This window comes from Adelges cooleyi, unplaced genomic scaffold (assembly GCF_023614345.1).
Source record: "Adelges cooleyi isolate 19-005CV unplaced genomic scaffold, UGA_ACOO_1.1 ACOO_flye_CR_arks_rails_tigmint_CR_PRNA_784, whole genome shotgun sequence".
Lineage (NCBI taxonomy): Eukaryota > Metazoa > Arthropoda > Insecta > Hemiptera > Adelgidae > Adelges > Adelges cooleyi.
In genome coordinates this window covers 755,323-827,411 of record NW_026096496.1, presented here as the reverse complement: position 1 = coordinate 827,411, position 72,089 = coordinate 755,323, and the positions used below count along the sequence as shown (strand labels likewise).

Here is a 72,089-nt window from a genome sequence, read left to right as displayed (position 1 = left end):
AAGTATTAAATTTCAAAAATCGAATGCTGATGGTAAAATTCGAATCTCGTCCGAATGGGTAGATTTTGGTATAATAGCTGCTGGAAGTAATAGAAAAAATCAACTGGCGTCTTTGAGGAGTAAAATTAAACAACACTCAGAAAGTAAATCTCACGTGTTAGCAGAACAAATTACGGAGAAAAGCTCTAAAAAAATGTTGGATAATATGTTTGAACATATATCCGAAAAGGAAATGGATTCAAATATGCGAATTTTTGAAACGGTGTATTGTATGGCAAAGAACCATCGCCCCTTCTTGCAATTTGAAGAACTTGTACAACTTCAGCAAATCAATGGATTGGACATGGGGTCATCCTTGCATAGCCGGACAACTGCTACGCGAATGGTAAATGTTATAGCAAAGGAAATGCGGAAACGACTCATTTCATGCCTTATACAGTCAAACTCGAAATTCACCATTTTGGTGGACGAAGCGACTACGTTAAGCACCAAGTGCACTTTAATTGTTTATATTTTGTCATATTTTAATATAGATGCTCCCATAGTAGCATTCTTAGATCTGATTGAGCTGAATGGACAAGACGCTGAAACTATTGAAAAAACCTTATGGTTAGGTTTAGAACGTGTAGGAATATCAAGGTCGTTTGCGTTGAAGAATTGGATTGCGTTTGCAAGCGATGGTGCAAGTGTGATGATGGGTAGAAAAGCTGGAGTCGCTGCAAAATTGTGTGAAAAGATGCCGCAACTATTCGTATGGCATTGTTTATGCCATCGCCTTGAACTATCAGTACACGACGTCTTAAAAAACTGTACTGGTGTTTCCCGTTTCCAGAGTTTCATGGACAAACTCTACACGTATTACCACCAAAGTCCCAAAAACTCGAGGGGATTAGATCAAGCTTGTGTGGAAGGGGGCATTGAAATGAAAAAAATAGGTCGTATCTTAAATGTCCGCTGGTCTGCTAGTAGCTTCCAAACAGTAAAGGCTATATGGAACAACTATCCTGGTATTCATACGCACGTCTCTGAATTTCGTGATTCTACAGCTAATGGGATAAAAAAAAAAATTGGAATCTTCTTCCTTCCTTTATGAACTTGGACTCTTCTACGATGTCCTTTCTGAACTTGGAATGTTATCTCGCATACTTCAATCTAGGAAAACAACTGTGAAGCTGTATTTCATAGCAAAAATACTGATAACAAAAATGAAAAATGAAAAGAATTTGGAGACAATGTCATACCTATTCTTTTTTTGATAAACCAAATATTTAACATTTAAAATCATTATTTTTTTACTTTCAAAAAAACTAGGTATTGACAATTAATACTTTTTTTGTTGTTATTTTAAAAATCGGACACGGCATTGTCTCTGAAATTTTGATATCATTCGATTTTATAATAGGTGTTTTTGCTCTAAAACCACTATGAACTGAGTAAAGCGTATTCTGCGTAGTTATGCTTCAATTAATTTTTTTTTAAATCCCTGTCAAGGATGCTGCTGCGGTAATTCAAAAACACAGTCCTAATTACTGAACAAATATTAACACTTCAGTTTTATGTTAAAATTAGGATTTTCCAAAAAAATTTCTATACGGAATAACATAACGCCTTAATAAATAGGGGAAATAACGTCCTCTTAAGTCAATAGATATCTAGAAATAGATTTATTATCAAGAGTAGGTAATCCTTTAGCTTGGTGGAAGTAATATTGGTTCAATTTACCACATTTAGTATTTACGTGTCTCAAAAACGTATTATCAATAGGACCCTTTGATGATGAAATCAAATATGTCAGCGTAACGCTTAGCAATTAGCAATAATAAAGTATACTGTAGGTATATTATATGTACACAGTAAAATATACAGTAATAGTAAAATTGATATCCCGTTACGCGGCAATTTTTTTTCTGAAGATAACGATTCGAGACGACGTGCAATAACCTGTATATTTCAACCATGGTTACACACAACCGTCCGTGACAGCTGTGGTCACTGGGGCCTTCTCACTTCGCCGCAGAACGCGACGGCTGACCGGCGACCGTTCTTAGGCTGATACGTGATGGCGACTTTGTGAAATGTTAAATATTCGATCAGTAGAATAAGTGGTGACAAGTCACCATAAAAAGTAACGGTGACATTTTGGTCACTGTCACCATTGTAACCGTTACTAAATTTTGTCACTTTCTCCCATCTCTAAAAAATAAAGAAAAGAGACGCGACACGGTTACAACATGCCACGGACATGGTGATAACGAAAGTAGCGGCGAGCCATCTGGTTAAGTGCAGCGGTCGAATTCTGTGACCACAGCGTTACCATTGATTAAATATACATAGATAGCCCAAGCTGTGTTAAAAGCTAGCCGCTCATAAATGGGAGCCGAACCATAGAGAGCGCTAAATCTGTAGTTCATTCGATCGAAAATGGTGCTCTGACACACGACATACCGGTTCAAAACTGGGCGGCCAATACACTTTTTTTGCAACTTTTTCCTTTATTTTATACAATTTTTATTTACATTATACTTTATTATAATTAAAGTATAACTATTATAATAAAGAAAAATAGTTTTTTTTGTATAAATTATTATATATTAATATATTTTTTTAATCATGCATAAATACAATATTTAGTATATGTCATGAGTTCTTGTGAATTTGTACGCACATTATACCAATTTAAATTATATTTCTCAAATTTACATAATTGGTTATTTATATTAACCTACCATTCGCCCTCAATACACCATTGTTGCTGTACGTAATTGGACTACAATATTACTTATTAGTGAATAGTGTAATATTAAAAAAAATACAATTACATAATGCCGTTTGTAAATAAAATAAAAATATCATTTTTCCACCCTTTGAATCTAATTGGTAGGATTTTTTTACACAATATGTTCCCTCTCTTCCTGTACTCTCTTACACCACGGACGTCGGACATCGACGGAGTCGTGACTCGTGTCCAAGTCTTATGATTTTGTTTTTTTTAAATACAATACAATATAATGTAATAAATAATAATAGTACAATAAGTAAATCGATAGCGTCACTAGACATTCTTTTGTGCGTTTTAAGCACACAATTTTGTTTTTTTTTTTTAGTCATTGATCTACTTTTTTCAAACCTTTCTTACCACCACAGTTTGTGTTGAGCGTTTTAAGAGTCGTGAGCTCCTCTAGTAAAATTCTATATTTTATTCGTCTCTTCAATTTTTATATTTTATTGTTTTAAAATGTCTCGTAAATGCGGAATTAGGTGCGAGTATTTTAACTGTGGTAAAAGCGCAAGAGATATTGAAAATCTTAAATTATATCGGTTTCCAAAAGACCAATCATTATTATTGTTTTGTGTCTGTACTATCTTTACGTCACTGAATACATTTCTTTATTGGACCAAAAATTTAAAAAGTTCTTTCTAAAAAATCTTTTCCCCTTCAAAATGGAGAAAAACGCCAACAAAACTACGTATTTTTCAACTCAAAATTACGACGCTCCATAACTTTTTTAAAAATAGTCCAATTAGTTTATTAAACATATTTAATAATAATAAATAATGGTTTTATGAGAAATTTAATATTAAAATTTATCATTTTTTGTATCACAATATATGTAGCTCTTTAAACTATATCAGAAAATGGAGTACAATTTTTTTCGTGAAAATGGACTTATTCCCTTTTACCCGCGCACTGTCCATATTTAATATGGCATATTAACTATATAAATGAGATTTTAATTGCATTAAATGACGAGCCGTGGACTTATGTTATTTACCTAACCATACATATTTTCTTTTTTCCTCTAAATTATACTTCTATTTGTTTTAAACACATTTTAAAAGTTATCTAAATTTTATATTTATACAATTTTTTTACAGGTTTAATAGAATAAAATACCAAAGATGGATTATGCTAATAATAATCTTTATTTTGATATGTAGCGGCACATACTACTATATACATATCAAAAAACCGATGTCAAAAAGGGAAATATTCCTATCGTATTTTGTAATTTGTAAGTATTTAATAATTTTTTTCAACTTACAACTTTGACAACCTAAAAAATTATCGTACACACTTATTCCTAGAAGGGGTGGAATTTTTGAAGCTATACTTCTTATGGGACGCCTGGGCGCTAGGGGTCAACGAAAAAAAACAGTAACGTAACTTTTTTCCTTTCTTTTGCTTTTTCATGCAAAGTTTTAGGGTTTATGTATGAAAATTAGACCAAATGCAGATATTGAATGGGGCTATATCATATTACAATTTTCTCAATAATCTGTAGTCAAATATTTTTTTTTTAGGAAAAACCCAAAAAAATAGGGAACAATTATAATTTGACCGTAGTCAGTTTTTAGGTTGCATGTATGGTTATTACATATTACTTACAGATTCGAAGCGTTTATTTAAAAGTGATTTTATCACTTTTAGTTATAATAATTTCTATAACCTTGTAACTTTTCCATCCCCACTATGCCCAGACCTCACTGTACCTAGCTATTATTAATATAATTGTAATTTTTATTTTTGTTTTAGCTTCTGATAACTGACGTGGTGATGTGCTATTGTAGATTTTACGACGGATGCGTATCAATTTTTAATAGGTGGTTTGGGCGATGGCCCCGGCAGGTACGTAGTTTTTTTTTATTCCGCATAATATATATAACTTTTTTTTTTTAAATAATTTAAATTATAGTTAAAATTTGACAATGTTACTTGCCGATATTATGACGATGGCTGTCGCGTCTTATTATTTGGAAAAAGTTTGATTTTGATTATTTTCCAACTAGATTACTGCGCATTGAAAAAGCAATAGGTAAGAACTTATATTAATTTTTGTTTTATGAAATAATAATATAATTATTGTTTAGTGATCAGGGTTTCGCAGACGGGCGCATGGGCGAATTTGACGGTCTTATATTCGCAACGGCTTTAGAGTGGGTGTCAAAAGCCTCTATGAAGCCTCATTTTACACTTACAAGTTTACACGATTGGGGTACATTTTTCCGTAAACACAATTTCCGAAAAATCATTATTCTGAAATTGCCCAAAAATTAAAACGAAAAAACTTTTCTGTCGTTACCGTGTCAATGTAAATTAATAAATAGTCCGAACCTTTCATTCAGGCTACAGTCTAGGAGGAGGTAACCGGTTTAAAGTTAAGTAGTTTAAAGCTTCAATCTACTATCCTACGGCACCGAGTGTTTTGGCACACGCTCGCTCCGGTTAACTAAAAATATCCTAGGTTTGCAGGCTACAGTCTAGGAGGAGGTCACAGGTTTAAAGCTATGTATTTTTGGTAACTTTTGAACTAGAAAAGTCCACGGATTTTTCATTTCAGATTCGAAATCAGCGTAAAACACCATGACAAATAAAAAAGGGGTATAGTCAAAGTGCATTTATACCAATTTGGGCAACACTTTAATATAAAATAGTTTACAAACAAAATAATAAAAAATACATTTTAAAATCTTTCAGATTATGGAAGTGCAGTGCACATGTTATAATATATTTAAAACTAATCACTATTCACGAGACAACAACAATATAATTGTGAAAATTTCTTGTCATTGGTGCAAGAATGTTTTAAGAAGGACCCTTGTTGATATTGACGATACGGTCTGTCATTTAAACTTGGATAATTCGTATGTAACTACTTTTCAGTGTTGATTACATATCTTTTAAATATAGTCTATTAAATATATTAAATTATATTTTTCTAACTTTTTTTTACAGACTTACAGGAAGATTTGTGACGTTATTGTTGGATACGATTCGGAGTAACCCCTTTTTTTTTTTATTATGTTTATTAATTATTGACAATCAATTCTATTTACTTGGACGAGTTAACGTAAGAAAACCTACGGTAAACCTTTGATAATAATTAAAATAATATTATTTGTCCAATTTCCCGTTGAATTTCAACAAGAAGTAAACATTTTAATAGACCTAAGAGTTCTAAGATTTGCACTTTTTCCATTACTACTCAAACATTCATAATGTTAATATTTGTTATTGTTAGATATTAATTTTAAGTTTTAGTATTAATTACATGTAACATGCTATTCTATTGACCTTATCATAAATCTGAGCTTTCCAAACGAAACCCCGCGAAAATTTGAACAGCTAACTCAATTCGACCAAAACTTGAGACATTCGGTGTTGTCACTTGAGCGACGACAATCCATTAATAAAGAATTGTATGTTTTATATGTTGGCGCATCAATATATTTTTATTGCATTATATTTAATTTAAATGTTCATAATTCATATTATTATTATTTTTACGGGAACAAAATGTCCCATTCTGACCCCTTAAAAAAAATATGGTACAAGATACAATTACTGTATATTAAATATAACATCGTTATGAAACAAGAACCGTTACAAAAATGTGATTATTCAGCTGTATAAGAATAGTAAAAAAAATAGTGGTATTACTTTTGGGGTGGATTAGTTGAGGTTTCGTGTTTCAAGGATTTTTTGTATTGTCCGATGACGCTGTCGATGATGTGGCGTGCCTTGTTGTCCAGATACTTCTGAGATCGATCACGACGAATGTCCGGTATCTTTTTGGATAAGGGTTGCTTTGATAGTGACTGTGGTGGTGCAGACACTATCGACATCCGTGTGCTCATCGGTTGAACGTTTCGGACGTGATCTGATGTGATGGTCGGCAAAGTTTCCTTTAAGTGTTTGGGAGCGACTGCCGATTTTACCATCACCTTGAATTCGTCGAAGGCATTTAATATACCAAGCTTGGCCCATGGGTTTTCTGTAGTGGCCGTGGATAGGGTCGATCGTGCAAAGAGCACTATTAGAATTGCGTTTAAGGTGACCACATACATAGTCGAGCCCATCGCAGAAAATAATGTCGATTATATTTGTGTACACAGTTGCCTTGTACACGGTTATTGTTACTAGAATCTGTTATTTTGCTTGAAGTATTTACTACAGCCAGATACTACATGGAACCTTCGGGCTTCGAGACAGTATTATATTCATCATACATAATATATCTGTGTACAAAATTCAAGTCGTTCAACAAATACCCAACCAATAAACCTATAGAAATGTGGTCTTATAACAAAATCATAATTTATCTTAATGCGATTTTGTTTGTATTTTTATTTACCAAAATACAATCTCTGTAACATTTCTGGTTAATCGACACTTTTTCTTTGAACTTACATTTTAATATTTGTATTGTTTATTTAACCCCGCTTGGGGTATCCTTCACAGGATAACGGGTGTGACAATTCCGCGGACCTCAGTCAGGTGGTGGTGCAGCCTGAAGGATGTTTAGGATCGTCTCAGGTAAGTAGGTGTGCACTAAGTCGTGACACTGAAGCACCACTACCACCACCCAGTTGGGCCCTCCATTAATGTGGGTTGACGTTGGGCCAACCACCCAACTCGTAAAACCAAAATAGGTTCTGAAACAAAACAAACCTCAGCCTCGGATGAACAGTAATAAGTTGGAAAAGTTGAGTTTAGGAACTTGGAACGTGCGCACGTTATAAGCAACGGGCGCTTTGACGACAGTCGTTTCAGCAATAGAAACGTACCGATTAGATATAGTGGCCATTCAAGAACTGAGATGGACAGGATCAGGAAGTATAAGATCAAATAACCATACAGTGTTTTACAGTTGTGGCGCAAATCACGAAGCTGGAGTAGGATTCATAATCAAGAATGATATACTCCCATATGTCAAGAAGTTTGTAGCATATAATGACAGACTGTGCTACCTACAAATCGAATGTAAATGGTTAAACATGGCATTAGTAATTAATTAGACTTCATTCTTCTGAATAGAAAAGAGATAGTTCAAAACGACAGTGTCTTAAACAAAGTAATGTCTGACAAAAGCTCAATCTCCCTTGGACATATTATATGCTCTGAATGAGTATTTTATTCCTTTTAAGATGAACCTACTGTGCAAGAACGTTTTAACAAAAATGCCGCAAGGCATATTATTAATGAGTATCGTTTGCAAGCAAATATAATACAATAAGTATACATTTTTACAGCTCAACGTGGTCTTACTAATAGAAATTCCTGACGCTTTCCACGTATCATTTCTATGTTGCTGTATGAAATATGAATTAAAATGAACTATGTAAAATAATATGAATATTTCGAAAATAGGTACAACCGGTAACTTCACAATACCAAAAGCTTATGATTAGGCAATTAATATATATTGTCTGCACAGTTTCCTGATTATTCAGGTTATGTAAGGTCCACCAACACGAAGCGATTGTCAGTCGGTTGTACACTGTCAATTTCATAGTTTGTGTAAAGTTCACTACGAAAATGTCGAGTTCCAGTGATGAAGAGGACTGCTCTTTATGTAGTGTGACTGTAGTACATTGCTATGTACTACTTGTATAGAAAGTTAAAAAAAAAGACGCTAAGGAAGCATTAGGTTCATTCTTATATTGAAAGGAACCTCCACTGCCGGCTTTTTGTATCGGCCAAAGAACTTCAGGAATTCGATACGAAATGTTTGGCAAATTTTATATTAAACGCCTCCATGATACGCGTGGTACTCGATACAGCATAAAATATACTATGAACACGTTAAATTGTCTTGGAAAGTCGAACCCCAATTAAATTCTTATCGCTAGTTAGCTATCTAGTTTATTATATATATATCTGTGCAGTAGATACACGATTTATTGGAGGAAAAACCGATCCGTGTACTTATTTTTTGTTGTTTTTGGTCATTTTTTTCAATTTTTTTTAATATGAATGACCAAGAATTAATTATACAATTTGTTAAAGAGGTGGAGAAGCACCAAGAAGTTTATAATTATAAACTTCCTGACTACTCCAGAAAATATGTAACCGAGAAGGCATGGCAAGAGGTTGCCGCCGAAGTAAATATGACAGTTATTATTTTGATTAATTATTTTGACAATAACGGCATTCATTAACTATGAATTGTGACTTTTTCAAAATATTTATACACAATATAAATAATACTGAGGATTGCTCATAGGGTAAAGTTGTCTTATACAATTAAGGTTTTGTTTGTTTTTTAGATCAATATTATAAAAATAATTAGTGGCGTTTTAGCTATAAAGAATAGGGTATTCCTATTTCTGATAATAGTATTTTTGTCAATGTAGACTTAACATTAAAGTTTTTCTAGAAAGTATTTATACCACTAGAAGGCAGTGATATAACTAAAAAGTTAGGCAATCTCTTTTACTTTGTGGATAAATACATTATTGCATTTTCTTATATAACACAATATGATTCATATACTATAATAATTTCTGTGTGGATATATAAATATATATATAGTTATTATACAAATCTACTTTCTGATATAATTATTTGGAAATTTGTTAAGCCAATTATATATAAGACCTTGATAAGATTTGCCAGCTAGATTCAAGAAATATTATTTTTAATTTTTAAATTAGTACTGTTGACAATTGGCATTTAAATTTGTCAGAAAGTAATGTGTTGAATTATGTTTGTGGCTATTTGTATGGCTTATGATGTAAAGCCAAAATACCTGACTTGTGAAAACGTTTCTCTATAAATTTTAAAATTTAATAATCTTTTTTAATATAAAAAATTGCATAGCTTGGGCTTATTGTTCCCTGGACTACATTTCAATAAGGCGGACATAAATTGTAAGGACTGTTTACAACAGATTAATATGCTCACCAGTTTTAAATTTATCAAGATCAAATTAATTAAAATGTTTGTAGAATTTTATAAACTCTCTTAAATAGAACTGTTTCATTGATTCAATGCACTTACAAATACATAACTTTATTTCTCTTTATTGCTGTATACATAATACTTACAATTTTTAATACTAACGCACTGTAGTTACACATTTTGAGAACTAATAATTGATAATATTTTTTTTCCGTTCAAAAGAGTATGGTAATTTTTTCCAAGGAAAATTTAGATACAGTATTTAACTATTATATAACTGTGAGTAACAGGCGTATCCTTGGCTTTTGTGGTACACCCCAAAGGGTTCCCCTATGACCAAGGACCGACTATATAGTAGCGCTAGGCGTGCCGGGGAAGGTATGTCACAAGTGAAGTGGTCTGTAGAAAGGCCACACTAAACGTTCGGCCTTAACGTCCACACTTTAGTCGCCTTTTATTCTTTCTCTATTATATTGAGAATAACAGTTGTACGTATTAAGATTATAACAAAAATAGTAAAAACTCAGATAAAATAGTGCCGTATCGGTTTTCCACATAAATCTTTAACTGCACCAGTATTAATTAAATTTGGTTTAGTAGAGCAGTTAATTGTTTTATAAATATTGTATATTATACTATAAATCATTCATATCCTTATTTATAAGCCATTGATACTAGTTTGTTATAATAGTTACACCAATTTTACTTTCTCATAATTATAAAATGTACAAATCTAACTTAACTGTTTAATATTTTTATTATAATGGTTTATGCCAGTAGCCTTTGTGTCGTGCAATTTCTAGACTTAGCCGGTTTTAATATAGTATGCAATGTCGCAAATTGTTCATACATGTTGGTAGTTAAGCATAGTTTTTACTATAAAGTAAATACTATCATATTGTCGACGTGTAAGTCTATACATTGTAAATTTCATTGTCCAAAACCTCCAGCAGAAATCGGCAAATATTTTTATTCTATAATTTATATTATCGAGGATTATAGTTACTCGAAATCGAGTGATATTTTTAATAACCAGACAATATAATACAACGGGTCGAGCCGTCAATTGTTCACACTAAGGACACCGACCACCGTTTTTTAGCAATTGCATATTTTTTAAATAGTGTTGTTTATTTGTACCTATTCAGCATGTTAAAAAAATGACTATATAAAATAATATTGTATTTGGAAAGTAGTACACAATACTACGGATGTCATTTCAAACTCCTACGGTACTTAAAAATAAGTAGATATTAGCTGAATATCACACTAGTCAGGTCTACACCAGCAGGTACCGCATTAAAATAAATAATTTCTCTTTAAACACTTTGCACAACAACACGGCAGTAAAAATCTTTAATATTAGGTATATCAAAAAAAAAATCATTAAGACGCGATTTTTACCGGATAGCCCTTGACCGATGAACTTTATGAGCTGTTGATGAAAAAAATGTAATTCATTTGCTAGCGAGCATTCCCCCTCTTATGATAATAAAAGTTGTGTACGACGACGGACAAAACTCACCGTGCTGATAACGGACCACGGTTAGAGTATTAACCATGACCACGGATAATGTATGAACCAACGGAACGGACAACTGATAACGATAAAACTGCAGCGAACCGACACTGTGCCTAGATTGTCGAATTTTAATCGGTTTTCATGTATTATATTGTCAATGTTAACGTCTTGTCGCTATTACAATACTTAGTCAAGGTTTGTTTTGTCATTTTTTGCGTCGCTCATTGTGAGTTGTGTATTATTTTCGATGTAAATCACTGTCGGTCGTTGTGTATAATGTACTTAACGGTTCCTAGGTTTGCCTAATGATGGCCCATTAGGTACGGTTTAAACGTTACAAAATATTGTCAGTTTGTACTCGTGTTATAATACACTGATTGGCTTGTATAATCCTGTATAGACATCAGAGTGCGCAACAAAAAAAGCGTTCACCCACCTCAAAAAACTAATATTTATAGTGAAAAAATAAGTTTATCAAAATGTGGGGTCGTTCACTGAAACTAACGAGATTTATTATACACTTAAGCGTTTTTCATTTATTTACACGATTCTTTGTCTAAAGCTAAAACTCATCAATATTTTCTGAAGCTGACGATTTTGTTAGAATCCCGAAAAGTTACTATCGTTTGGTATAGTAATATCATTTAGTATTTATTCAATATTGTCTATATATATTGTACAGCATATACTCAATGGTAATACCAATAACAATGAATCGAAAATAAACAGCGTTATGCATAATAACATTTGATTAAACAATAACATTCAAAAATAAAAAGTAGACAAAAAACAACTAACTTAGCACCGTCGATCCAGTGTCAGCGGGTTTGACCGCAATGTCTCCACGGGCTTTGTTGGTCTGCTTGACAGTGATTTTTTTTGCTAACTGAAATTTATGTCTGACTTTTAACCACCTGAAGTAAATGTTGTCTTTGCTCTTCATTGTTGGTTAAAGTCATTAAAAGTAGTCATATCCTTTCTCTCTACATGATTATTTGTTACGGTTAATGATTGTATTCGATTTAATCCTATAGTATAATGTTTGTCATCTTTCCAATTGTAAGGTGGTTACATAGTATGATATTTTAAAATTGGTGTAATATATAAACGTTGTGTATACGACATAAGTTTTCTTAAAAAAAAGGTATTTAGTGAAATTGTATGTCCATATCTAAATGGTTTTAAACTTGGGTGAACAATTATCACCCCATTGTTGAACTGTACTTGAAAATGCGTACCAATTTTTAAGCTGTACATGTATGTGTTGTTTTTAAACTTAAATGAGCTGACATTATTGAATATATCCACAATATCTGCATTATTGTATTATACTTGTGTTATGCCTTTTTGCACCGCTTGATGTGTATGTGATGTACATTGTTTTGGGAAATTCTACATGTTGGGTACACAAAATAGAAGTTTACAGAAGACAAAAAGTTTCTTTACCAAAATTGAATATAAAATTTGTAAAATAATAATTTTTTAAGTCTCTTAGGTTCCTGGTTTGATATTTCTCGTTTTTTTTGCTGCTAGTTACTTGGCGTTTAAATTCATTTTGATTATACAAACATTGGTTATTCAATTTGTATATATACATAATATAATATGTCACGGTTTAAGTGTAGAATTGTGTATTTCTTAGAATACATCTTGAGCATATTATATACCATTAAGGTCCATTGCCGCTGCTATAACATACCTCCATTTCTCCCTGTCCATTGATATTTACTATGCATTCTCTACTCAAATCATCCCAAGATCTTTCTTTATTCTAACTGACTATCGTTGTCTGGTTCATTTTGAGTCCGGCCTCCATCTTGTTATGTTCCCCACTACCCCCTGCGCTTTTTATACATGTCAGGCTCTTGACAACTGATATAATACTAGCTTTCAATGTATTTCTTAGAATACATAATTGTTAAAATAACAGTACTACTTTTGTGAGCTGTCATCTACTTGCGTAATGTCTAGTTCGTGAATTAGTTGGTAAAACATCAGCGGTTTGCGGTATATCTGCTAGAGATGGGAAGAACGGTTTGAATCGTTCAAAACACCTGTTCATTCATTCTTTTCGTTCACATTAAAATAGAACGACTGATTAGAACGTGATTCGTAATTAGAACGATCCGGTATAAGGAAACCAATGTCACCGATTAGGACGTCATCTGTGGGGTAAAGCGTTACACCTCAAAACGTTGCCAGACAAAACTTGAAATAAAACCGTCTGTCATACACATATTACTAAGACTATTAGTAATGATCTATCTCATTTGAGTATATTGATTTTTAAACAATAATGATTAAACTAATGACGATAGTAGAAACTATTAAGTAAATATAATATTAATTCAACATAATAACTAATTATAATTGTACTTATTTAATTATATAATATTACATTTGTTAGATACTTAAATTTTAATAACAAGATTGATATAATTATTTGACTATTAATAAATTGATATACTATTGAATACCTACACTCAAAGCTCAATAGATGGTACAAAATAGACGTGCTAAATAATAATAGTATATAAATCCTTCTTATAGTGCACCAATTTATACTAAATATTAAGCTGATTCAAAGCTGAGATGATGTTAGTTTTACAATGATGTGTTTTGTTTGGTAAATTGTCTTATATGAGAAAAACAATGAATGCAATATTAATCTCAATCTTATAATAATATTAATAATGTTAGTTATTTATCAATAACTACAAAAATATATTTTAGAAAATATAAACAAACAAAATTAATGAATTTTATATCTCATACTATTATTTTAATTATAAATAAGTTTGGGCAACGTTGAGAAAAAATATGTATGTCCATCTACCAGTTGCACAGATATCCCATCTCACTTGCCATTTATCACAGAGGACGAACCGTAATTCCTGTAGAACCCTGGTCTTGTCAGCAGGATCACGACCTCGGGAGATCTCGATTTCGGCTTGGTATTTAGCCATATGATCAAGCGGCAATGATCTGTAGCGAGGAGGTGGCCGTGGTTCGATACGCGCTCGTTAGGCCGATTAAGGCTTTCCTCTGCAGTTGACAAAGTATTTCACTACTACGTTTGGACTCGGCAGCGGGTTACCAAAATTGTACCCCATATATCATTTTGGACAGAAAGACACAGTTATACCGGTGCATCATATTACCTCTGTCAGTGCCCCATTCGACACCGTACTTCGCTCTAAGTCTAGTGAAGAGATCCAGGATTTTGGTCTTCATTTCAGCCAAATGATGGTTGTTTAAGAGATTAGTCGCAACTGTGACGCCGAGATATTTGGCGTGGCCAACGGTCTTTATCCTGTCTGCTCCAAATTTAATAGTAAAGCCTGGAACCAACCATTGTTTAAGCAATACCGCAGGGGACTTCTGTGTGGAGGAGCTAGCCTCGAAGGCCCCATTGATGAACTATTTCGAGTACTTCCTCAATTCTGTCAACAATAAGACGACGGGTACTTCCGGCTATGTCATCCACGTAAGCTTGAATTCTTGCGTGCATGGGAAGCTTAGTAAGGAGGAGACCTTTCATGGTGATTGACCACAGAACCGGTCCAAAAAGCGAGCCTTGTGGACATCCTTTTGTTAAATTCGCCGTTTTTCTCACGCTACCAAGCGTAATGGTCGCTGTGTGATTTACTAGGTAGCTTATGGTGAATTCCCTAATATTCGCAGAGCAACCGAGCTTATTCATGTCTGATAGTAAGGTAGACCATTTCAGGTTGTCGAGTAAAAAAAGGTAATAGACCCATTTTTTTTAAATTTCAAGATAAACCATAAGATTTAAAAAGTGGGCAACTTTTTGTAAACGGAAAAATGTTGTTCCTGGTAGTCGTCAATGATATGTTCAAACCATTTTTCTAACGATGATTTTAACGAGTCTGACCTAATGCGTACTAAACTTATGCCAGACACTAAAGTAGTAGTTAGATTGAAACCGGATGTTTCCCCTCCAATTTTAATGCTGACAAAAATATGTCCATCCCATCGAGCTCCAAAGATGTAAGTAGAAGTGAAAGATTATCAAAAAAAAAAAGAGAAAAGAGACCGTTATGGAGTTCTTGAAAACGAGTACGCCAGTAAAGAAACATAAATATGATGAACTTGAGTCCAATGAAAAATTTGATGAAATTTGTATGAATATTAGTCTTGTTTCTACATGTTCGTTTCAAAGTTACAAATATACTGTAAATGATAAAAGCATTCAATGTGAGTTCTTCTTCTTCTTCTAAAGCATCTTAAGGGAGGGGTAGGGTATTCAAAATTTTTTTTTTATTTTTATTTTTTTTTTTGTTAACTGAATGCATAATATCTCAAGAATATTGTGTCAAAATTTCAAGTCGATCGGAACAAAATTGACGACGTTATGAGTTGTCGGAATTTTATAGCTGCCCGGCCCGAGCGCACTATCATTAACTTTAAAGCGTTTTCCCCACAACTCACGTTTTCAAAGTCGGTGACCACCATAACTTCAAAACTACTACACCGATCCTTTATTCCCCGAACACTATTTCAGTACATAACTAACGAGGTAACGCTGGAGAGATTTTTTCAAATTTGTTAATATTTTTTATTTTACAATAACAAATTAGCCGATTTTTTTCGCAAAAATCGCGTTTTTCCCTTCAAAGTGTTCCCAAAAAGTTAAAAATTGAAATTTTAAAAAACCCTCCCAGCGTTACCTGGGGAAAGCAATTATCTAAAGAAAGAACTTGATTTTTTTAATTTCGGATGATCCAGCATCGAGTTATGAGGGGCACCGCAATTCTACTTTTTTCCGAGATGCTTCCGAATAATTGCCGCCATTGCCGTATTTTTTAATATTTCTACATGAAAATATTACACAATATTCTTCGAATGTTATACTTTAATGTACCATTAGTTTTAATAAACAGATTTTAACTGTGTCGTCAAAAACAATTCACAAAAATTTGCCGTTTTTTGCACGAATTAACCATAGCCCCCCCCCTTAAAGACTATTAGGGTCCATTGCCGCAACAACGTCCTTCCACTTTTCCCTGTCTCTTGACACTTCCTCCGCATTTTCTATTCCAATCATCCTGAGGTCGTCCTTGCTTCTATCAGCCCACCATTGTCTGGGTCTCCCTCGGGGCCGTTTTGTATATGGTCTCCATTTTATTATGCACCCCAGTGCTCCTTCAGATCTCCAAACATGACCGGCCCATCTTATTCTGCTTATTCAATGTGAGTTAGGTAATGAAATTTGCCGTTGTCAAGAAAGTGTTAGTAATCAAAATGATAATTCATTCGATTTTTTTTTTTCATCGGAAAACAGCTCATTTGAAGATGATGAAAACTTTGTTGACTAGAAATCGAGAGATAGTTCTAACGTACTAAATATGGAAAACAATGCTTTTTTATAGTCTTTTGGGAATGCCCTTTAATCTTATTAAAATCTTGTAATATATGTTGAGCAAAAATTATAAAAATAAATCACTATGTTTAAAGTGCATTTTATCCATCATTACAATTTGCGAAAAAGGGCATAGGCGCACCAATGGTGTTTCCAAATTAGTAATGGAAAACGACCCGAGGGCGTTGTGTGACGCGGCACTAGGGACGGTCGACGTTCCGTGAAAAAGGTGGAGGACGGTGGAAGAATAAAAAAAAAATAAATAAGTACACAAATGTGCGGGTGCTTGAAATAAGGGGGCAGAGCCCGTTTATTTTTGACACTGAGGAAAACAAAAAAAAAAAAACAAGTGCTATTTAACACAAAAAGAAAAGATGACAAACAAAAAACAAAACGATATTAAATGGGTGTCGCTCGGGTCGTGTGTAAAACGAAAAAAGAAACATAGGCGGCGGGCAACTATGTGTGTTCGCGATGGCGACGGGGAGCGAAGAGAGCTAACACCCGAGAAGCTTAGTAGGGGCCGGCCGCGGCCGTTTTCCCCGGTGTGGACTTTGCACTCTCCAACTGGACGGTGGGAGAGTAAGTATACAACCGAGTGTCGCACAATGTGTCGACGGGTGACAGAAAAAATACAGCGCGGGCCCAACCTGTGTGATAGGTTGAGGGGGCCGCGTCATACTCCCCCGCCAAGCCGTCGACACACCCTGTGCGACTAAGCCGTGGTCTGGCCGCTCACTAATAGTCTTCTTTTCTCCCCGCTGGGATGTTCAGGTGACTACCTGTCCCTGCGGGGTTGTTCGCTAATGGTGCGTGGGTCGAATGGGGGAATGATGGGGAGATAGGCAAGCCTACTCGTTCCCATCTTCCTTGAAAGGAGGCGGGGTTCTCGGAGGATTGTTCCTCTCTGAGGGTCCTGGTGCGGGGGTTTGTTGGTCGAGGGTTCCGGACGATTGAGGTGTCTGGTTGGGGGAGGATGGCGCCTTGTGGAAAATCCCGTCATCCACCTCCGGGAGGCTTGTCGGTGGCCTTGTCAACACCTCCTCATCCACATCCATCGGTGACTGCTCCTCTTCGATTTTCTCCAGCCTCCACTGCTGGCTGTTCCTTGCCTTCGCCTCCTTCTTCCTCTGTGAGAAGGCCTTCCATTTTAGCCGGTCCTTCCTCAGCTGCGAAGGGCGTTTTCGTTTTGGCAGCGCGCCCGATTGTCCGGATGTCCCCGCCGCTTCGCCGTCCGCACCGGTGGTCGGTATTGCCGGTCTGGGTATTAAGACCTCCATGAGCGGGCGGGGTCTAGTGGTGGTGGGCCCCGTGTTGCGGACCGGTGTTGTGTTGGTAGATAGGCTGTGGCGTGGGGCTGTTGCGGTTGGTCTGTTGTGACTCGGGTTGCTGGTGGCGTTAGTTGGCTGGTTGCGGATTGGGGGAGTTGGGTGGGCTCTGGGATGTGGTCTCGCGGTTTCATTGCGCGCTCCACTCGACGTGGGTTGTCGTCGAGGGGGTGGGGGTTTTGCGTGGTCATCGACTGGAGCCATCTCCCGTCTTCCCGCCCTGAGGCCCCGCTGGTAGGCAGCCCACAGCATGTTGTCCGCCCTGAGGGCGTCCAAGTCCGCCATGTCCACTTCCCAGGGTTCAACTAGGATCCCCAACGCCACCGGGTGCACTCCCAAACGACGCTCAAGCAGACGTACTCGTTGCCCGAGTTCCGCCAGTTGAGCGTGCTGGGGGTTTGGTGGCGTGGGGACGGGTTTCTGGGTCCCTGAGTCCCCCTTTTCTCCCTTATTCCCGTCCATGTCAGTCCTGAAACACGTCGGAAACAGGTGTTTGTGTGTTAGTGAACACTTATTTTCTATCACTGGTCGGGGGTTTGAGGGTGTACTTCACCTATCCGTTTTAGGCTTGAAACATGGACTTTACGGGGAGGGACTTGATCCGTGAAAAACACCCCTTTCCCTAGTTTTTCTCTTAATTTTACCGGTCCCCACCACTTAGGGGCAAACCCGGCATGAAACCCTTTGCTAGCCTTTGACAGGTGGTGAGCCTTATAGTACACTACATCACCCACTGAGTATTTGGATGTCTGTCGGGGTGGGGTTGTATTGGCAGAGGCGTTTACAGCTTTCTCGCGTTGGGGTAGGTTGTGGTAACGACCAGTCCCCTGGCCGTTTGGTCTCCCTTCCTAGCACTAACACTGAAGGGGAATAACCTGTTCGTTCGTTTCGACGGTTCCTTATGGCGAACAAGATGGAAGGCAATTTTGTGTCCCATGAGGTATGCCTATCGTCTACTAGAAGTGCCCTCAGACCTTTTTTGAGGTCCTGATTTTTCCTTTCGACAGGGTTGGCCCGTGGGTGGTATACTGGTGTAGTCCATCCCTCGGCCCCCCACCTGTCTAATGATTCGAGCATTTCATTGGAGACGAATTGTGGGCCGTTGTCTGTGAGGCATACGCGGGGGTAACCAAAGCGGGAAAAGAATTCCCGTTCCAGTGTTTGGGTGATCGTCTTAGTCGTGGCCGAGCCTATCGGGTAGGCCTCTGTCCAGCGACTAAAGCAATCGATGGCGACTAAGATGTAGCTTTTTCCCCTGCTGGTTCTGGGATATGGTCCCATTAGGTCTATGCTCACCACCTTCCACGGTTGTCTTGGTTTACGGGCTGTTAGTGGGTCTTCTGGTCGTATATTGAGGGGTTTGGTGCACACACAGATGTGGCAGGATTTCACATATAGCCTAATCGAATTTTTCATCCCTTTCCAGAAAAACCGTTGTTTGACTGCCCTATACGTTTCCTTCCAGCCAGGGTGGCTAGCTAACGTGTCGTCATGATATTTCCATATCATCCTCGGTGCAATGGTTGGGGGAATGAGCACTGGTGTGACGGTCCCCACCCGTTTACATAAGAGGCCCCCCAAGAAGAGGACTTCCCCTTCTTGGTTTTGTAAGCTCCCAGTATTACGCGCGGGGGTGTCGTTTGTAAACATCTCGAGGAGTGGTCGTAGTTTGGGATCTAACTGTTGCCACTCCTTTAGTTCTGATGTGGTGAACGGTAGGCTGTTCCCCTCAGGCTTTAGATCGGTCATGGCAAAGACCCTGTCAATCTGGGGTTTCCCGCTGCAGGCGTGGTCTGTTGTTGGTACACCCTGTAGATTGTCGTCTAGGGCTTCCTCGTCTACTGGGGGGCCGTCTATGGGGTGTCTCGATAGCATGTCTGGGCCTTCATTTTGCGAACCGGGGACGTGTGTGGTCGTGAAGTTTAGGTTCCCTAGATGGAGTGACCACCGAGTTAGTTTTGAGTTGTTATCCTTGGCCTTGTGTAACCAAGTAAGGGCTGAATTATCAGTTAGGAGTTCAAACGGGTGGTATTCTAGATAAGGTCTGAACTTATCGGTTGCCCAGATAATGGCTAGGCATTCCCTTTCCACCGCCGCGTATCTCCTCTGGGTCTCTGACAATTTTTTACTCGCATAGGCGATGACCCTTCTTTCCTCAAGGGTGTCGCCCCTTTGAAAGAGAATGGCACCTACCCCTAACTCGGATGCGTCTGTTTGGAGGCAAAAGGTCTTGTTGTAGTCGGGTGGGCATAGTTTGGGCGAATCGTACAAGGCTCGCTTGACAGTTTCGAACGAGCTCTGTTCGATATCAGTCCAGGACCATTTTACCCCCTTTTTAAGGAGGTTAGTTAGGGGTGCAACCGTGTCAGCGTAATTATTCACGAATTGACTGTACCAGTTGCACACCCCTAAAAATTGACGGAGGTCTTTTCCCTTACGGGGTATAGGGTGGTTACGAATAGCCTCAAATTTCTCGGGTTGTTTCTCGATTCCCTCTGCGTTCACTAAGTGTCCTAGGAATGAGATTTCGGGGAACCCGACTTTGCACTTTTTTGTGTGACATGTTAGGCCGTGTCTCTGTAACCGCTCAAGAACTTTGCTGAGGTGGTTTAGGTGACTGTCCAGATCCCTTGAATAGATAACAATGTCATCAAGGTAGACTTGCACAAAATCGTCTAAATACCCCCTGAGGACCTCGTTCATGAGACGCACAAATGACATGGGGGAGTTTTTGAGGCCGAAGGGTAGTACCCTGAACTGGTAGAGTCCCCTTCGGGTTCGGAAAGCGGTATATTTTCGTGAGTCTGGATTCATAGATACCTGCCAGTATCCTGACTTTAAGTCCAAGACTGTGAAAATTTTTGCTCCATTCATATTCCTAATCATGTCATTGAGATTGGGCATGGGGTAGGCGTCGGAGATGGTAGTTTCGTTAAGTCTTCTGTAGTCAACACAAAGACGGAAAGAGCCGTCTTTCTTTTTTGCTAGGACTACCGGTGCTGACCAGGGGATGTACTAGGTTCAACTAGGCCCTGGGTCTCCATATCTTTAACCATTTCGTCTATCACCGTTTGTTTATGTAACGGGTAGGGGTATGGTTTTAATGCTATGGGAGATGGGTTTTTGAGCTGAATTTCGTGCTCTATCAGTTTGGTACGGCCTACTCGATTAGCGAAGACTTGTGGGTATTTCAAAATGATGTTTGTTAGCTGGGTCTGGTTGGGTGGGTTGCCTGCTATTTCTAATGCGGTTAAGTCTGGTTTTTCGGGGAGTGGTTTAAAACCGGTTTTCAACAGGTGGTTGTTCGTTTCCGGGTGCCTAAGTGTATTGTAGCTGCGGCGTAGTCCCAGGCGACTTCTTGTGCTACTAAGAAGTCATGGCCCAGAAGTACGTCGCAGTACAGATCATCTAAAATAGCGGCGTTGAATTGAACGTCTAAGTCAGCTATTTTAGCGGAAAAAATGGCGGAGCCGCTAGTCGTGGCGATGTGACCGTCTGCCATTTTTAGTCACTAGTACGTATTTATACGCTATGCCCGGGGTGACGTACGATTTTTGGGCCTGGGAATCTAGTAACGCAGTCACGAAGTCCGTCTCAAACTCTAGCTCCACTGCTGGGGTGGGGGTAGTAGAGTTATCCTTGCACATGTTCGCGACCGGTCTAGTGGTTGGGGTGATGTTCCATAGGGAAGGGACAATTGGTTCTTAACCGCGATCGGGATGTTTCCGCTAACAGTACTAATAGCCATTAGCTGATTATCCGAATCGATTGTCGATGTCCTCCTTTTATTGCCTACTAGTTCGTCCGTTCGATTTGGGTTTATATTTTTTTGTGCCTTGGAAGAATCTAGGACACCCCTACTAACATTTGACCCCTCATTAGCCTTTGAGACAACCGAGTTATTAACCGAACTTGTGTGAACGGTTCGCGGTGCCGACAGGTGGCTCTGTTGGGACGTATGTAGTGTCTTTCTGAGGTCGTTAGATATAGGGGTGTGTGTGTCTCCCTTTTTAACTGCTAATCTACGTTGAGACTGCGAACTATTGGACGGAACATTTTCGTTTAATTTTTGGGGTTGAGGGTGGGTGGTGTGGGGTGTACGAGTGAGCTTAGTGTGCTTTGTACCTATCTCGGGTGGTGTGACGTGCATGCTCAGACTTGGGTTTGAGGCACATGTTTCCCCCCCCCCGAGTTTAGGACGGTTGCACAGGTGTGACTAGTTCGGCCGGAGGGGTGGACTAGGCGCCCCCGGCTCCCCCGCCGTTTCCCGAAACAGTAGATTTGTGAGGGCATTGGCTATGCCAATGGTCCCCTCCACACATCGTACAAGGGAATGGGGGCTTCCGGTCGATATTATTACCCCTAGATGCGCTCTGATTGATGTAGAGTGGTGCTTGGGGGGTAGTTCGCCGTGCGTTTTGTGTTGGGGGAAGTATAGAGGGTGGGTCGAGATCTCTGGCTATTCTGCGTAGATCGGAAAAGGTAGATGGATATTGCAATCGTATAATGCCTTGATACTCCTGGCGCATTAACCCGATTATTCGGCGAACTAATTGTTGCTCTGAGAGCCCCGAGCGTACCCTACGCGACAGATAATGTTTCTGTAAAACAAAGTCGGTCAATGAATGTCTAGGGGACTGGTTAACAGATAATATTTCCCACTCCAAATGGGTTTGAATATCCGGGTTGTCGAAATGTTCGAGTAGTTCATCCCTAAACTCGCCCCATGACACGTTGAGCAGACGGATGGTGTCCCACCAACTCTTGGCTTCACTCTTTAATTGGGGGGCTATCGCCTTAACCCACCCCGATTGGTGTATGCCCGACTGCTGAAGAAGATCTTCAGCCTCATCTAGGAAACCATTCGGGTCCTCCTCTCTCCCCCCCCCCGTATTCCGGAAGGGATGCACGAACGGTCCGCAGATCGTCGAATGGTATTAAAACCGAGCGAGAGAGGGGTGGTGGAGATAAGTCCAACAGCGATCTGTTTTGATCGGCCCTATTAATAAAGTGGACTGAGCGTTGTTGCCGGTGGGGGTGGTTGGTGTTGTTATCCCTATCGCTACCTGGGGGTCGGTTGTCCGCTATCCGACCGGTGCTAGACAGTAGCGGAGGGGGGGGTTGTTGACTAGCCCACAGGTTATGGCGTTCATTTGTTTTTATGACGCTTAATCTATGGTGTAAATCATTTCGAATTAGGGGTGCGGCGTGGGGGAGTTGTGCCCCGTTGACCAAGCTCGACTCCCCATATTGACTGGAGGAGGATAAGTTACGGGGGGGGGGGGGTTAGGGTGGTTGTGTTATGGGTAACGCCGCTTCTATACGCTGAAGCATAGCCATAATCCCCCGCTGGTTCACCCTCATTTGGGACATGGCCGTTTCCAGTTCGGACACCCGTAAATCGACCCGTCCGTTGTCCGTCATAGACCGTATGTTTTGATGGATCGCACCTATCTGCTCGCTCGCCTGTCTTATAGTATGAATACTAAACAGGTCTGCGGTGCGGTCCGAAGTGGGGTGGGGGGGTACGGGTAATTCGACAGCGCCTGTGTACCCAGTTGTATTAACTGGCAGGCTCTGGCCGTTACACAGGTCCAGTGGGCCATCGCTGTCAAGGGAATGATACGAGTGTGAAAGGATAGGGTGGGGTACGGGGGTGTGTGTGTGTGTGCGGCCCCCCCCCACTCCTAATGGGTGGTATGATTTGGGATATGTGTAACACCCGTTCGTTACCGCTGGGGGGCATGAGGTTCTGGGCGATTTGATCCGACGGGTTACCGACTCCGTCCCCCTCCCCCTCGTTTTCGACCGGTATATTTGAGGTCGCTTCCGTTGGTTCGGATTGCAGGGTTGGTCGCGGCGGTAACTGGGCCGTCCACGGATTCACGCCCTCGTCCCTTACGTTCTCCTCTAGGATGAGTGCCATATCACTCCGTGTGCCTTTATGCGGTAATGATCGATATGCACATTCCCTACTTAGCTCTATCTTCGACATTTGGGCTATTGTTTTCGTGGGCAACATATTATTGTATGCTATGAGTGGGTACGCGAGAATGAGGGGAAACAAAACAAAAAAAAAAAAAACAAAAAAAATTATTATTTTTTTAAAATTTTTTTTTGTTTTTGTTTTTTGTTTTATTGGGACAAGGCAATGACCACTAACACTGACAGACCGACAAATACTGAATGACAATTAATGACACGGTCCCGAGAAGGACAAAAGTACTAATTAATTAGTAGTGGTGGTACACTACCAATAATTGGGTGTAAACAAAAACAAACACTTTCAATATTATTGTTGTACTGGCCGGCGTACTACTGTACACCATAATAGTAATAATACAATAGTAGTAATCTAGTTCCGCGTTTGTTTATGTGAGCCGGCGGTACTGTTTACATTACAGAACCGGCGCCGCGTGATAAGCTCCACGGGTCCGGCGGTGCACGGCGGTCGCCGGTCGCCTGGGTAGTGAGGTGTGGTGGGTGGAGGGGTGTTTCGCTTGACCGTCGGCGGCTACAACAGTTCGCGTGGAATTAACCGTGTGCTGGTTAATGTTGTCCACACGACGTTTGTTCTGAAACGAAAAGTCGCCGGCCAGCTGTATGATGAGGTGTGGGACGGAGTAGGGTATTCACCGGGCGGCTGTATGCGCTTTACGGCGAAACTGCCGAACCGGTTCTCAGCGCAAGGCTAGCCGTGGGCTATTTTAATCCCGCGCTGTTCGTTCCGTGCTTGTTACAACGACCAGTGGGATTTCCTACTGTCACTAGGTCTAGTCGTTGCTCGGGGGGGAAAAAAAAAAATAACCAAATTTTGACTACTTAAGGGGGTTTTACCTAACGCTGAAATTACCATAAGCAAAAAAAACGACGGTTCCCTTAAGCCAGCAATACTAAAACTTGACTTACCTTCTTCCGGGATGGATTCCTATTACGGGGAGCCAATTTTGACGCGAAACTAGGGACGGTCGACGTTCCGTGAAAAAGGTGGAGGACGGTGGAAGAATAAAAAAAAAATAAATAAGTACACAAATGTGCGGGTGCTTGAAATAAGGGGGCAGAGCCCGTTTATTTTTGACACTGAGGAAAACAAAAAAAAAAAAACAAGTGCTATTTAACACAAAAGAAAAGATGACAAACAAAAAACAAAACGATATTAAATGGGTGTCGCTCGGGTCGTGTGTAAAACGAAAAAAGAAACATAGGCGGCGGGCAACTATGTGTGTTCGCGATGGCGACGGGGAGCGAAGAGAGCTAACACCCGAGAAGCTTAGTAGGGGCCGGCCGCGGCCGTTTTCCCCGGTGTGGACTTTGCACTCTCCAACTGGACGGTGGGAGAGTAAGTTCACAACCGAGTGTCGCACAATGTGTCGACGGGTGACAGAAAAAATACAGCGCGGGCCCAACCTGTGTGCTAGGTTGAGGGGGCCGCGTCATGTGTGTATTACAAGTACAACAAATGTTGAACACAATTCTCTGTAAGCTGTATCTCCTTTACGATTAATACCTATATCGTCTTACCCATAGTTGAAATATATAGGTTCTCTTGTACATCGTCACAAATTGTTTTCTTCATACATAAAATGACAGCGTAAGGGGATATAAATTTAATTATTATTATGTATTTTACCGTGTACGTATATACTTGACTTTAGCTCCTGTTACGCTGACATATTTGATTTTAACATCGAATATTTAATGGAGAAGAGGTATACGCTATAACCTTATGTATTTCAATTATGGTCTTACCAATTTTCTCAGTTCATAGAGATAGAGTCAATGACGATTTATCCGAAACGACAAATTTTTAATTTATAATTTTGTCACACATCAGTAAAACTATCCAATAGTTAATATTGTTAGCCAGCTGAAGAAGAATAGAAAAAAAAAGCAGTACATAGTTTATATAGTTTACGGAGAAATCCGATAATATATTATTTTGATATACAAAAAAAAATTATAAAAAATTTAATTATACATTTTCAACAAATTAACTATTATAGTCGCGATTACCAGTTACGGAAAACTTTGAACGATTATACATAGTACACACATTAATAATTGTAATTAAATAATCTAACTAACACAATTAACACTAACAAATTATACGACGGGGTTTTTTTTTTAAAGTAAAATCGACATTAATTTTCACTGTTAAAATACTGTTGGAAACATTCCATGTTCGACCAGTCTGAGTTCTTTATTAGTTTGACAAATGCAAACGGTAACGTCGGGAACGACGTCAGATAGTCTGCAGACAGCTGCTTTAGACCATAATGGTAATTCCGTACCATTGTCAGTGTATCATTAGAGATGCAATGAAGAAATTTACTCGGCATGCAGTAGTTGACCGATCCAACTTCTTCAGCATTCTTCAGTCCGATAGAATTCTGCAAAATAATATTTAACAGTCAGTGATTTATGTTTAAAAAAAACTATATTCAATGTACTTTTTTTATTGCAAGTTGCTGGACAATTGAGAAATTATGGAAACGTCGATATAGTCTTTCTAGCCCAATACATTTTGAGTTAACGGGTATTAGAATTTAGATGAAAAATTAAGAAGTTGTTCTATAATAAATAAGTTCATTGCAACTCTCCGAAAAAGCTTATTAATAACTTAAGCAAACCAATTATTTGCGGTTGGATGAAATACGACAAATGTTATTGAGATTAGGCTTAACGGGTTTAGAAGGAAATGATCAAGGAATCCATTTTTCAAAAACTTTTAAGATACAAGAGGAATTATTGTTATGTTTATAATCTACATTGGTCACGTAGAACGTGGTTTCCTGCTTTGTGAGATACATCTTACCAGATAATCATTCCAATTTTTCAAAGCCACCTTGTCGAGTTTCCTTGATAAACTATTCTCGACGTCTGAAATTCCCAAGTATTGTACTCTGACGCAGGTCATCAGGAAATCCCATTTCTTTTGATCAGACCAAAAGAAGACGTGTCTTTGTATCGAAGTAAAAAAAAAACAAAGAGTTATTGGAAAAATCGTCAATCACTATAAACAACAGTTTGCTTACTGGCTGACCGCGACGATAGCAGGTCTCTTGGACGGATTCTTGTTCAAACACTGGTCTACAATGTTAAAATGTTCGACGTTTTTTAGTTGGATACATTTTCGGCCCTTCTTTTTGTTAATGTTGATATCCGGGAGCTTCTGACCAAAAGGATGAGTTCCCCGGGTAAGTGTATAGTGAATGATCATTCCGAGTGTCTGGATATCCGTTTCTTTGTTGCACACGATCTGAAAACGAGACACATGACGTGTGTTAGCAATTATTAAAATATATTGAAAAACCGTACAAGCTCACCTTTGCCTGTACGTCGAAATTTTCGCAAGTTTCCCGCGACCACCATATAATGTCCGAGGACCGCGGTTTGGTTACTTTGTACAAAATCTATATGCAACAGAAATGACGATAGAAACCAGACGTTTGTCACCGAAAGAAAAAAAAAATTATAATAACATCACATACTTCGGTCATCCCGAAGTCTGCTAAATGAATACATCCGGTTGCCCCTATCAGCACGTTTGACGGTTTCAAGTTACCGTGAACGATTGACGGATTCGATTGGTGTAAGAATTTCATACCGTTCACTATCTAATACTAAGACAAGTTAATTAAACAGGTACGACTAAAACTTGAAGTACTAATGTTATTGTTATCTATTGATCCGTTCACCTGTTTGACCGCGTTGCCAATATTCAGACTGTACAGGTCCGGTCTCTTGTACATCATGTCTATGTACACCTCCAGGTTATAATCGCACACGGGTGTGACTAGCCACAGACCCTTAGTGTACTCAACATAATGCGTGTACGGCAAAACGTTACTGTTGTCCAAGCCAAGCAGTCCGCCGTCGATGAGCTGAGTGAGCTTGGCCGCTACCTTTATTGACGCCTCGGAGTTCTTAGAGAATTTTTTTACCGCGAACAAGTTGCCTAAAAGAAACAAAAAAAAATTACCATTTTATTGTTGAACGCTGCTGAATACGACAGGTACCGTTTGCGTTCAAGGCGAATTCGATTCGTCCGAAATGAAATCCCTCCGACAGGATCATCATGCTGTTGTTGGAATGCATAAAGCGCAATCGATCATCGCCCAGAGTCTTGCATAATTCGAACGGAATACTTTTGAGCACGGATACTTGTTGGTGGTATCTCTGGGTGTTGAAGTCTTGCATTCTGTTCGTAAATTTATACAGATGCAACGGTATTTAAAACAAAAAATGCCAACATATTAATTGTCATTAAGTAAAACAGGATATTTTTTGGGAATTCTAGGAGAATTGGTATTGGGATTTTAAATAAATGCAAATTGACTCTTTTCGAAATCTTTCGACTTGGTCCGCAGTGAAATTTTACAATTTCTGAGCGACACTACGTAGTCGGACATAGACCGTGATTGTTTGTACTATTTGGTAAGACTAACCTTTCGGGCAACTTGATACGGACGAAGGGTAACTTCGGATCTGCCGTCTTGGTGTGCTTGCCGGTCCGGCGTCTGCATGGGTTCTCGACAAAATCTCGTTCGTAAAACTTTTGCCGCTGCAACTCCATTTGGTCGAACATTGAATCGTACGACAGCAACTCTTTTTTGACGTTCACAGCGACGGCACACAACAACTGTGTGTCGCATTCGCCGCTGGCCATCTGCAGCTGAAATCGCTTTATGAAGTCGGACCAGCTGCGTTTGAACGTCTCTAAAAACGCATTTTCCACTTTGGGCAACGCTTTCAACAGTTTCTTTCGTTTCTTGTCGCTACCGTCGCGTTTGCTGGTTTGTCCGGACGACCTGGAACTGTCGTTGGCCCACGACTGCTGTATTCGGTCCACGACTTTGGTGAACGACGTGTCCAGCATGGCCAACGTCTTCTCTAAGTCATTGTGCTTGCTCTGGGTCGTAATAAGATAATTTGATTCGCCTGTAGGCCGGACGGCGCCGGTGTGCACTCCGTCGTCGTCGTCATCGTCACCAGTCGTCCAAGCCGAGCTGGTCTGCTCTGAGTCGTTTCCCAAAAGTTTCGAGTGTTCAGACATGATTGTCAATTTTGTGGATTGCTTAGTGTAAATTTTTACTCCAACTCTTAACTAACCTACCGATTGGATATAAATGTACACTTGCCGAAATTGCGAATTCTACTACTCGTTAGCTATACAAAACAAATAGTGAAAATCGACATAATATATAAGAAATTTGTTTGTAATGCAGTAAAAAAAAAATTATCGACATAATAACTAGTTGTTATGGTTTTGTTGTCTTGGAAATATTAAAATGATTTTACAGTAAACGGCGTTTCAAAATGATAAACAGACAACCCCGTCAATTCTAAAGATATAAAAACCGGTCAATTGCAGGTCATTTATATGTTAGTATTAAACTAATACATATTACTAACATAAATAATGTTGAGTAATCAAAAAGTACATGAAATTACCTAATGAGTAAGAAATTTAGTGGACTTTAATTACGATTTATTGGGAAACCGAAGCATTCTGTCGAAAGTGGTAGTGACCATACTATGTGAGATGAGAAGGTTCATTAAATAGATTTTTATAATTAACTGACTCAATACAGTGCCTTGTTTACATAATGCAACAGTTATTAGTACACAAATTTATTATTCCCAAAAAAGTTACAGTCTACTTAAAGCCTAACGACTAAAATTATAAAACATGGCACATCCTTTAGCCAGTTTGAATTTTGTACGTTGCATATAAATTTATATAATTTTAGGAACGCTGAATCTAAATTTGATATACATTTTAAAATTTATCCCTTATTTCGGGAGTTAGGGAGGAATTTTTCTTACCTACATTATTTATTCTTGTAACATATTATGTAAATTTCATATTTAATGATTTCATTTGTTTGTAATTTATATGTTTGTGTAGTAAATAAATACAAATTTGGATTTTTTTTTGTAGTATAATAATGTTTTATTAATTTTTTAAATATCCAAATAAACATACTTTTTTTTACCGGACAAATAGTGTTTTTTATGTAGCATGTATAATTTCAGATGAAGAAAATGTATCAGTTATTTTTTTAATACTACCACTTTTAGATGTATCACCACTATCATCGCAACTTTTTATAGTCTTCTGATTTTCTTTTATAGGTAACGTAAACTTAGTATTAAGCCATTCGCCGTGAACATGTATAAATCTAACATAATTACTTGAGCTCTTAGACAAAAGTATTGGTAAAATTAAAGTAAACTTTAAAATTGTTATAACTATAAAACTTCATGTATTGTGGTTCCCATTTTTCATTTTCATATCGTGCCTTTAAAATATCAAATAGTTTCTGAATTTTATTAAAGGGGATTTAGTGATCCTCTGATTTTATATGGCTGATATAAGTTATCATAAGAATTATACCGAGAATCAGAATAACTAATATGAATATTGATAAAATATGCAGTAATACTTAAAAATTATACTGAATTATTTATATAAAAATTCAATATTGTGATAATTAAATGGCTAGTAAACATTTTTTTATCGTTTTTACGTAAAAAAAATTATCTATTGAAGGGTTAAATACTCGACTAAAATTATTTGTTTTCACTCAGAACATGCTCGGGGTACAGAATAATAGTAACATTTCCATCAAAATTATAAGCTAGGTTAGGTTAAAATTTTAACACAACCAATTCATATAATCATACATTTATATAATTAAAAATTATAAATGCATCGATTGTATTAAATTCACAGCCCTGGTGTATGAATGATAGTGGCCGTTTGGTCTATATACAATACTGTCTGTTCACAGTAATGTAATAATTGGATCAATATATGCATTTCCAGATTAATTTATACCGTTCTCAAATGTAACGCACGTGAACGATACGAGATTGTACCAAACGAATTGTATGTTTTAAATTGTAGAAAATAATATAGTAGTCGATGGTTTTTTTTCTTACATGCGTCCATCGAAACCAGGAGGGAGGATCCACAACGCCGTTTATTATACCAAAACTAAACACTAAACATTTTCCCGACTATAGTAGTCGATGTTGATAATCTTCAAAATTACCAAATTCTAAGATGCAGTTCTTATTAGAAGATACTATAAAATAAATGGATGAAAAAAAATAATGTGAGTTGTATGTACTACTAAACTGTTTTTTTTTTTTGATATTCCATACATTATATTAAATTACTTTAAAAAAGTACTACTTCCCCTATGCACTTGTAGAAATTATCCAAATATATGTTTATTTTCAAGCTTTAACTGCCGAATTTTTAACCTTAGGAAAAATGACAATTTATTTTAAAAAATTCGGAATTTTTAATGGGAAATACTTTGGTCATGCTCTTGTTCAACAGTAGAGCCTTCAACCTTAATTTTGTCAAACTCCGTTTTCCTCACGTTGACCCATATCACTAAATTTGGTTATCGGCACTTTTGTTTTGAAAAAAACAATGCTATAAACTGTATACTGTAAATAATTATATATTAAAACAAGTATTACCATCCATCGCAAACATTTGATATAAAACATGAAATGTTGTCTTTAATTTCTTCTGCTTTTATTTAATATATTGATATGAAATATAAATTTTATTAGATTTTACGTATTATTTATTTTTTTTCGTATTGTGCTTTAACTTTCCTTAAATTTTCTAATAATTGTCGAGCTGTCTTTTCTGTTTCTGAGTCCACTGCTGCTGTTAGACATAATATGTCCGATTCAGTTATCTGAAAACAAAATGTACTGTGTATTAAGTATATAATTTTTCATCAATTATAATATATTTGTTGTATGTTATCATTTGAATAAACTTCCTAAAAATAAAGAAGATAACAATAATACAACCACATTCTAAAAATTAAAGAATTAGTCAAACGCGAATTATTTTACAATGATGTTTATATATATGCTTTATTAACTACTTGGTAATCGATAAAACGTGAATTAAAAATAAATGTTTAACATAAGATTCTTACGTTTTTTTCTAGTAAATTGTACATTGATCTGGTGCAAACATTGTGAGTAAGGGATGAGAGTAGTTTAAGGGCGAACAATCGCAAATCAGGAACATCTTCTTTATCAGCTGTAATTTTGATTTCTTCATTTAAAGTGCGAATCAGATTGATATTTTCCATCAAAGATGAAGCAGTTGGATGAATGCTTATATTGTATAACGCTGCATACGAGACTCTACAAATAAGACAACGCAGGTAACTTTATTATGACGATTATCGTATACCTTTTATTGCCGTTAAATCCACATTACCAAATATAAAATAAGCGGACAAACCGGCTCTGATAGTACTACGAAAAACGTTTAATTGTGCATGGCTTTCTTACTTTTTCAAACGGTTCCCGGATGGCGACTTTAAACGACACAAGATACATACGATAAGTTTCACCACTTTATTACCGTTCTCAGAGTTCGAAAACATCTTTCTGCCCGCGTCCGTTGTCGACAAATTGGCCACCAATCCAATGACGCTAAGCACGAATCGCACTTCATCCGTATCTGCAGTCGGAATCACTCGATAAGTTTCATAGAACGATCTTAAAACGTGCTCTATCATCTGGGACATCCTTGCACATTTGTCCTGCAGTAAAAATGATTAATTACATATAAAAAATATAAATTATTGTTAAAAAACATAATAAACTTATTAATTATTTCTCAAACTACAGAATACATGGGTAATACACATTTAATATAATAGGGTAGTCTTCATAACTAATTATTATGTTCATAACCTAACCACTGAGTCATATAACTAAAATTATGCTAAAGTACTTTTCACCGATCAATATTTTTCAAGATGAATAAAATGGATTCTCACAGTGTTTAAAATTATTAAAACATTATTTACCTGTTCTAAAATCATTTGAATCACGTCGGGCTTATGTGTGGCCTTCCACAAGAAGTCACCAATGGTGGATCCAATCAATGTACAAAACTCAGCCTGTCGTTGTATTTGTGAGCGGATTTCCTCTGTCTGAGCAATAAGTTGACCGATAAGGTGTTGTTGACATTGCCACTCGTGTTGCATTATCGAATATTTTGATTTCAGTAATTCATTTTCGGTTTCTATTATACAACAAACATGTATACATTGTATTTTCTTATACGTGTTTTTTTAACGTTATACTATTCAATTGCTTCACCAATGTGTACTAACGATTAATTTTTAATGGAAATTAAATACCTAAAGTAGTTAGTAAGTATGTAATAATTTGTTAGATAACTTCATCTTCAAAGAAATTGTTAATAGTTGTAAGAAGATAAATATATTCGAATGTTAGATAACGAAAATATTCAACATTATATTCGCTATGCTGCTACTATGCTATGTTACAATTTTTTTACCTATTTCTCTTTGTTTTTCTGACATTTCAGTTTTAAAAAATATAAAAAAGTTTAATATCTATTAATTGTTATTTCAGAAGTACTATAAAATGTTTAAAATTTTGTTGGTTTTATTTATTTATTTTTTTTGGATAGATAATTTGGAGTTAGAAAATAAATATGTACCTATTGAATATCCATAACAACTCAATTAATTGTGAATCATATTTAAATAGATACAATTTTTTAAAAATATGATAATGCGATACACGAATAATATGTTTCCGACAACTCGATTAATAAAACACTTATAAAAATAAAAATAAATGTCATCAAAGATAATAGTTACAAAGCAAATATTTGTTTGCTAGGTAATATTGATGACTGTCTGATATTCATTGATAATAATAGGTACTTAATATTTTAGTTTATCGGCATAACAAAATCAATATTAATAACAAATCAGTTTTGTTCGAACTTTAATATTTTACCAGTTGTTGCATATTTTTTTGAATTTGAAAAGTTATTTTTTATTTTGTTTCTCGAAAATATGAGCAATGAGCCCGATTTTAAATTTCAACACGTGTCTCAAGAAGAATTTGATACAACATATAAAAAAATGCCATGTGATCGCCAAAAGACAATCAATTACTGGCAATGGAATAGCTATGTAGCAGCAATTAATGCTGAAGAAACCAAGAGTTCGTTTACTTTAGAAAATGATAAAGTAAAAGACATTGCTGTACGTACTAGTCTATCCGATATAAAAAAAATCAGCACGTTTAGCTCTAAAAAGCTGTATTCGTTGCATGATCCTTCAGACTTACATAATGTCCACGGCCTTAGAAATCGTCTATTCAATACATTTAATAAATATGCTACAATTTTGGAAAATGCTTTAAGGCCGCCAGTATTAAAGAATCCTAAGCAAATACAAATTAAAACAAAAGCACTCGATCAACGAGCAAATATAAATCACATTAACGATCTCAATAAATTGCTTTTGGAACTTAAACAAGATTTTAAAAATAAGGATTTGCATGAAAAAGGAGACAAGAATAATGTCACGTTACGGAAATTATTTCAAATGAAATTAATTTGCTGTCATAAATTAGCAATCGATGCTACTAAGGTATCCTCGCAAACTATGGAAGCCCGAATCTACAATCCCATTCAAGATAAATTGAAGGAATTGATACTAATAATATCTTCTTTATCTTTAATCACGGGAAAATACTTATATGGTCAATTATATAAAAATAAAAAAGAAGGAACTTATGATTTAGTCGCAAAATGCAGGACTTTGATAAGTATGTTAGATGATTGTGGCTATGAAGACAAGTCGACCGACGATCAAAATAATGCTAACTGCCAAACCAACAAACTGAACGAGCTCACAAATAAAGCAATGACTAGAATTAACCAAATTACTAATACCAATTACAACCGATTAAGCATGTATGATCAGATAAAACCGAAGCTTGGATCGTGCTATGCTCGAAAATGGTCGAAAAATAATAAAATCACTGATAATACCCAATGCCTAAACAGTAAAAATACTTTTGAAGAAGAAACGATATTAACGAAAAATGATATTAAGCCTGACTCTTCAGTAGATAATCTTTATAAATTAGATGATGTAAAAACAGTCGTACAACAATTATATTCAGGAACTATACTTGACGAAAATTTGGAAACGAATAAAAAACAATTTGACGGCGAACGAAAGTCTGAAGGAGGAAAACAAAACTAGTTATAACAAGACAATTTAAATGAAATAATTTCTTATAGTGTTAAATTTCTAAGTTTCAAGTGTCTGATTATCAAATGCAAACTATATAAAGCGCGATAGAGTCAAAAGCAGATGATCTGTGAAGTAAAGTTACTAGAAAATAAGTTTTACATTTCTCTTGTTAAAATATACGATTGTTTAGTTTAAGTAATATCTCAAACCTACGAGACAAAAATTCCACAGTATTAACTATTTGATAATTATAATAATACAGGGAATTGTGTAATACGAGAAAATGATTTCAAACAAGTACTGTCAATTGTATACAATATAATGAAAATATTTTCAAATACCTGTTGATTATGGGTATTATAAACAGAGAAAAACCGCTCTCCACCACTTGTTTCCCTTTATTCTACTTAATCATCTCGTAAACCTCCCTAAATACTGGTACAAAAAAATACAATTTGGTAACAATAATTATAATACATTTTAATGTGAATTATGAATCTTTAATGATTTACTTTTTTGAAGGGTATTAGATTGACTAAAAACTAATGTTTAATATACTTACGTGGCATATATTTCTGGTGTTTTTAATAATAATTGTTATAATGTACCTGCCCATTCCGCAGTCAAGACTTCGTCAACTATGAAATAGTTTTCTTCTTTTTTCGTGTGGCTTATACATGTGTCCACAAGGTTTACGCTATCAATAAATTGTTTATGTCCAAAAATTTGTACGTCGCGTTGTTTATTTCTTCTTTATTTCTTCATGGTTCTTGCCAAGTTAGTTCATTTTGATTTAGCTCGCAGTGGGACAAGTGTTAAAATGATCTTGTTATTGTCTTTAGCTAGTTCGTCGATAAAATACTTTTCACGTTGTGTCTTCAGACGTTTCACAAGTTAGTTACAATGTTAGTTATTTTATCAGGAAAAACTATAGTTTTGTCTTTGACATCTCTCATAATATAAAATATCTAATACTACAGGGTGGGCCAGGGAAACAAGAAAATTTGAAATAACTCACAAACGTTTAAAAAAATTATTTTTAATATTTATTTTGGAAAACATAGAGTACATAATATGCCATTCAAGGTTCAAAACAATAAAATCTCAAGTTTGGAAAATAATGTCAGTAAGATGGTGTCCGTTCCTCTGTATGCATTCCTCGAATAGTGTGTGGAGGTTTTGCAAGACTCTGTAACATCTCGTGTTTGATTTTTTCTTGTGGGGCCATCTTAAAAGCAAAGTGTAGTACAGCACTCGCCCAACAACACTTCTCTAGTTTAAGACAAAAATCATAGAAGAAATTGCTTTGATTCCCCAACGCTAATCTTTCTCCATTTCTGATTCCTAGGATCTTCAGATCTCTGACTCGGTCGCTCCACCGCTGTCTTGGCCTTGTTCGATCTGGCACCCACATTGTGACCTTGTTTACTATTCTATCCTTCGCTCTCCACACATGTCCTGCCCAGCTAATTCTTCGACTTTTTAGAACCCCTACTATATCGATTTCGTTAAACGACTCTCTAAGTTCTGCATTCGTCCTTCGCTCGTATTCGTTGTTTTCAGTATTCTATTTAGGGCTGAAGATCTTCCTTAATATTTTCCTCTCAAATGTCATTAGTTTCTTCTCGTCTGCCTTCGTTGATTTCCACGCTCCACACGCATATAATACAATAGGCCTTACCAGAGCTTTGTATAGCCTAATTTGTGTTCCCCTTGGTAGTAGTTTTGACTTGAAGAGTGGTACCAGGGATAAATAGCACTTATTCCCTGCTATTATTCGATGATTGATTTCCTCATGGCTACATGCCCTTTCATTCGTTTTGTAAATAATTAACGATAAAAAGTTCAAATACTTACTTTTGATTGGGATTGAAGTCGATGCTCCTTAATTACCGCGGCTGATATTATCTTAATATTAAAAATAATTATAATGTTAAATAATTTAACTACAGTAAAAAGTTAGGTACATCATTAAATTATTTATTTCAGTTAATTTAAATAAAACTTACCATTTCCTTTTTTTTTTCACATCACATACTTTTCTACGTTTCAAATTAAGCGATGTAGTTTGATTTCTTTTGAAGGTGTTCTTGTTTTGTTATGGACCTCAAATGGAGTATTGGAGGATGAAAAAGAAGATGAAAAGCGATATCATTGTTTTATTTGTTTTTATAGATTCAGACGAATCACTGACATCACCTAAAAATAATATTTTGTAGTATGATTGAGTAGTACTTAAAATAAGTTATTATATAGCCATATCATTGGCAGTCAATTTTAAATTTTTACACGTAAGTCTAAAATTTAAATACAGCTTAAAGAAAGTACGCTCATCACCATTTTGTTCTTCAATTACTTTTATTAAAAAGTAAATTGTAAAGTTGATGCTGATTTATTTCAGTCTGATCTCAATAATTTTTATAAATGGTGTACTATCAATAATTTTTCTCTTAATAATAATAAATGCCAGTTAATGACTTTTTCCAGGGCTCGAGTGGTTTCAAATTTTATTTATTATATCAATGGTGAAATACTACATCGGATTTTGGGACCTCATAAAGACCTTGGTATTCTTTTTGACTCTAAACTTAAATTTGACTGTCACATTAATAACATTATTAACAGGTCAATTAAAATATTAGGCTTTATTAATCGAAATTGTGCCGACTTTACTGATAAACATGCCTTAAAATCCTTATATTGCTCTTTGATACGGTCTATTTGTGAATATGGATCAGTAATATGGTCTCCATACTAATTAGGTCTTAAATGCAAATTAGAAAAAATTCTTGCGCTTCCTTTTATTTAAATGTTCAATACACAGGGAACCTCATTGTTGTTACTCTCTACTTTTGTCTCTTCTCAACCTTGAAACAATGAAACAACGTCGTTTGCGTTTAGATTTAGATTTTTCATATACGCTTTTTGATGGCATTATTAATTGTCCTTAAATTTTAAGTCGTTTTTCCTTCCATGTTCCTACTCGAAGTAATCGGTCTAAAAATATATTTTATCTAAACATTTATAAAATATGCATCATTAGCAGTTTACCTAGCATGTAAGCCGTTATAGGTAGGGGAGACAACAGACACACGGGACAAATCCAGTTAGTTGACATACTAACTACCATCTTCGGACCGTGACCTAATTATTCTAAAGCCATTACTTATTATTTCACGTTACCTTACTATTTTATATTTCTTTTAACTTTACCCGTACTCGTTCATCAACTCCGCCATTACCTAGACAACTACAGAGAAAGCTTTCGGTTCCAGGTAGAGGTGTAATATATAATATGTACATAGCTTTACTTAATTAATAAACCTGTTTTCGTTTCGTTGCACACTTGTTATACAGCAAATATACAAAGGAGACTTTGGAGATATTTAAGTGTAGATACGGCTTAGCCATCCGTTCTGTCTTCGGGTCCACTAATTTGTGGCTAGCCTAGCCAGCTAGCCTATCAATCTTAGTTGATGAACAATATGGTTTTAGGCCTAGCCGTTCTGCTACTACAAATCTAATAGTATTTCATTATTTTATATTGGAGGCCATTGAAAAACGAACACAGGTGGATGTTATTTTTACGGATTTCTCCAAAGCGTTTGATCGAGTAGACCATAAAGTACTAATTGAAGTTCTATATACGAGTAAAGCTGGATTTGGTGAGCCCATTCTATCTTGGTTCAAATCTTATTTATCTGGTAGGGTCCAATGTGTTAAAGTCTTAGGATGTAAATCTGAAACAGTCTGTGTACCTTCAGGTGTTCCTCAAGGGGGACACTTATCCCCGTTGTTGTGTTCTCTATTGTTTAATGGTCTAAAATTGGTTATCCCAGATTCTATGTTCCTTATGTTTGCTGACAATTTGAAAATCTACAGGATAATTGAGTCAGTAACTGATTGTGTTACCCTCCAGAACGAGCTTGATGTTTTTGTTTTGTGGTTCAATTATATGGGACTAAGCTTTAATGTAGAAAAATGCCAATCCGTGTCTTTTGCCGTGAATAGAAATATTATTAGCTACGCATACTTGATAAATGGGTCAAGCATTAATATTGTTACTAGGAAGAAAGACTTCAGTATTCTTTTTTGTCCAAATCTCGATTTTCATTACCATATAGAGGCAGTTTGTTGTCGTGCGTTAAAGATGCTTGGCTTTGTCATACGCACGTCAAAAGAATTTAAGCTCTCTAGTTCTCTAAAAGCCTCTCTCGTACGGCCTCTTTTAGAATATTCTTCCATTCTTTGGGACCCTTTTACGGCAACTGACTCTTCTTGCATTGAGAGGGTTCAGGACCGAGGAATGGTTTTTAGCTTACACTCAGTTAGAGCTAAGAACGAATTATAGCAACTTTTGAAGCAACATTTCAATTTTGAAAGGTTAAACAAAAATTTCAGTTTGTTATTACCATATATTAACTTAAGTAAAATTAAATTTTTATTTGAATTATAGAAAACTGTTTTTTATTATTATTTTTTGTTTTTATGTAAAATTATAAAATATATTTTGAATTATATTTTATGACTATAAGTCATAAATTTAATATTCCTGAAGAAATGTAGCCGCATATAACATTGGCTTCCATTTTTAAAAAGTATCATTTTTCTGTATGCTGTTTTTAAAGGAATATTTTTTTCTTTACGCGTATCTAATTTCATTATGCCACTTGCATGGATAATCAAAAGGATTACAATTATTTTTTAGTTTTTTTTTAAATTGTATTTATGTAAAAGATGTCGCCTGACTTTAAACTTACTACATTATTAGGACTTGCACGGTTTAGGTTTACACCATTCAGGATTACTTTTTTAACCTTTGCTTTATTGTAAATATCTGATAAGACAATTTTTTTTTTTATACACTATTCATTCTGGCTGATTCTGGACCTGATTTTATACCTTCCTCCTATCATACGCTTTATTTTTCCCAAATAGTTTTCAAACGGAAAAGCAGATATCGATGCAAAATCTATTTTAGCATATTCTACGTTATCCGCTAAATGAATCAATTTGTGATTATTCATTATTTGTGAATCTGGGCCATGAAAAAATTGAGTTCTCCATGTAGTTGGGAATGTAAGGCGAAGATAAAGAAAAAGATTTGACTAGTAATATTATAATTCACAAGAAAAATAATTATAACAATAAATAGTATGCTAAAATTACGATTTGTGTGGTAGATACCGACTCTAATAAGTTCATATAAAACTTTAGGGCACCAATAAAAAGGTTTGGCATGCTAACATTAAAAATACGGGTATTTGGTTTTACACTAATAGTTTCATTAAAATATAATACTTTAGTGTACCGATAGGAGGTTAAGTACACTAATATAAAATCCATAGATTGTCTACTCTTACTTGAACAAACAAATCCAATAATGACTATCGTATTATCTGTTACTTTGTGAGTAACTACATTGATCCATTTATTTAATGAGGATTATTCTTTCGTGTGGTCGACAACCGAATTAATTCCCTCCTAATACCATAATTTATCTTGTTACATGATCTAGCAGTTCCCTAAAACTCACTAGTCACTATACGGTATCAGTGTGCTTATTCTTTAATACAAAAGTAATAACATTTACAATTTTTTTTAGCGACTTGATATTATTTTATTAAGGCGCCGGAAGTATAAATTTTTCAGATTTTCGTAAAAGTATGTAGGAATTTGTTACAGTACTTATTACTTAAAAAACGATAAAATAATTTAAGATTATAAAAAATACCTGGCCTATTTTGGTCGCTATACGATATTATCTATTAAAATTGACGGGAACAACAATTGTTTAATACGATTTTTTTTATGTATACCTTTGTATACGCGCTTTTTGAGTTATATTTCGAGATAGTTAGCCGACTAGACATCAAATAAATTTGCGATTTTTATTCAAAACTCTGATGGAATGACGACCACATTGGTAATATTATCTACATACCATTTGTAATGTTTGTAACGCTGTATAGTTGCTATAATATTATCAAATTCGTTATAGAAATTAAAAAATAGCAACTGCGGCGACATTGTAAAAACTACCGAACATGGTACAGTATCATTCCAATTCGAAAATGGTATATCAGTGGATCAAACCCTTGATGGGTCAGTTCGATTGGTTAATCGTCAGGTAAATACAATGGTCAATTTCTAGACATATTAGTGAGTGTAGTCAGTATATCTTCACTAAGTACCTGTGTACATATTACATACTAAACGGTGTACTATTTATTTCAGTATTTTATTAAAATTCGTATTATAGTTAAAACATATGATAAACACTACCACGCGCATCTGCTATAATTAGAATTTAACGTTAGTTCAGTAATAATTACATTTTTAATATAGTTGGCTGTTTGGGGCCAATGGTAATGATTTACAAATGAATCTCCTGGTTGGCGTTTAACGAATCTTTAAACTTTTTATAGACACTTAAATGTCAAATTGATAAGATAAATTATATATTTTGTTTTTTGTAGAAGAGTTTCATTCGATTTTTTCTACTGACGATTGTCTCAAACGCATCGTCCGTAATTAAGTCATTCTAATAATTTAATTTCCACAGGCAAATGCTGTAGCTGCTGTGAATGCTTCAGGTAACATTGCAGCCGTAATGCATCCCGTAGGGTTTATGTACAAAAAAGATGACACCGTCAATGTGCAAGCAAACGACAGCCGTTCAGGAAACCACAAGTACCTACTTATCTACGTAGTTAAAAATAATATATTTAATAAATTATAGGTACTATAGATATTTTTGTATTTGAGAAAAACGCAATCTTATTTAGAAACTTAAGTGTACTACGTTGAGTTTTCACACTAAAATAAAAAAATGTTAAATCGTTTCAACAATTTCTAATTACATTTAGTTTTCACGATGAAAAAGCTATCAATATGGTAATTTTCTGTAATTTATTATATAATCAATGTTCGGTTATCAAATAATTTTACGTTTCAAAGCCTTCAATCGATTTAAATATTCAAACACCATCAACCTTTAGAATCTTTTTATGTATTTGCCAACAGAGATAAACAGAAAGAGTTTTTAAAGTTTTTTTTTTTGTGATTGCAACAAAAGAATATAAAAAAACATTAGAATCATTAATACGTTTATAATCTGAATAATCCTAAACGAAGATATAACAAAATAATATAGTTAATATTATTCAATTTGTCCCAACATTAAAATTCGATTTTGAATTTGTTACTACTAAAAATAATAATGCTAAAAGTTTGGTTTATCACGAAAATCGTTGAAATTCCCATAATTTTATTGCAGTAATTTTGGATTTTCACGGATGGGAAGAATATAATATTGTCTATTGTTGTAATTGAAAATTTAAGTTACTATGTAATTCAAGTTATTGACCATGTTCGTCATATCGCACAACTATTTTTATTTAAAGGCTAGCAAAAATAACACCGACTGGCATCCATTTCAAAGCCTTCAGAAGTCCTCTTGTGTACTTGGTCGATGAGGCAGGAATACGCACTAATTTTTCGGAAAATTTTATGCGTATAGAGCGAGACGTTACAAGAGATGTACTCTATAAAAACTGTCGTCACGGTTCTAAGTATGTGGGCGTGTGCAATGAGCTACTAGACGACATTATATGGGCACCAACCGAAACTGGTAACGAGTGGAAGTTGCATAATTTCTCTATCATACAAGAAAATGCTCATGGATTCGTGAGGTGAGAGTTTGGAGTCTTTTTACGATTGTTAATTAGCTCAAGAAAAAAGCCTGCTAAGTGGGGTCGGGGTCACAAGACTTTAGAAATCTGAAATAATAACTAAACGAGAAAAGTCACGTTTTAATAATTTGTTGCGATTTTTAAACTATATAAAGTAAACTTTATATATTTAATTTTTTTATTAGTAATACAAACATTAATAATAAAAACAATTAAAAAATTTGAATTGAGATTTAAGCAGTGATTGATAAGAAAAAAGTTTTACTAACTAATAGGATACTTCTGAAAATATTTTTTTTACATTACTAAAAAATTTCCAAATCGTCAGCATTCGTATTTTATTCAAATTAAAAAGTTAGTAATCCTTCTATGATTTAAAATCTGAAAATAAGAGGTCTAGTCTGACTTTTGTTTAGAGGAAAACTAATTCTTTTTTTTATTTATAGAATTGTTACTTACCTGTTCTCAATGTGCTCTGCCTTCATTAGCTGGCTTTTTTACTTTTGTATATGTATATTTTTTGACAACCCCTAGTGCATAGATATATTATATAACTTTAAATTGCATACACAAATGCTCAATACATTGTTCTGTTATATAAGCTTAAAAAATATTGATGGTTATTATATCTGATTTCAACAATTCAATGGTTTTTTTTTAGAGTTGTTAAAACAATGGAAGACGGTTGTGGGTTTGAAATACGGGCTTCTGCTACAGTCGGAACAATAAACCTACATTCGCCTAATGTAGATTGTACAGCATCGCATGGTACCAACCATCATTTTTTTGTTCGGAAAAACAAAAGTCGCATACACTATGAAGTGTTTAATAAATTTATGGTACGTTTTGGTGGTTACCATACCGGTTTCAACGAGTACGACGAGGTCTCATTTTTCTGACATAAGCTTCAATATCTGCTGCATGATAAGTATTTTTATGTGTTATAAAATAAATGCAATTTCAATGTATTTATAGTGGATTTAAATAAAACGAAAAATGTATAAGTATTCACGGGTTCTGTATAAAACATATTATAATAACTGTTTTGTAATATTATAATAATTGTTATTTAATTATTGTTACTACCATTGTAAGGTGGAATAAACAAGGTGCTATAAAATTTTCCTAAAAAGACAATAGTAATTTAATGAATTTTGTAATGTAAATAGCTCGTGATTGGTTAGAATTGTAACGTGTCTGTTTGGCTAGCTGGCTAGGCTAGCCACAAATTAGTGGACCCGAAGACAGGACGGATGGCTAAGCCGTATCTACACTTAAATATCTCCTCAAAGTCTCCTTTGTATAATTGCTATATAACAAGCGATCGTACCTCTAAATAACAATTGTGCAACGAAACGAAAACAGGTTTATTAATTAAGTAAAGCTATGTACATATTATATATTACACCTCTACCTGGAACTTAAAGCTCTCTCTGTAGTTAGTCCAGGTAATGGCGGAGTTAATGAACGAGTACGGGTAAAGTTAACAGAAATATAAAATAATAAGTAATGGCTTTAGAATAATTAGGTCACGGTCCGAAGATGGTAGTTAGTATGTCAACTAACTGGATTTGTCCCGTGTGTCTGTTGTCTCCCCTACTTATAACGGCTTACATGCTGGGTAAACTGCTAATAATGCATATTTTATAAATGCTTAGATAAAATATATTTTTAGACCGATTACTTCGAGTAGGAACATGGAAGCAAAAACGACTTAAAATTTCAGGACAATGATCAATAATGCCATCAAAAAGCTTATGAGCTTATGTGAGTAACGCCTTTTTAAGCTCTGCCTTCGTTAATGGGCCCTGTAGATTGTCCTTTTAACCTACTTATGAATCTGGACATCCATGCGACAATCTGTTGGGTGAACAGTAAAGACGAATACTGGGATAACCTCTCCAGTAGGCTCTCTGATGTGATCTAACCTAACCTACCGCAGTTCGCCTGATCAATATGACTCGACTAGATTGTTTTATTTTTGATTAAGTAAGTTAAATTTGGAAAGTAGTATATTGTTATTTCTTTTTTAAAAAGTCAACATATTTATGTTGTCTGGCCAAAGGCTACTTTTCTTGGAAGTTACGATACTTCCTGCCGTCGAAAAACACCGTTCTGAACTGACCCCAATGTCGATAGCGCACACAAATAATTTTTTTGTTAATCAAGCTAAATTAGGGAACTTAAATTCATTGTTTTTCCACCCACTCAAAGGGTGGAGACGTTATGGTTTAATTGTGGTTCACGAAGATCCATTTCGAATTCTGTTAGTTGTAATTATCTATTTTAGCCTTTAATAAAAAATCCATAGCGCTCACTTTTTCACTCACAATTCCATTATTTTCAACCGTTTTTTAACTAATAGATAACTGATGCACGTGTTTTCTTATAATATCTTTAATTTCCTCCGTCTCTGTGTCTAAATTTTTATGTCTCGGATCTAAAATACAAGAGATTTGTCCTACGTGGACTTGTTCGTGTATACTTCTAACCATTCTACCATTTTAAACTTGTTTTGCATATTCTCTGTAATATTTTCAATGCGTTTTCATCATAATCGGGTTGTACTATCATGTGCTTCTTTATTAATCTATAAATAATTTGTCGCAAAATAGAAATTGTGACATTTTCTTCACATAAAACCGTGGTTAACACTTGTAAAGGTTTTAGCATTTTAACCATTATTTCAATTTGTGTCCACTCTCTTTCATTAATCTCAAGTTTTAGAGCTATTGATGAAGAAATGACATCTCTAACTACTAAAACTGCGATAATAGCACCTTGATTTTCTAAGAGTCTTACACACACAAAGTAAGACGAATTCCATCTTGTTGGACAACTTTGAATTAATTTTATTTCTTTCAACCTAAGCTGTTGTTTTTTTATTCAGAAGCTGGAAGATTAGAATGGTGAAAATGGCTAACTATTGCTAGCTAGCATTTGCCTTTTTCGATACCTAAGAATATATATATAGTAACTGATTTAAAAGCATTTTTTACACAAATCTAAATTGTATTTGCAGCACAACGTATGCTGTTGTTTACATTGTCAACTAGACCAATTGAAGTTATAACATTTGCAGCATTGTCATGTACAACTGCGTGTATTTTTCCAAATAAATTCCATTCCGATATGGTAATTTCCAAAATAACAGCTACGTTTTCAGCTGTATGCATTTCCTCCATATATTGAGCCCATGGTGTAAAATTTTTTTAATTCTGTTTATTTCAATATCGTCGTGAAATTTGTGACAGGCATATTTTGCACACAGTGCAAGGGAATGTTAAATATATTTGGTATATTTTTTCTTAATAGAGCTTGTACTGAATTGTTTGCTCCATGCATGGCATTACTGATGTCTGCAGCAAAACCTATCATATTGGTTTTAAAATTTACATTATATCCATTAAAAAAATGCAATATGATGTTTTATATATTTTGTGCCGTTCCACCTTTAATTAATTGTAGTAGAGACAAAAATAGATCTTACTATTCGAAAACTCATTTAATTTGTTTATAATTACTGTACATTTAGTACGATCACAAGTGATTTTATTTAAATCTTCTGGTACTAACTTCATTGTTTTAAATAATGCTACTAAATGGTCTACGGTATTAATCGAAATAGTATGGTCTGCTATAAAAAAAAGTTAATGGTATTTGAGTAAATTTTATTTTATTTTTTTGTGGTTTTTGAAAACCTTTCATATTGAACACAGATGTAACTTTTAAGTTATTTTTATAGCTGTATGCTTACTTGAATTTTCTTGTTTTTTATGGCAGACATGCCTTCTTTTGAATCTGATTTACATGAGTTACATCGAAAAAAATATATTTCTATATGACTTTTTGACAGCTATTTATAATTCATTTCCCAGTTAGAATTATATTTGTTTAGATAGTATTTTTTACCCGAAGTCTGCTTTGCTGTAAATGTTGATGTAGCTGTAGCTGTTGCTGTAGAACATGATGGTAACGGCAAGCTGATTTCATGGTCATCGATGTCAGAATCTGAGAGTAATTTATATAAATATAGTTTTTTTTTTATAGCTTTTATTTAAAATATTATAGCTCAGCGATTATAAGAATAACATTAATAATACAGATTAAAATGAAAACAGAAAAAACAAACTTTATACATAATTACATAGAAATATAACATAAAATTAGGATGGATTGGATGATAGGAACAGAGCGGGAGTTAAGAATATTATAGGAGTTAGGGTCATTAATACCCAAAGAAGATAGGAGGTTAAAAAGGATATCTCTATGAGGAGAGAGAGTGGGATAATGAAAAAGAAGATGAGAAAAATCACAAATGGCTGGTAGATCATGCAAGGTACAATGAGAAGAGGGATCAAAGAGTGAGAAAAGAGAAAGCGGGAAGAAGGTTGTGTCCAAATCTTAAACGGAAAAAGGAAGAAATTTCTTTACGTGAGAGATTGAGGCCATGAAACCAATGCCTGCGAGGGATGATAGGGCAGATTGAGCGATGCCAAGTGGAAAAGTTAGGAGGTGGGGAGAACCATTTGTCCTGCCAAGCTTGTAATATAGTTTCATTTAAACCTGGAAGAAAGTCAGAAAAAGGAGTGGTTATGCTTTGAGGCAATATGAAGGAAGCGGTGGAAGTGACTAGGGAATCGGCAGTCTCATTACCAATTATCCCACAGTGCCCTGGAACCAAAAATAATTGAACGGTTTTGCCAGAGGACGAGATGCGAAACAGAAGAGATTTTGTATTAAGAATAATGGGAGACAATGTAGAGCTGAAGGGATTGGAAGAGAGCAAGAAGACAAGCTTGGGAATCTGAGCATATCAGGAAATTATCATAATCGAAGGAGTAAATAAAGAGAAGAGCATGGGAAATGGCGGAACATTTAGTGGTAAAAGAAGAAGACAGAGGGTGGAGTTTAGTATAAAAGGATATGCTTAGGTCAGGAATATAATAAGCGCAACCCGAAGCGGAAGCTGAAGACGAACCATCAGTAAAAATCAGACACGAGCCTGTGAAGGATAAGGAGATGTAATACAAGAAGAGGTTGTTAGTTACTTGGGGTAGAAGACATGTCAAATTAGAACGAGAGAAACCTAGAAAATTTGGGACAATATGAACAGTTGGAGAGAAAATTAAAGCACTCTAAGGACAATCATATATGGGTAACCGGGTGTATGATTAAAGTATATGAGAGACTATGGAAGAGAGAGAATGACTTATGAAAGCAAGGATGGGAGGAGTTTTAACGACATATCGCCATGAATTAGAATGAATCGAATGGAATAAATGAAAAATGGATGATGTAGGAGAGGACAAAGACATGAGGAAAAATTTCCCAGCGGCTCCTAATTTCAATAGGTGGGCTTAAACATTCTACTTCGAGACTCGAAAGTGGAGTAGAAGGAAGAGCGCCAATAATGCTACAGACACAGGATAAAAGAGCAGAGTTAAGTTTTTTGCGGTGACAAAACGTTGCGGAAGAGTATAGGAAAGACCCATAGTCAACTTAGGTTCAGATCACAGCATTCAAAACAAGAAGGGAAGAGGGGTGTGAACCCCAAAAAGTACCACAAATACAACGGAGAAAATTGGACCAGCGTGAAACAAAAGAATTTAAATATTGAAAATGTGGACCCATCTTAACTTGGTGTCCAATTTGATTCCCAAATAGGAAATCGAAACGGAGGGAGGTATGATATGTCCCTCGAAAAGAACTGGAGGCAAATCAAGGGGAATGCGTTTTCTAGTAAAGAGAATAAATTTACTTTTTTCTGAGGCAGCTAAAAAGAAAGAAAAAACCATTTGCGAGATAGGATGGAGAGGGAATTGTTGAGCCTGAAAGTAACATCATCAAGATTACTACTAAAAACTAGTGGATAGGGCAGAACTAAATATAAAGTTTAAAGGTATCTAATATAATAATAACAACATTTAATCAATGAGATTAAATTGTACTTGCTTAATAATATCAGTATAAAAACTTACAAGTCAACATATTTTGGGAATCTATGAATGGTTAAAATAGATTTTGCGTATTCATATGACTTTGAATTGCAAAATGAAAAACAACGTTGTGTTTTAAATGACATATTTATATTATAATACTTCTGTATAATTATAATTATTATAGTTCGCAAATTAAAAGACAACAATATTAGTTATAGCTTTTATAACTAATACATTTTTGTCATTAAACACAATGAAAAAGTATGACTTTATTATTAAAGTGTAATTATATGGTTGTTATCATGATTAGTTACATTACACTGGCCAACACACATTTTGGTGCGTAAGGTTTTCTTGCTGGTTTTGATATTATTTTAAGTGCTGATTTCAAATATGTCATTAGATTTTTCCTATCAGCTCCACTTTTTGAGATATAGGTACGCTAAATCTCAAAAAGTGCCTAAATTTGACCTAACCCATAGCGGGTCGAAAATTCTTGCGATTACTGATAGCACTCCACGTTTAGTGAACTCCTTAAAATCTGTCTTAAATTACCGAAAAAATAGTTCGGTTCCTCTTACCGAATTCGGTAAAGTATAAGTTATTTAACCGACAAACAATTAGGTGTCGGGAAGCGGGAAAGGTGTCAGGAAGCTATTCGGGAAACTGTTATCAAAGTTTTATCAGTATTGTTAAATACATTTTTTTCTGTCTGTAAATTGTGTTGTGAGCTAAGTAAAAACAATTGCGCATTATAAACATGGCAAATCTTTTAGTAGTTGGAATAATTCAACGCCGACCTCCACCAAGGAATATACAAATGGTTTTAGTACGGCCCAGTAGTTTAGAAGAAATGACGGAGCAAGAGTTTGTAAAAACTTTTGGCTAAGCAAACTCTTAGCCAAAGACCTTATTTGTAAGCTAACGTTGTATCTTCCAGAAACAAGAAGGAAGTCTGCGTTAACGACAGAGACTAGAGTAAGTCAATTTCATATACTACATATTTTGTTTAATTAGGTAGGTTACTATATCATATATTATCAATATCAATATTTAATATTCTTAAATAGGTATTAGTAGCACTGAGATTTTTTGCTCAAGGATCTTACCAACAATCCGTTGGCAATGATGTTAATATCAATGTTTGCCAAAAATCGGTCAGTAATTGTTTACATTCTGTGATTAATGCAATCGTGGAACATTTGGCCCCTATTTGGATAGCATTTCCAAACAACCACGACTTAAATAAATCCAGAATACAATTTCATCAAAAACATCATTTACCTGGCATTGTTGGTTGTATTGACTGTACCCATGTTGCTGTTATATGACCCGACCAATTAAACCAAGTTCCTAACCCTCAAAGTTGTCGTGAAGAACAACTTGTAAACAGAAAAGGGTTTCACTCAATTAACACACAATTAGTATGTGATTGCAGATGGCCAAATAATACATGTTAACGCACAATATCCGGGGTGCACTCACGACTCATTTATTTGGCGACACTGTAAGTTGAGGAAGACTTTGGAACAATTATATAATAATGGGAACACATCTATAAAATTATTGGGTGATAGTGGATACCCTTTAGAACCATGGTTAATGACACCTCTCGCGGAAAACGATGTCCTACCAAACTCTAAACAAGAGAGTTACAATCGTTTGCATAAACGTGCGAGAAGTATAATAGAACGCGTGAATGGACAACTCAAGTCGAGATTTCGGTGTTTACTTCAACACAGAACTTTACATTATCACCCAACAACAGCAGCGAAAATTATTATTTCATGTTGCGTCCTTCGCAATATGTGTAAGGTGGCACAATTACCTGATGTTGAAGAAGATGAGAATCTTGAAAACGGTTTTGACAATTTTCCTGAATTAGCTAATCTAGAATTATTACCTAGAAACGTATTGCGAGATGGAAGACTCCAAAGAGATACAATTATACAAGGTTTGAGTGACCCTAATGAATTTTAGAGTGAAGTTAGTCATTTCTTACTTTTTACCACTAATTATATATTATAATATATTTAATTTTAAGATTGATTTTCTTTAATACAAAAGAATACCTAAATTTGATTATTAGTAGGTACCCAAGTATTTAAGCAATTCATGATTAATACATTTTAATCTTATTTTTTACTACTAAATACTAATTGTATGATTGTATTTTTATAATACTATATAATAACATATTTAATTTTAAAATAATTTTTACTTTATACAAAACAATACTACTTAATTTGATTATTAGTACCTAAATATCTACACAATTCATGATTATTACATTTAAATATTACTTTTCATATACATTTGTATTACAATTATGATAATAAAAAACATTTTTTATTTTGAAGTAAAATAATTGGCTAATTTCTCGAATGATATTGCTATTCTTTCTAAAGCAGCCGCTTTCCTTTTCTCAGCAATTATCAACTCATTTACACCTAAAATGTTATAAATATTTTAAGCACTATCGCAAATAAACTGTAATTGGCACATTAGATATGGCCTATGGCTTACCATTATCGTCGACTTCATTTTTGCGCTTGTTCTTTGTTTTTGTGTTGGTCCCCTTTTCAACAACTAAAATGTATATATTTATATGTATAAAATTGTAATTGTACAAGTTTATGTTTTTATTTTACCTTCTTTATTTAGAACAGAGTTAGTACTTATAAATTTAATTCAGATTCATCAATAACAATCTCGGCAGACTGTATGAGTTCATTTTAATCCATTGTTTTCTGTATTTAAAATAGTAAAAAAAACCAATGTAAGAATATATATTAAATATTAAGTTAGTTAAAATTAAATTACTTCTTGTAAATCGTCTACAGTGGTTTCATTTATTTGTTGTTCTTCTTCTGCAATGGTGACTGAAGAACATTCACCGCCCATTTCTCGTATACCAGGTATACCAGTACATACAACATCACCAATTAAAGAAATAATCCGTTCTTCCATTTCCGTTAACGATTTGCCTTTTGGTCCACCTCCAGTGCCCTTGTTGTATCTTTGAGTGGAAGCCTTTTTCTCTTTAGCATAGGCTTTCAACTCGAGCCAAGTCTAATTTAGAACAAATAAACACCTACAGTATACCAAACAACTAATAATAATTTGAAATCACTTACTTTTTTCCACTCCTTAACTCCGCGGTCATTTGGACCAGAACCCACTGCATTTAATATATTTTTGAGCTCTTCCCATTTTTTGCAAGAATCTGCGTTAGAAAAATCTCTAGTAAATTTTCCTGTTACGAGTTTTGTATTACTCTCCATATAAGAGTATGTTTTTTTGTTCTTCCGAAACTCTTTTTTACTTTATGGTCTTAAACGAGTAAAAAACATGATTTTTAAATATGTATTAAATACACGACATGACGTTTCAAATGGTACTTACACTCATATTTACAACTATGATAATTTTGTCGCTTGCGAGAATTTATAAAAACGAATGAAATTATAATAATAATTATAACAAAATAAAATAAGTTTATCAAAATGAATAGATAAACGATTAACTTATAACAACATATTACCACAGCTGACGATAGATGCCATCGTCAGCCATAGAAGATGCCACGCCATGTTTGATGCATCGAATACGCCATCGATGGTCATCGTTGCTGATAAGAAAAAAGACGGTCTATAATAGCCGATAATTATTTATCTATGTAATTTGGGACTTTTCGGTAAAATGTGGGTGCTTTTCGGGAAATGTGGGTTATTCGGTTCTGTTACCGAGTCGGTAAGAATAAAAGTCAGTACTACTGAAATTCGGAAACGATTACCGAGTTCGGTAACTAGAAATTCGGTATTTTACCGAATCGTCAGTACTAGGCCTCCTGGTATCAAACAATCATTGAGAGAACAGCCTTGTGGAGCCTTAGCAGACGCATCAAAAACTACATGTAGTTTTATGTCATCTCCTGTTCTCTTTCATGTTTTTTTCGTCTTTTTAATACATTTTTACCTCTTTTTTTTGTGTTTTAAGCGTTTTTATGGAAAACCCAATTTGAAATTTCTACATGTTATGTAAACATTTTTCAGCTTTTTGAAAAAAAAAATTGAAAAAAGTTCAATTTAGGGCAACACGAAAAAAATATTTTTTTAAATAATAAACTCAATTTTAATGACTGTGTTCACCAAAAAAATATCAGTATTATTCAGAAAGCTGAGATAATTTTAGTTTTTACATAAGAAACTGATTTTAAATGAAAACAATTTTATGGCCAATGACACTATAAAAAATTGATAAAATAGAAGTATTGAGGAAAAAAACTATAATTAGTAAATATATATTAGTTTTTTATAAAACTAATTTTTACAACCATGACCAAAATAATCGAAAATAAATCCGAAAAAATTTGAGAATATTCTTCCCATCGTAATATACACGCAGTATTTCACTCTTTTTGGGTTTTTTTTTTTTTTAAAGAAGCCATAATATACATTTGAATTATGCAAATTTTTGTTATTTTTTTAGCCCTATTTGATGTTAAATGAAAACTGCAAAAAGTTTTCCGCTTTCAAATAAAAAAAAAAAAAAATTATTATAATCCTACTAGGTATTCTACAGGACGTGAGAGTTTTTCCTGTAAAAGCATTTTTGTTTATTTAAATAGCGCTACTTAATTTTGATCGATCTCGTTGACTGACTTGTGCGTGCGCTTGCGTAAAAATGTTATTCAAGCGTGCGGTGTACGTTTGTGTCACGGAACAAAACCGGTTTTGTATGCCGTATTGCGTTTATCAACTGATGTATAAACGTTTATCAGTTATAAAAACCGTCTGCCGTATATTGTTACCTAAATTACAATATTCTATAATAATACATAATACCAATAGTAATATATTTATTTTAAAAAAATATGTACACACAAAATTGTCAATCATTTTAAAATTTTAGGGTTTACAATTTCTTCTGATAAATGAAGATTATAAAATTCCACCGATTGGGTTTCCATCTTATCCCTCCAGAAGTTGTCGTCACTCAATATTATTTCTACAAACATATCTTAAAAACAAACAAATATAGGTATATTCAACTAGTAACTTTGAAATAAATAATTTGTAGCCTGTACTATTCTGTCAGTACTCAAAAACTTATTTAATTTTAATGTTTATGTATACAATACGAGATAAATATTTGATTATAATAATTTACCTTTTGAAGTCCAAACTATGAAATAACACGAGTTTATTAGCCACTCGTAATTGACCTTGAACCTGGTAGAAATAATGATAATTTTTGTTCAACTGTAAATCACCATTATTATTGAGAGACAGAAATTTGATTTTTTTAGCCACAACCCCTTCATGAGGTGTCATATATTTGCTACTATGTGGGCACTTAATTTCAACGATTTCATTATCTCCCACCAATCCGTCAAGAGAACCAGCTAAAAAAAGATATTGTTTGTCAACAAATAAACCAGCCGGTAAAACTTTAACGTGTAAAGTTTCAAATGCTTCCTTAACCATTAATTCATATTGTACCTATTGGCAAATAAAACAAAATGGAATAATAATTAATTTTAATATACATACAATTATACAAATAACAAATGCATTGTAATATTGCATAGTGCATACACTTATATCAAAAATATGAAGTAGTAATATTATTACATCATTGCTGGAGTCCTCGATGTTAAATCTTCTGCGTATAATATATACTTGACAGTGTTAGTCCGAAGAGTACTTTTTCTGAGTTTACTACCTTGCCGAAGTTGGAAGCAGTTAGCCGATGTTTCCGTTCAGTATACCAAGTATCACATTTACCCTGAGGATTACATTGATGCAGTTATAAGCTTCGGTTATATTTTATTTTAGTAACACTGATTTTTCAAACCTGGTCTATGGTGTTTCTTTCTAGCTCACATATTTCTTGAAGATTAAGTTTTAAACTATTTAAAACAGTTGAACGTTTGGCTTCTAATTCTTCCAGTGAAATCTCTAGCACAGTACAACCTAATTCATCTAGATCTTCGTTATCTTTATCAGGCCCAGAAAAATGTTTACCCCGAGTTCTAGAACAAAACAACAAGTATTTTGAATAAGTTTATTAAGAATAATTTTTTTATTCACACCAATATAAAATTTAAAAAGTATAACATAAACTAGGGCCAGGCACATATGCTATATTTATATTTTTACAATACCATTTCTTTGGGATTACAATGTTTTAATAGACCGACAAAAAGGCGATGATTCTGAGAAGCTTATAAAGACTGAACACTTAACTGTCTATGTGCTGAAAAGAGATATAAAAGAGTTAACGCTGGTTAACTCACTTAATACATTTACACGGATCACAACAATAAAAATAGAACCAAAAAAGCAGAAAAATATAGCCGGCGAACGGGATCAGGGAAATTTCGTAACTATTAAAAATACTTTATTCCACCACGGCGGGTTTTGATTATTATTGTACCAGTGATTTATCGCATCTGAAAGTTCAGCTTATAATATAGTTAGGTACAATTAAGTACCTTTAATAGGACTAAAAAGTAAAAAATAAAATAATGTAATAACAGTTTTTTTTAAAAAACATGCTTTTCTTAAAATAGTAAAAAAGGAACATAAAGTAAAAAATAATTTTACTACAAGAATAATTTACCAATCAATTATAACCCTTTTTTTTAAAAAAAATGTCAATTACATAGAAAACAACCGAAATTTAACTACAATTTTAAATAATGTTAAACATCTTTAATTGTTGACTAAAAAGAAAAGTGTGTGCCCTATTCAACAAAAATCAAACGCATTGAGTTAAGAGTTAAAAAAATGTATGTGTCACACACTTATATTGAACCAAATTTAAATTACAAAAGAAAATACATTATAAAATATTATCTGATAAATTAGGGATTTTGTAATCCATCATCAGCCAATATATCATAATTTCTCTTTTAGTCCTTTTCTTTGGAGAACTTTTTGAAATACTAGACATTATAATAAATTAATAACCGTTATAACTTGAAATAATATTAACAATACTCTAACACTATAAACTATTATAAACGTATTTGAATGTAAAAACATAAATTATTACTTTTAAGTTTTAAATCTTATCATAAATTTAAATTCGTGATAACGGCCTACTATCTAATATTGTTTACACCAGAAGCTCTATTATTTTCAACGTTCATTTATTGGTGAGGTAAGCGAAAAATATGACCTGACCTGATCAATTATAATAGTAAGTACATGACCTAATACATTTACACCGTTTTACCTCATCTAATAATGATCCGGTAACGTCACCTATGTGTGCGGTGTAAACTAAGCCATTGAAAAATTATACTCTTGCCATTAGTCATGTCAATGATTATAGTCATGCCACTTTGATTAGTAACAACACAAAAACCAATGATAATTTATAGACATATTTTATGTACAAGAACTATAACTGTAACCAATTAAAAATAAAATAAAATCCTTTTTAAATATTTTAAGCAGGTAAGAATTAATAATATTACTTACTTTTAAATCATATTGAATAAACTTGATACAAATTATTTTAACTATGATGGGTAAGATTTATACTAGGTACATGATTCTAACCTAGCGTAAAAAAATACATTGGTAGAAATTTGTTTTCGATTTTTTACCAAATTTCAATATTTATTAACTGGCTTATAGAACTAGCAATCGAGACTTGTTTATATTTTTACTGAAATTATTTAAATTCATTGTCATTTTAAAGAACTACAGTAGTTCAGACATGATTTACTACCTACTACATAAATTACTTAACGTTACTTTGATATATAAAAATGAGTTCTATTAATTTACCTCTAAAACCGTATTATTTTCTTACGTTAATATTTATTAAACAGTGTTACAGTGATTCGTTGGATAGTATTTTTATTACGGTATCGTAGTATTAGTTTCATTATTTATTTTAAATTAAATACATTTTTTTTATACTTTGTCTAGAACTCTGGCGTCCATACACTGAATCCTGATCATAATAATGCTTTACTATTTTGTAAGACTTGTCACCACTAACGGCTATTCCTTAAATAATATATAATATTTCTTTGCAATATAAAAATTGTAGTTATAACTTTGGATAACACTGGTACAGTTCCAGTACAAGTGTCGGCCGATATGATCCAGTGTTGCGAAGTGATAACGGAAAATGACGAATCATGCGATGTACGTTTTTTATCAAATAAATTGTTAATTCGTTATGAGTTTATTTGTTGTCAGTTACCATACAAATATATTTGCTTTCTATCGGTATCAAATTATTTGATGAATTCCAAACATATTTTTAACTTCGGACAATAACTACATAAATCAAATGCCTAAAACCTCTACGTTTTTCAGTCTAATTGTTATAAAAAAATTATTGCTATTATTTTTAAGTTTATTAAATTGTTGTTTTCATAATTTTCAGCACATCAAACTAGATGGTACGATAATAATCGCAGAAAAAAAAAGTACGAAAAACTGTACATTAATATATCCTAACACAGTAAGTATGTCAAACACAGTATATGTAAATTATCTCCAAAGTTATTCCTAATTAATTCTTAAGTTAAAATTTAATAATAGCTTAATCTAAGAATTCTTAGTTGATCCAATTAGTTTAATTATCAGCTGTCTATTTACAATTTTTTCTCGAATACATTAATATAATATAATATTGACATAAACCGCAAAGACGGTTGTTAAATTCAGTAAAAACTGGCTACTTAAAGGGGTATTTTTAATCTGATGATTTTATAATAATTAATCATTGTCCAATGATATTAACGTTTTATCTTTAAATGAAAAACAATACTTAGTTGGAATGCAAATCTAAACACACGATAACGGCTCAAACCTACAAATAGAATCAATTTTTTTACTTTTTTCTAAGGATAACGTTAGGTTATTGTACATATTATGAAAGTATCCGAATGATTTTCTAATAGGCCATTACATAAAATGACTCATAATTAAACCTACATCAACGATTTTTCATAGTAACATACATTGTACATTGAAATGCAATTATAACGTATTTTCGACTTGATTAGATCATGTCATCTATTGTTAGTGACGTTCGTTAAAACTTAAAATAGAATTAAAATTAATTTTAGTTGAACACCAAAAACATGGAAGAGACGAAAATAATTGTAAATAGCTCATTCAAATAATTAACGCAAGACATTTATTTACATCGATATGAAGTGTTCCATGTGAAATCACCTCATGTGTGTGCGACTATAGTTTAAAAAAAGTACAACTTTTGAAACATATGAGAAACAATCAAAAACTCAATGTAAGAGAGGCCATAGAAATGTATAAAAATAAAAGAAATTTGTTAAATTGGGACTTAAATCCGTTTTAGAATTGTTTGTTAAAATTACTTTGGTTTTCGTTAAAACGAGTGTACCCATCGGTATTTCCGATGTCGTCATCGAACCTATATAAGACATGTTGTTACTGATATCTTCTCATTCGACGACCGGCACTGAAGATGACAACATAGTTGTTGAAATACGTATATCATTTTTGTGGATTTGGTTTTAATAAAAATATAATATTTTCCACAAAGTTACTCTGTTTTTATTTTTATTAATGTACTTCTATTTAGTTGTATTCTAAAAAAATTGTATTTGTATTTTATTTTTTAACCCCTAAAATTTTTTTTTTTATTTTTCCAAAAAATGGGGGTAAAATTTTTTAAAAAATGTTAAGCTTAAACAACATTTTAGTTTTTTTTTTTATTATCGATTAACGTTGTCAAACGTTTCGGATGGTTTGCCGAAAAGTAAAGTGACAATATTTTGTTCTATGTATTAATTTATTTTAGAATATATTAGTCTTTAGAGTATTTTTAGTGATTAAATATTTTAATGAAATAATTTGTCTTTTACATTTTTAGTATCCGTACAATCGAAAGGGCACATGCACTATAAAAGTGACATTGTCCAACAAGGAAAATTCTACTTTGGAATTAAAAGAGACCATTCCGTTTAACACGTTTATGCAGGAAGCAAACATATTTGAAATGCAGCAGGGAAGTACGTTGATAATAAATTAAGTAGCTAAAATCATTGTCATATTCACCTTTAACCGTTTTACCAACACCAATTGACACACAATGTTGTTAAGTTAAGTTATAATACAATAAGGAAAGAACAAAATATTCCATAAGGCGAGACAAACGTGGAAATAATTTAAGTTTGGTCCCTACCCATTACCCGTTAGCAAAAATAGAAATTGTTTTTTTTTTTTTAAGTCACAAGTCAAACTTTATACAGAAAATCGAAGTACGAGCAACTCAAAGGGTCTGATAAATTGAATATTTACCAAGGCAAGTCCAATTATGGACTCCTATACCAGACAGTCTGAACCGCTTATACGGTTTCTTACATTACTTAACTCACATTGTCCCCTTCGAACTAAAAGAAATAAGAATCGACTAAAACTTATAATCTGTTCCAAAAGAGGGCATATGGGGCAGCGATCGTCTTGTATTTTCGGCGCCACATTTCGACAAGAGTAGGAGAAATTTGCTTCGTAGCGGCCACCAGCCGTCGGACGTGATACGCAAAACCAACATGTTCTCTTTTGGAACAAATTTTAGCTGCGGTTAAAACGGTTAGCTAAGGTTATTTACCGAGAAGTGTTTAACGGAAAACTATTCATATAGGTAATATAAGTTATATTATTTTTTATGTGCCTATATATAGACGCAATAAGCACAAGTAAGAAATTCCATTTGTGCGATTCGCCTGACGAAGATATATTAGATTTGTGTCAACCAGTCAACTGTCATAGAAAATATCAAGGGCCTCGTGGTCTGTTTGACACCACAGACCGTAGATGCGTTCCAATACCTGTTTGCGTCAACGCCATTGATAATAAACGAATAACAAAAGTACAAGGGCATATTTTTAAATGTAGATTACTATCTGGGATGGACTTAGGATTAATAAAAGATAACGAAAAATTCGAGATAGTGGGCGGTACGAAAAATAAATTAAATAAGGACCATCCTAACATTGGTTAAAACTAAAATTTAAAACCAAATTTTGGGTTATCCAGGTCATTACTTATATGTAGTAACATATGTATAATAAAGTTACAGTAAATTGCTTTATTTCATACGGGTGTTTTGTTTTTATCTTATTTCCAAAAGCAATACGAGAAACTAGGTCCGCGGTATGTTGATAGGTATATTTAATATTGGTTATTGTAATAACATAGATTTGTTCAGCTTTGTTAGCACTATTATATAGGTAGCTACTATTGAACATGCCTGTACCGTGTCCGCCGGGAGAACACGCCGCGCATTCCCCCGCGGCACCCAGCGTGTCTAGCGTTTCCACCGAGACCACCTTGCCTGCCCTCAACGGCTGCAAGGTCTTCAGTCTACATGCGCAACGCCGGCATGTTCTCTCGGCGGACAAGGTATAGTTATTATACTTTACCTTCGTTTCAACGCGTATTCTATGTTTGTTTTCAAAGTTGTACGACCTATACGAAAACGACTGCATCACGGTAAACGATAGCGTGTCCAATTCCGAAATCGAAGGCATCCTCCGAGCACAAGGACAGAGTGTGAACAATTGCAAAGGTGTGAAAATGGCCGATAACTTGTCTGTGCAAAGTAAATGGTCGTCCAACGTCTATTGTCACCACGGCAAGATCGATGCGAAAACCGGAACGTGCGTATGCGAGAACGGATGGACCAGCTTCAGGGATGAACATGCGGAATCGGCGATAGGCATTTCGACTATGCCCGTCCACATGTGCACGGTCAAGATCAGATATAAAAGTCGGTGGACTTGTTGGGTGTACCTACTGGATTTTTCCAACACCAGTTGGAAGGACTTTGTATCCTTTTGCTGTTTAGAATTACCGTATATATGGAGAAAGGCGGCGAGGGCGAGACCCCCAGTACATTATAGTACCCCTAGACAATCGTAAACGGTTGGAGTGTCCCGTAAACTACTAAATCATAGGAATAATAGAAAGGAAAGAGAGATCGAGAGCTAGGCAATGTAAGTATAGATATTGTCAGATAAACCTATTATACCTATATATCAGTGGAATTGAATGCCTAGAGGACGATTTTAACATGTACCATGTTTTAGTTTTCATCAATGTAGTCCATGTTGTAGATTGTGAACTGTGAAGCTACTGCTTGTCTGAGGGGTACCGGCTGTTTTTATTTACATTAACAGTATTGTTTATATTTAAAATGTAATTTAACGATCCTTAACTGCCTTTTAATCAGGTCTGGGCAATGGGCTTAGCCGTTTTATGGTATTTGCTTACTTATATCTCTGTTCTTGCCTGTTATTCCTGCTATAGACTACTATATTGACGTAAGTTTACAAAAACGTTATTATTGCACACAAAAAAAAAATGTAAAAATTACTGTTTATTATTATATAAAATTATTTATTATTAATTATATATTATTATTAAAACAACTTTGTTATTCTATAATTCGTTGTATTTTCTTATACGTATGCAGCTGTGTGATTGCTTTTAATTAAACTAAATGTAAAACATTTAAACGGTACCTATTGTTATTTCCCAATATTCTCCCTCGAGTAGTATCCAAAACATTTGTAACATTACAATTAAAATTAATATATTTTATTCTTTATATTTTAGTCTGAACTAGCTACATTAATTTATTCAGTGGCAGTATTTTTGTTTTATTTAGGAAAAAAAATAAAAACGAAGTCAGTACAGTGGGTGTTTGGTGCTTTCAAGAGGACTAAATAGGGGTGTTATAAAAAAGACAAGTTCTGATCATTTAATGTTTGCGTGACACAAACCCTAACTTTATTTCTAAATATTTGACATTTTAAAAACATTACAGTCACTCTCTTTACCGTATGATCCCACATTAATGATACGAAAGCAATAATTTGAGTCGCAAATAGCCATAAGTATCAGTGAGAAAAAGTTCTTGTAGTTGTAGTACAGCGATCCACTATTCCTGGGACATTCTATTCGTATGTGTTTTCCATCAACCTGTATTCATTAATACCTATATATTAAATGTATGTCTGCTGTTATAACTATTATCTTAAACAATATAATAGTATTAACAATAATAATATTATGTTAAATATCTTAAAACTATTTTTTTTTTGATACATTATTTGCTTTAGCATTTTCTTTAATTGGCATATTTCTATAAAGTCTTGGGTCGACGATTTCGGGAAGAAGAGAATCGTGGTAAAATGAAATGAATTGTTTACACTAAAATTTATTTTTAATTTTGCTCAGAATACAAAATAAAACTAAAATTATTGTAAAAGATACCCACAAAAATATTTTAGTTTTACAATTACAATTACTTTTTTTTTTTTGTGGGCGAATTATGTAGGTATTGAAAAAGTGCTTTTTTTACATGCATGTCTTTTTTCCAGTATCAAATTTTACACAGATGGTACTGTAAAAGATAAAAATAAAAGTTTTTCAAAATGCCAAAAATAAATAAACAGCGATGCGAATAAACTCCAAATTTTCGACTGTCGCAAAATGAAAAAATTTAACTGCCTATAAAATCTAATTTTTTAAACTAAAATCTTGAATTTTTCATCAATTAATTACAGAAAAAATGTGGACTATTTCGGATATTTATAGATGTTTGATTTGAAATACCAGTGGTTTTTTATTTTAAAGTTTGATTATAGTATCTAAAATTTAACTAGGTTTTTAGAGATTTACGATAAAATTTCGACCTGGTTCGGACTGAACAATAATGAAGGAGTATCTGTGTTCCGTGTAAAATCTTCATTTAATGCATTTTCATTTTTAGCCCTAATGAGTGATTAAAAACTACAATAATGTTTTTTTACACATCTAGATTTTTTTGTATACTATAATCTATGTATATCCACTTACTTCTTATTAGTAAACCATTTAATCAAGCCTTTGTTTACCTAGCCTTTTTTCGTTTTACATTAACGCGCAGACGACTTTTATTTCCCGTTCTGTAAGTTTTTAATTTTTCCGACATTATTAAAAAAAATTACAATTACTTATTACCTACACTGAGAGTTGAGAGAAAACAACCACGAATGGGAATTGGAACTGAAATTATAATAGTATTTTATCATTCAAAATATTCAACTTCTTTTGATAGTGAATAAACACTAGATTATTATCTATACATTGTAACCGATTACCGATAACAAAATTTAAGTGTTTTTTCTAATAATCCGTTTTTATAATGTCAACAATCAATTTTTTGTCATGCTAGTTTGGCATCCCGCCGCGGCGTCCGGAGTACGTATAACACTTTTTGCCGCCAAGATCGCTACCTGACGGCCAAACTTTTACAAAAAGAAAAAACTGTTTTGGAGTACTTAATTTTATCCGATTTGTTTAAACTATGTACCATTTTAATCAGGACATTATCTACTATGTTTCTGGTTTATCAGATTTCAAAAAAATGTTTTATAAAACAATCAAAATGTTTTTCTTTGTACATATTTTAAACACAATATTACATACTTTTAAAATATTATAAATTAATATACAGAAAACGGCAAACACAGAAGAGAAAATAATTCAAATTTTGGTATGATTTTGAAAAAAATCTGTTAATTATTTTATTCGTAAACAGACTGCTGCTCAGAGCAATTTTGATAAAAAAATTTCGGCGCAACCTTCGCCCTTAATAAAAATTTATTGCGACCGTTTACCGGCAGAACATTTAATGACGCATTTTTAATTATCGATTGTCCAGGGCCCGTCGGTACATAAAGTGTTCATTTGGGATTCTGTTTAAGAAATGGAGAGTTTTTCAAACTAACATGTCAGTGGAGCCAAATTTTGCGGTTATTATTACCAAAGCCTGCTGTGTTTTACACAATTTTGTGAGACGCCGTTATAACTTTAAAGACAGTCTGGATTATTCTATGGATAGCATAGCTGAAAGAAGAGGAGTTGGAAATTCACAAACAAATGCGAAGGACGTCAGGGAGTACTTTGTGAAGTACTATTCTATCTCAAAGTGTAATTATATATTTTTTTTTTTTTTAATTCAAAATATACAATCTATGCCCTAGGCATATTAAGAATATGTGCTACAAGTAATTTCACAAGTATAGGGTGAGGGAAGAAACTATCCAGTGATCGCACTTCCTTAAATATAAAAATATAATTAACACTGCTTACTTTTTTAGCAAAATAATTTTTAAAAATAATAAAAGGTAGTGAGTAACAATAATATAGTACAATTTACAAAAATATTAAATAAAGTTAAAAATTGAATGTTAATAAAATTACTTGGTATATATATATATATATATATATATATATATATATATATATATATATATATATATATATATATATATATACAGGGTGATCCAACTGACGTAAGACACTCATTTTCTCTGAAAGTATGAATATTTTGCGAATTTACATATATAAGGTACATATTTAGCTACATTTTTCAATATTTAGAAAAATTTTATCTTCAACCCTTATACGTTAAATAAGTACGAACCTCGTTTTTTCAAATGGGAACATATGTTTTAAATTCCATGAATATAAAGACAAAAAATCTAAAAAAATGTTAGCGTTTGAATTTTTAATTTTCATCCATTTGTTCGCTGTTTATGACTTTGTAAAGATTTGAATTTTTGTCTATATTTCTTAATAATTTCATTCAATTCGACAAAGACAAGTAGTTTTATTACGACGGTCATCACATCAAATATAATAATAATTTGATGTTAACGCATTCCGTATCATAATCAGATATAATAAATAACCATACATTATTAGACGAAAGGTAGACTGTTTATATTTGCTCTCGACTTTATTTTGACGTTGCATTCTTGGACACACCATTAATTTAATAGGTAAGTGTATTATAGTTTAATAGATAATTTAATACAATACGAATTCAATTAGCTTTTTTATTTTAGGTTGAATGCTTTTTTCCGAAAATCTTTTATCATTTAAAAATCAATGTTATCATGTCAGAAATATCTATGGCGTTGAGAATAGGCTATACTAACTACTATGGAAATGTCTTTTCAATTGGACCCAAGACTGAAGACTTTACAATTTTATATCAAGGTGTAAATTATAAATATAATGCATTAATTTAATAGGTAAGTTTATTAGAGTTTAATGGGTAATTTAATACAGTACGATTTCAATTAGCTTTTTTAATTTAGGTTGAATGCTTTTTTACTGAAAATATTTCATCTTTTAAAAACCAATGTTATCATGTAAAATTGGTTTTGAGTATGGCATATCAATTGCTATGGAAATGTCTTTCCAATCGGACCCAAGACCTTACAATTATATATCAAGGTGTAAATTATAAGTATAAAACATGTATTTCTAATGTGACATTTTTTCATGTAAATGTATAATATCAACACTAAGCAATTTGAATGAAAAGTGTGTTGTGTTAACTTAAAATAATTATTAATGCATGTATTTGTGTATGTGGGTTGATAATACTCATATACCCGTTTCATTTATTTTTAAAAATATCAGTAATTAATGTATGAATTTCATACTACTACATACAAGGAATCACTTCTTGATTATACAAATATTTATAATAATATATAAGTATATTATTTTTATTTGATTAAACTTATCTAAGGTAGTTCAAATGTCTGCTTTCAGTTTAGTTATTTCTTACAATGATATAACTCATATATTGTGTGTCTGACATACATTACGGATATTTTATCATAAAGTTTTAGCTATAACTGACACAGGTATTTGGCTATCAAAGTTAAATTTTATATCAAATTTATTAATGTACAATAATTCTCTCTTTAAAAAAGTAGTAATTCTATTAATTTGTATTTAATGAATTCAGTAAATCAAGTAAATTATTTTTTTGAACTTGCCTAAGATAATTCTTATAGTTAATTTTATTTATTGAATTTTGATTTTGTTAGATTTGTTTAATTACCAACGATTGTTAAAAGAAAAAAATTTAAATCAGTATTATAGAAGTTGAACAATTTCAAATGTATAGATATTGTTTTTGTTTAATATTTTTGATTGAATATTTTCAAAATAGTAACATTTGTAATTTTTTAATTTATTGTTGTATTAATATCTAGTTTATGAATATTTTATTAGTTAAATACTTATATTATCAGACAAAAGATTATTATTGTTCTTTAAATGTTATACTATACTATATATTTGTCGTTGAAATTTATCAACACAATTGTTTGACTATGTGTTATCAATGTTCAAATTTTGTAAAGTACACAGTAAAAATGAATAAAAATTGTTTTTTAACTCTTTAAAGTAGGAAAATTGTCGCATACGCATTACAGCAAATATTCTTTTAACCATTATTTGCATCATTAAAGGTAAACAAATTTTATTATTAACAACTATGCATTATAAGTTAGTATAATTGATTTTATAATTATTTGTATTTATACATAAATATAGTATACATGTATGTATGTGTATAAAATCAGACAAACTTGTCGCGTACAAATTCCATAAAATTTAAAATGTGTTTTATTACAGAATAATTGTTAAATTTAGATACTACAATTTAGCTAAGGCTATTTTTGATTTAATATTGCCACTTTTACATAATCTTAGTAAAACGTACCCGTTATAATAGTTTAATAATGTCAATATTTTAATTTGTATAGTACACAAGGAAATATCAAATAATGGTTTTCTTTTTAAACAACTAAAATCTATTAAGCTTTTAATTTTCTAGATATTAAATAGTGAAGAAAATAATAAAAATAAGAAAATACTGATTATACATAAAATCAAAATAAGCAGATTCAACTGTAAAAGAATTAACTTTTCAATTTGAAATTTTTGAAACAGACATATTTTATTATAAAGGCTTTAGAATCACTATTATTATAACATTATACACCTTATAAGTTATAATAATAATTAGTAAGTACTAATAAAAAGATTAGAAACATATAAACTATTTAATTTAATAGTTATTAATAAAATAAAAAAGACAAGTTCTGCAGAGCCGTAACTAGAGTGAGGCGAGCGAGGCGCTTGCCTTGGGCGCTTGATGATGGGGGGCGCAAAAATATTAAATGATTGACTTAAGAAAAAATATTATTGACAATATAATATTTTTCATTACTACGCATTAATCCGTAAACATATTACATATTATATTTTTAATACGTTCAATGCCTTTGTCGACGGGTAGTTTATTTTTAGATTGTATATTTATTTTTTCCTCGAAATTACGACGACGTTGATCGCCGATAAGAATAGTATACCATTATTAGTATTTATTATTAGTTATATATTTTGTTATTAGTAGTATATTATATTATATTATCTTTATTTTCCATTTAATCGACGAATCGATCGACGTACATGCTTAATATCTACATTATATCAGTTGATATACGTACGATACATCAGTTTATAAATAGTGAACAAATGTTGTGTCATTATTACTATTTTAATAATTTGACTTAGTATTTGCTGATCACTCGTTAAGGCAAGTGTGTAACTTTCTATTTTTTTTCGTACAAGAAACAGGTATGTACTTAGTACTTATTATAAATTATTTATACTAAAATAATGTATTTTTAAACTATACAGATACTTTTACTATTAAAAAATAATAATATTAAAAAGAATAATGAATAATAAAAAGAAACGAAGTGGAGCAGAGAATCGAAGTATTAAGAAAAAAAAAGCAAATGAAGACGGACTACTGTCAAAAAAAATGAAAGACTGGTTTTCTAGAGGTTTTGGTTCAGATAAAAAATCGGTTGGAATAGTGTCAAACTTGGAAGAATATCAAGAAAATAAAGGTTAGTTTTTTTTCTAATCAAAAGTTAAGGTATTAAAACTGCTCCGATTTTCTTCAAAGTAGTACCAAAAGATGCAGTTCGTATTTATAAATATTTAAACGATTGTACGTTCGCAAAACCGTGATCTATTCAGAAATAAATAGTATTAATAATCATTAATCTTTATTTCAGAAGAAAATTCCGGTGATTCAAATGACTCATTTCAAAATACGCCAATATTAGTAAGTAAAGAAATTGAAACTTGTGTTAATTCTGTTACTATAAAATCAAGTGAAATAATTCATGATATTTCACCCAATATTCATGAACCTACATCTTCTTCAACTAGTCTTGAAACTATTTTTCAACTTATAAATTCTAACGACCCACCTTCTTGGCCCCCAATTACGGATAATGTTAGAATTTACCTTGTAACGCAAGAACCTGATCAAGGAAAAGATGCTGATTTTAGTGAATCTGTGTCAGACGATGGTCGTCGATTTTCCTCTTATTGATTTAAAAAAACTTTATCAAACAATGAAGTTATAGATAGAAATTGGTTGATTTATTTTAAAAATAGTAAAGCAGTATTTTGTTTTCCATGCTGTTTATTTAAATCAAATACCTCAAAAACAGCAAGTATTGCATGTACAAACGAGGGTTTTTCGGATTGGAAAAATATTAATCGTATTTTAGATCACGAGAAATCGGCTGATCATAGAAGTCATTTCTTACAATGGAAATCTCTTGAAAATAGGTTGAAAAACTCTCAATGCATTGACGATAAATTACAAAAGGCGATTTTGCTAGAAAAAGATCGATGGCGTCATATACTTCGCATAATTTTAGATGCAATTTTATTTTGCACAAAAAATAATTTAGCATTTAGAGGATCGAGCACAACAGTAGGAACTAAACATTCTGGTATTTTTTTGAATTTAATAGAATTACTTAGTAAATATGATAATATTCTAAAACAACATCTTGTAAATCATAACAAGGGAGCTATCAGTTACCTATCTCCAAAAATACAAAATGAATTTATCTGTTTGTTGGGACAAAGAGTTCGAAATAAAATATTATCTAAAATAAAAAAAGCAAAATATTTTTCTTTGTTGTTTGACTGCACTCCCGACGCGTCACATAATGAACAAATGGCTGAAGTGATTCGTTATGTTGATATTCACAATGGAAAAATTACAGTTGAAGAAAGTTTTATAGATTTTATAAACACAGAGGAAAAAACTGGAGACGGGTTGGCTATGGAAATATTATCAAAATTAAAAGCTGATGAACTTGATGTACAAAATGTACGGGGACAGGGGTATGACAATGCAGCTAACATGTCAGGAAAATACCATGGCGTTCAGGCAGTCATATTAAATAAAAACAATTTAGCCACATTCATTCCATGCGCTGCTCACTGCCTTAACTTAAGTGGCGTACATGCAGCATCAGCTAATGTTAAGGTACAATTTTTTTTCGATGTGATTCAGAAAATATATACGTTTTTTGTCAAATCAACCACTCGATGGAAAAGTTTAATGGACACATTAAAAATTTCATTGAAAGGTTATTCAGATACTAGATGGGCTTCAAAAGCACAAGCTGTTAAGGCGATGAACTCACAAATAAAAGATGTATTTAAGGTACTACAAAATATTTCTGACTCAGAACTTAATTTGGAAACAAAATCAACAGCTAAAAATTTACTTAAATTGATCAATTTTGACTTTCTCTGTTTACTTAATATTTGGAATCAAATTTTAAGTAGTATAGATCGTGTTAATCAAGCTTTACAAAACAAAAGCTTATCGTTGGAAAAAGCTTCCAATTTGTTATTTGGGCTTAAAAATTCTTTGCAGGAAATTCGCGACACAACTATGGAAGACAATTTTACAAATGCTACAAAAGTTGCAGAAGAGTTACAAATATCAGCAACTTTTAAGGAATCAAGAACAAAAAAAAAAAAAGATTAGAACTTTATGAAACAGATGATGATGTGATAAATATTTCTGCAGAACAAAATTTCCGAATTACCATTATAGACTCAATAGATATTCTTCTTACTCAGATGAAATGGCGGTATGAAAAAATTATGGAAATTTCAAACGATTTTGAATTTCTTTCCGGTCATTCATTAACCAATATGAGTTCACACGATTTGCAAAAAGCAGCTGCTGATTTAGGACTTAAATATAATGAAGATATAAATACTGCGGAAATAGTTGAAGAAATTAAAGATTTTAAACATACAGCTTTATCAATTTTGCCAAGTATTGAATCAGTAACGTTTTTGGATTTATTACAAATGATTCACGATTATAAGCTTAAAGAATCGTATCCAAATATTGAAATTGCTATAAGGATCTTTCTCTCAATGCCCGTTACAACAGCTTTATGTGAAAGGAGTTTCAGCAAACTTAAATTGATAAAAACTTACTTAAGATCTACAATGGTTCAGGAGAGATTATCAAGCATGGCCATACTTTCAATTGAAACAGAAATCGCTAATAAATTGGATTATGAAGAAGTTATTGACAAATTTGCCGACACAAAAGCAAGGAAAATATCTTTATAAATAATAATTATTTTATTTTATTTTTTATTATTATTAATTGTTATTTTGAAATACCTTATAAATTTGTAATTTTTGATTGATTTGTTTACTATAATGTAAGGTTGAGAATTATAAACCTGTGGCTAAAAATATTATTTCTTGTTTTGCTCGAAACCTAATAAAAAATTTACAGAGTTTCCTAATCTTATTATTTTATTGAAAAAAAATAAAAACTGGGAGTATGTCACCCCACCACCCAGGGGGCGCATTGCTAAAGTTCTGCCTCAGGATAAAAAATGGCTCGGTACGGCTCTGAAGTTCTGATAACTTAATGTTTGCGTGACACAAACCCTAAATTTATTTCTGAAGTTTGAGTACCACTGTGTGATTTTGTGTAATTGAGTCACAAACTATTGATCCATATTTTTATTAAAGGGATCTTAATAAGAAATAACTTGACTTAAAAAAAAATGAAATATCAATGATGCTGAAAAATTTACCGTTACAGAAAAATCAAATCTTTTTTGCCAACAGGATGGGGAAAACAGAAAAAAAAGTAAAAGTACTTTGAATCACAGTTTGGAATTAACGGCTTAAGTTAAGTCGATAATTAATACAATTTCAAACTTAACTGTGATTTTGTTGTAGGTTCCTAAAACACTGTTTACAAACATCTAGTCTTTAGACATCTTAATCATTTAAACACAGTCCACTTAATTGCATTATTTTTTATTAATAAAGTTGTTTATATAATAAAAAAAAGTTAGTTATAAATGTAAAATAAGCAACATTTTAAATATTTACTGTAGAATTAAAATAGTAAGCAAATTAAATCGAAATTCCTTATTTAGTGTAAATTGTTTAAAACAATTATTTGAGCACAGAACATATTTTGTATAAATTACAATAAAAACATAACTAAACAAATAATAGTAACGCTTCGCGACGCTTGTCCATTCAATGTATGCACTTATGAGATTGTAAGCCAAATTTTAAAGCTATTGTTTACTACCTATAAAAACTAAAAATTATAATTTTCAAGTAGCATAATAATGATCTGTTGTACTGTGCTGTTACTTGTTGAATGTAGAACATAGATAGTAGAAAAATATAATAACTAATGATAATAATATTTTGTATTATCATCATAGCAGCAGTTATCAACCTACTTGTACCACGGTTTTTGATTGTTGTGGTTAAATAGCCATTCGTTAGCTGCTGTCAATATAGGTCTGTCAACCTACCTGTCATGACGGTGTGTTAGAAAAGTCGGTAATCTATAAATATCACAAAACATTGTATTGTGTTTGGTTATCTGTGTACTCATCTATCGGACAATGCGATCATAAATAAGTATTTTATTGGCTCCCGGTCTTTGGAATACCAAAGAAATATAACTATATTTAAGAGAAAAGGTAATATCTTTACAAAGTCATAGCTAACGACTAGATGGATAAAAATTAATAATTTAAACGATAACATATTTTAAAATTTTTAGCCTACAAATTTATGGAATTAAAAACATATGATGCCATTTGAAAACGTGAACTTAGTCCCTTTTTATCGTATAAGGGATGAAAATAAAAATTTTCGAAGCATTAAAAAATATAGTAAAACTTATACCTAAAAGAATAGGAAAAAATGTTTTTTCAAAATATTCATATTTTCCGAGAAAATGAGTGTCTTACGTTAGTTGGATCACCCTGTATATACACATATGTTATAATTATTTAAATAAATTATAGACCTTTTATTATCTTAACATACAGTTACGACAAATGGATACCTATGTTGCACGTGAGATCGACATAAATAATAAATAAAAAAAAATTAAATACAATAAATCACATATTAGAACGGTTTTGATACTGTGTATTGTTGTTAGTAGGGTAGCTAGGGTATTCGGAGAGGCAGAAAGATGGGGAGGTACCGGCGAAGAGGAAATTGTTGGAGAAAGTTGAGAATTTGGTATTCTTAATGGAAGTCCAGAAGAAGAAGGAGGAGTCGATGAAAAATTATTGTAAGGATAAACAGGATAAGAATAATTGATGTTGCCGCCAAACGCATTAACGTGATAATCGGGGGCGCGCACAGTGTACCGGACGACGGCGTTGCATTA

The 72,089-nt window shown here is 33.5% G+C and overlaps 4 protein-coding genes and 1 pseudogene across 4 annotated transcripts; 3 read left to right on the top strand and 2 right to left on the bottom strand.

Moving 5' to 3' along the window:
• Window positions 1-31,525: 31,525 nt before the first annotated feature.
• Window positions 31,526-33,301, bottom strand: LOC126845407 (uncharacterized). Its single transcript, XM_050584062.1, has 5 exons — window positions 33,277-33,301; window positions 32,780-32,997; window positions 32,256-32,509; window positions 31,892-32,105; window positions 31,526-31,642 (listed from the first exon to the last, which is right to left on the bottom strand). Exons 1-5 carry the CDS (start codon window positions 33,299-33,301, stop codon window positions 31,526-31,528), a joined length of 828 nt encoding a protein of 275 aa, XP_050440019.1.
• A 7,609-nt stretch (window positions 33,302-40,910) lies between these two features.
• On the top strand, window positions 40,911-43,592 carry LOC126845348 (uncharacterized). Its single transcript, XM_050584009.1, has 5 exons — window positions 40,911-40,925; window positions 41,001-41,129; window positions 41,565-41,692; window positions 42,406-42,693; window positions 43,355-43,592. Exons 1-5 carry the CDS (start codon window positions 40,911-40,913, stop codon window positions 43,590-43,592), a joined length of 798 nt encoding a protein of 265 aa, XP_050439966.1.
• Window positions 43,593-49,395: 5,803 nt separating this feature from the next.
• LOC126845406 (putative nuclease HARBI1) lies at window positions 49,396-50,615 on the top strand (annotated as a pseudogene).
• Window positions 50,616-50,984: 369 nt separating this feature from the next.
• Window positions 50,985-51,919, bottom strand: LOC126845405 (uncharacterized). Its single transcript, XM_050584060.1, has 4 exons — window positions 51,773-51,919; window positions 51,459-51,707; window positions 51,162-51,213; window positions 50,985-51,085 (listed from the first exon to the last, which is right to left on the bottom strand). Exons 1-4 carry the CDS (start codon window positions 51,917-51,919, stop codon window positions 50,985-50,987), a joined length of 549 nt encoding a protein of 182 aa, XP_050440017.1.
• Window positions 51,920-57,896: 5,977 nt separating this feature from the next.
• Window positions 57,897-60,977, top strand: LOC126845404 (uncharacterized). Its single transcript, XM_050584059.1, has 5 exons — window positions 57,897-57,920; window positions 58,527-58,665; window positions 59,338-59,525; window positions 60,116-60,484; window positions 60,888-60,977. The coding sequence occupies exons 1-5, from the start codon at window positions 57,897-57,899 to the stop codon at window positions 60,975-60,977; spliced, it is 810 nt and encodes a 269-aa protein (XP_050440016.1).
• Window positions 60,978-72,089: the final 11,112 nt, after the last annotated feature.

Coding starts and splice junctions, on each gene's coding strand:
- LOC126845348 (XM_050584009.1), top strand. Junction 41,130..41,564: donor TTCGATTGGTTAATCGTCAG/GTAAATACAATG, acceptor TAATTTCCACAG/GCAAATGCTGTAGCTGCTGT. Junction 41,693..42,405: donor AGCCGTTCAGGAAACCACAA/GTACCTACTTAT, acceptor TTTTATTTAAAG/GCTAGCAAAAATAACACCGA.
- LOC126845405 (XM_050584060.1), bottom strand. CDS start 51,919: ATGGAGAGTAATACAAAACTCGTAACAGGAAAATTTACTAGAGATTTT. Junction 51,214..51,458: donor CTGTAGACGATTTACAAGAA/GTAATTTAATTT, acceptor GTTGTTGAAAAG/GGGACCAACACAAAAACAAA. Junction 51,086..51,161: donor AAATGAAGTCGACGATAATG/GTAAGCCATAGG, acceptor ATAACATTTTAG/GTGTAAATGAGTTGATAATT.
- LOC126845407 (XM_050584062.1), bottom strand. CDS start 33,301: ATGTCAGAAAAACAAAGAGAAATAG. Junction 32,106..32,255: donor TCCGGGAACCGTTTGAAAAA/GTAAGAAAGCCA, acceptor TCTTATTTGTAG/AGTCTCGTATGCAGCGTTAT. Junction 31,643..31,891: donor ACAATTTACTAGAAAAAAAC/GTAAGAATCTTA, acceptor TTTTGTTTTCAG/ATAACTGAATCGGACATATT.
- LOC126845404 (XM_050584059.1), top strand. CDS start 57,897: ATGAGAAACAATCAAAAACTCAAT. Junction 58,666..59,337: donor ATTTGAAATGCAGCAGGGAA/GTACGTTGATAA, acceptor GCCTATATATAG/ACGCAATAAGCACAAGTAAG. Junction 60,485..60,887: donor ACACCAGTTGGAAGGACTTT/GTATCCTTTTGC, acceptor CCTTTTAATCAG/GTCTGGGCAATGGGCTTAGC.